A 72,089-nucleotide genomic window follows, 5' to 3' on the forward strand; every position below is an offset into this window, starting at 1 on the left:
ACTTTGTTCATTCTAAATTTTTTAATAGTAAAAAAGTATTTCAACCAGGTTGGGGACTCGCCCAGTGGGCACCTTAGGCTTGGGCTTCATTCCCGTATGCCTGTGATTGGCTTTGCTCCACTTGTCTTCGGCTCGCCTTGGGCTTTGAGGAAGCAACTTGAGTTCTCGTTGATGGTGAAGGAAAAAAAAAACCTCCATATTTAAGAACTTTCTGTCACGATAGACAAAACTAGTCCCACAACAGAGAACATAAACACCTCTTTTTAACCAATTCCCAAAAGCTGAGCTTGTAAGTTAGACACTAACATTTCGCAGAAGAAAGACCTCTTCTCTCTTGTGACACCTTCTGGTCCACCACCGTGTAAATTTCCTACCAACTGTACATTTAAATCTAACGTGTCATCCCCCAAAACATTTTCATTCGACTGTATCACAGATTCCCCATGTTAAAAAATGTTCAGCATCCAGTTCCCGGACTGTTGTTTGCATTTTCACAGTCTATGTGAAAATTAATCTTACGTGGATGTTCAATAACAACACCTCCAGAGAGTTCGTATATTCCATCAGCAAGATTTTGATTTCCCGCATCCATCTGCTCATCATCCACATTCGTGTGTTTGGCATTAATTCCAAAGGGTTGATCAGTTATCACGTGGTTCAAATTCATTCATCAGTGCTGAAATCATTAGCTCTTGGTCGTTTTCACACTCATCACCCGATAGCTCATGATCCGTAATTGGACTTAAATTGTCATATATAGAAGTTCCCGCAACTGTTTCTGAACAGGTGACGATCTCTGATGTGTTAACAACAACACTTCTCTGAGGAAAGTTTGCAGGATCTCTACAAGTGTTTAATACAATCACGCTGGCCCTCGATGGACGAACCTAATCCACACATATAACATCGTCATCAGTATCTGAGCCCTCTGTTTCGCTTCCATGTTTGTAGGTTGCCATGTTCACGTCAACTCTCTCCAACTCAAAATCTCTAAACATATGTGTTTGTGGTCCTCAGCACTATGAACCCTCAAAAACCATGGGGCTTTTTAAAGGCAGTGTCAGTTTTTTTGTTTTTTTTTTAATTAATGTTAGTTAAAAATAACTAAATAACATAAAAAAATAAAATATATAATAATAATATTATAAATAAAAACTAAATAAATAAAATAATAAATAGTTGCCATAACATATGGAAAAGCACATACAAACAGATAATGTACTGCTGGGAAGATTTTTGGAATGCTAGGAAGCCCTTCATGACCCTATCAGATACCAGTCACACACTAGTTCCCAGTAAGGGAGCTGGTGAAAGTCAACCCCTCCAACACATGTGCGGTGATGTCTAGCACTATGTTGTCACATAAAATTTCTTAAATGCTGTTTATAACATTTTCTACTATCATTATGATGTCATATAAAATTCCTTAAATGAAATTCCTACCAATGTTTTCTACTAGCATTAACAATGACATCATATATAAGGACGTCACAAAAGAGAGGGGGACTCCTTGCCCTCAAATGTTCAGCCTTGTCTCAACACCTGTTGTGCTGCCACATAAAAATAAGCCCCCAACCGTCCCTACAACAGCCTAACAAGTCCAAACATGTCTTATGTTGGGTTTTCAGTTTCTTATTTTACATTTATTTAAATTACATTCTTACCAATATATTTCCATTAACATACAAGGATGACTTTGTCTGGGAAAAAAAAATAAGTAAAATGTGAACCCTATTACAACAAGTCTTAAACAACCCAAAAGAAAAACAGTGGGCCGACTGTAACACATTCACTTCATTAAATTACATTAACACTACTGCATTAAAGATAACATTGTGTGGAAAATAACATACATCCCCAAAAGGACAACACCCCCCTCTCATACAAATCCTGTGATCCATACGTTTCTAAGAATACACAAACATCTCATACATGTGTGATGTCATGGGGAAAAAATTCCATACATTCCTAAGAACACACCCACCTCATACACAATGTGTGACATCATGGGAGAAAATTCCATACATTCCTAAATACCCTCCATTCATCCGGTGATGACATCCCCTGGGAAAAATTCACGCCATCAATCATTTTGACATAAAGTGGTGACATATACTACTAAAAGACATCTAATATTCATAGGAATTGCAAAATCTTAAACAATGATTCAATTTGTGCTTGATTCCTTACTGATATTTCATTTCAAACAGTGTAATGAATGATTGAGGAAGGCTGTGGTGGAAGCTTTTTGTGCTTTACTTTGAATGCAGATAGTCAAGCGTTCGAATCCTATGGCTGTTTAGTTTGGTGTGTTTCATGCGTGACCTATTCATCCCAAAATTAAAAGAGTGCAATGAAAAAGTGTCCATGCATGTTCTACAAGTGAAGCAACCTGTTAATGATTGACCTTGGAACTAGACCACCTAGGTTAAAATCCCACAGATGTTTAAGTGGCTAAACTGGAATGTCAAAACTTTTCTCATTAAAGGTTATTTTACAAATTGAACATGGAATGAAGTACATTTTTCATGGAATTACTTCAAAAATTGCTACTCTGAAATGATGAATGCAGTGAAACGCCAAAAATGCAAGTATTGCTACCTGACAGTTGGCTTTGTAACTAAATGGTCTTGGATTCAAATCCAGCAGCTGGTTGATGTGCTGAATTGAAGCACTTTCAGTGCAAAATGTCAGATGTTGAAAATTTCACAAGTGTATCCAAATCAGAAAAAAAAATTAAGTTAAAGCAAAAATAGTTGAAATGAAACCCATGGTGCCAAGTAATGCCATATCTTGCTTGGCCCCCTGTAATTGCCGCTTGCAGCTATATGTTTTTTTTATATATATATATATCAGATATAAACCACTAATACAACAGCCTGATTGGTTTCTCAGGAATTTGACATAAAGCAGCTGTTCTATGAATGTGTCCTCTTCATCCACTTGGTTAAAGTGTCCATGGAAAAGTCCTTGATGAGCTGGCTGGGATAAGTGTAAATCTCTGGAGCAGCCAAGAGTTGAACTGACACAAAAACAGTTGTATTTCAAAAAAAACCCTCATCATTCTTTATTAAATGTCCCCAGATTTTGCTCCTCCACAGAAAATGCCCAGACAAAATCCGACACGAATAAAACTGTATCTCAGCGTGTTAAATATTCTTAAATTTACTCAATATATCAAAAAGTTCTCATTTTGATGTTGATGAAATATATTATATGATTATTCAGTTTATTTCCACACAGTTGAACCTGTCTTATTCCATTTACAGATCATTTGGCTTGTATTCAAGTAAACTTTTTTAAAATAAGAAAAATAAATCTGCATTAGATTTGATTGCCAATATGTCATACGGTCTGCAAGAGAAATAACTTTTTTTTTCAGCAGAGTAAATCACTTTATGAAATATATGAAAAACAAATGTTAGATATTTACTAGATTTAATTTGATCTGCCTTGTTAAGGGATCATTTTTTGAGTGCAGACTGTCTCATTCTGAAAGTCATCTCGTGGTAACTATTTTTTATTAGTCGTAGATCTTAGGTTTGTGTCCAAAGAAAAGCTGGGTTACGGAGCACTTGGGCCAGTCTCTGGTTGAAAGGACCATAGAATGTCTGGAGCATTTGCCTGGTTAGGGGCAACATGGGACCAAGGTTACGATTGGCTGGACGCCTGGTGTTGGATGCAGGGCTTTTAGTGATGTCCACTTCCTTCTGACGGGTCACTGGACCTGCATAATCAAAGATTATACACTACTGAGATTTATAACAAAAAATCATTCCTTATTTACTTTAATTAAAAATGAAAAAGAATGAAGTCACATGCCCTCTATGTGTGCTGTATTCAGCTCCTTGTTTTCATTGCCAGGATGTCCATGTGTTTATATTAGTCCCACCCTGTGGAAACTTTGACCTCCCACATTGTGTTCTGCCCTTCCCAATAGACAAGTTGGTTTTGTTACATTGTACATATTTGATCCAGCAAGTGCTGGTTTCACCCTACAATTTAATGAGGGCACTAAAGTACTTTGTTTTTAAACATTTCTTCATTTACCAGCTTCTTATGCCTTTCCAGTTCCACCTTAAATGGCTAAACTCCTTGTATTGGTTCCACCTTAAATTGTTAAACATGCTGAACTGTCTATTTCATAATTTCACTGGACTGCATTTTAACTTCTAAAGTGGCCTTCTGATAATGATGCAGCATTTTTATTCCCTTTGTAGTGAGCTACTGTGTAGTTTGGGATAAAGCCGAAGTAAAAGTGGGAATTGCATTTGTTTAAAGACTAGCGTTTACTATAGTAACATGACAAAAAAACAAGACAACAAGTGTGTGAGACTTGAGAGAGGTGTTATATTTTATCCTTCCTCATTTTTAATCCTTGTGATTGTTAAAACACTGAAAAAAGTTGTATATAAAATTATGTTCACTGTTCACTAATGATTCACTTAGGGTGGCATTATATGGTTATAGTTACCAATTTAAAGTTAAAATAAATGTGCTCTGAAGCAGGTTTCATGTCTGCTATTTTGGATTGGACCATAAAAAGAAGGTGTAAAAGCAACCTAAGTGCTGCCGAAGGACTCCAACATGACTCTGAACTGGTGTATCTTCTCCTCGATGTAGGAGTAAATTGATGGCTAACTAACATTTCTTGTCTTTTTTCAAGAGTGACTGGCTGGAGCAGGCATTATTAAATTTGTTCCTTTGTTTGACAGGAAGTGGGAGATGTTGCTGAATATAAAGAGCTGGTACTGACACAATGTTGTATAATGCACCTTTAAAAAGGAGCAGTCAGTCAGTCATTTTCTCCACTGACCTTTTTTCACATTATGAAAAAAACTGGCTGACACTTTGTGGATGCAACTGAATGTTTCAAAGATACTAAACTATTTTACAAATGGGCATGGGTAGGACCCACTCTACAGGGCATAAACAAGTTGATTCAGAGAACACAAAGCAGTTTGTGAGGTGCATTTTATAGAAAAATTAAAGTTTAAAATATAAAAAGTATAAAGTAAAGTATTTTTAAGAGTATTGCTAAAAACAGAGACAAGATATGAAAACTCATCCAAATCTTTTATGTAGGCAGTGTACAATGTTTATAATCTTCATCTTGTTTGCCTTGTGCTTTGCTGCTACTTTTGTGTGTTTCATAACGACCAAACTCTTCAAAAGTTTCAAAGCCTATGCCCATAGACATGTTTTAGAAAAATACTTAGTTAAGAAGTAACAAACCTAAATGTAGAAATTCAAAGACTCTGTGCATAGTAAGCTTCCTGTTTTTGGCGTGATCCTCCAGTCTCAGGACTAAAATCTGCTTTCGGCTAAAAATGTTGAACCAGTCGAGGAGATAGACCACGTACAGGCCCACCTGCAGCCTCACCTGCACAGAAACACACACACAAACACAAGCACCTAAATCAGAACAGCAGGCTCTCAGACGAAAACCACTAAACAACAATCAGCTCCCTGCTGTCTGCACAACCAGCTTCAAAGTGTCCAAACTTTTTCTGAGTTGTCAAAAGTCACAACAAGAACACTGCACAAAATGTACATAACATACACATTCAAATGTATTTTTCTGATATCACGAACCATCATCCCCTAAAAATTTGCTTTATGTCCAAATGTAAATGTAGTTTCTGCTATTTTGATTTTGCACACACAGTTTGCATAATATACATAGAGAGGCGTGACGTATGAAGCAGCCACATGAGCCTATGGTCACCATAACCAGTGCCCAAAAAAGACCCTACAGAACTGGGACGTGGAGCAGTGTTCTCTGAAGTGATGAAGATCATTTCAGAAAAATTGACATTGTAGGATTTTGGAACGAATGTTAATATCTGGCAAGGACCATACCACCTCTGGAGTGTAAAGTCTTCCTAGAAAATTAGAAATTATTAGTACAGGAAAAAGAAACACACTCCTGATTATTGCCCTTCATTTTAGAAGATATGGCAGATGAGTAGGTGTCCACAAACATTAAGCCACTAAAGTATCTTTATGCCTTTTTCCATTTCATAAAACATTTCTAATGCTTATGCTGGTTTTTATATCAGTGACGTAATTAATTACCACAAAAGTGACTTAAGAACTCATGTATTATGTACGTTAATAAGTTTTAAGTTATTTTGTTTTGTAATGTATAATTGTAACACAAAATTAACATTTTTGCCCACTTTTTTGTCACTTCATGGTAACTGTTGTGTAGAATTATAAATCACAATTGTCAATTTTTTTAAAGAAACATTTATTAAGGAAATTTAAATATTAACTAACGTTCACTAACATAAATCACCATGTTTAAATCATCAACACCTAAACTCTCACATACTTTAGACTACAATATTGTCCACAAGAACAGAAAAAATCAATGCACAGGCTTTTGCAGTGCTTTTTCCTTCATGGGACTGATTACAAATGCGGAAAATAAAATCTTCTCACTTTTTCAAACTACTTCATTTTTAAGTTATTTACTGTTGAATAAAATCTGAATTAAAAACTGTCAATTGTAATTATACACAACATAAAATGACCATAAAATTACAAGAAGAGTGTTTGAATTTTAAATTACAATTACACCTAATGAAATGTTTTGTATAATAAACACTATTTAAGAACTTGTCATTGCAGTAATAGCAAAAACAGAAATATAAAATAATAGCTTTCCCTCCTTATATTTCCTGGCTAAAAGACAATAATGCCACACATTAGACCTTTACATTTAAAAGCACTGAAAAACCTTTATACTTTAAAACAAAGTTTTAGTGAACAGTTTGTCTTTATATACACCTTATTTTTTCTGTTTCTATTAAACTGAAAAAAGAAAGAAGTGTGACTAATCCCTGATGTTGCCCCTAGCTCTCACAGCTGTTTGTCCCCCAGATGGAAGCAGATCTGGGGAACAAGAAGCATAACTCTCCCCACCCTACACACCTCTCCAAAATATCTAATGTTCTATCCTGCACCTGGGTATTCTGTTTATAGATACAGAGATATATCACAGTCCAGATAAAATGACTAATACCAGGCCTGAGGAGACACCTACATATAACGTCTGAGGTGTTCTAGCAAATAATACTGCTTTATTTCAACATGTTTTCTTTCAGGACCTGAACTGTCTTTCAGCTTCATTTTCTTTAGACTCAGACCTAGGATTAAGCTGAAGGTTAGGAAGACCCAGGAGAACGCTCAAGAATCTTTACCAAATTACCAGCAGAGTGTTTCAACAGCTCTCAAAAACAACACAACACTGAGCTTAGAGCTGTGTGTTGCTCTTAAATGAGGACAGATTCAGGTGTCTCAAATTGGCCCAATTATGTGTCTCCCTCTAGTGACAAGAGTAAAATATCACAGAAAAAATCATTTGAATCATCAATGTTAACTTTAAAGGAACATAATTATGAGATAATCCGTTTTTCAGTGCATGTTAACATTAATTTGAGGATTTGAAGCTCCCACCAACCCACAAACTTTTTTTGTTGGTTGTTTGTTGTGAACTAAATTCTGTTTGTTGTGAACTAAATCTTAAAAGAAAATGGAATTTAAATGAGTCATTCTGAATTTGTGCTTTACCTTATGTAGAGTGCTAAGACTTTACAACTGTCCTACTCTACAATCACAGGACTAGACATGCGTTTATGTGAAAGCTCAAAGACAAGGTTAAATTATTCAAAACAAACACAATGAGAGTGGAGAAATAAGTGTACTGATTAAATACGAGAAACACAAGAAAGGAAAAGAAAGAGAACTGAGCAAAAATGGTTAAAAACCAGACACACCCACAGCTGTAGCTCATTCTCATTTAAAGGAAAAGTCACAGAAACTGGTTGTTCTGAGTAGGGCTGTTTAAAGAGGTTAAGGACCATGCTGTATTGTCTCATTTAATATGTATATGTTTCATAATGTACTTTTCTGAGACTTTTCTTCAGATGGTGAAATAAAATTTGTAGTAATTGATTTATTCAGCTGTTCAACAATATTGTACTCACAGACATGGCATTATTGAGCGTAGTGTTGTAGACACAGGATCTCAAGGATCTCTCAGAAAGACAAACATCAAACAGCTGCAGAGACTCAAGCACTCGCTCGTGGAAGTCTTCCACTGTTTTATTTGCCATTCCAAAGTACAGATAGTCTGAATATAACCTACACAAACACATAAGCAATAAAACACTTAAACATACATTATGTATTTAGAGTTAGACACAGAACATTAACAAAACATTCATTCCAAAATCGTGTGTGTTCTGGAGTCAGAAACAGAGAAAGTACTTTTCAGGTACATTTTTGTTCAGCTAAGGTTCAAACAACATAAATATACCCTCAAAAGTTAAATAATAGTCTCAGGTTCCAATTGTGCACCTTTAAGGATTTACTACTTTTATTTTTCCTAGGAAAATTTAAATTAGTTTCATAATACAATTTTTTGAAGAGAGGGATTTTTTTTCTATCTGAAAGGACAGGTGGTACAATGACAGGTGGTAGATTTCTATCTGACCATGTAGAAGAAACATTTGGCCAACTGTTTTGCTTCCACTCTAGAATATTTTATTTCCACTGTCCCGTTCCATGATGGCCAGAGGCGGCAGTATAATCTCACTAATGGAATCATACGTTTACTTAAACTATGAGGAAAATATACTAAATCACCCTCAGAAAACTAACTTATTATTAATGTCCCATAATAATAAATCCAGATTTTTTAGTTGAATCACTAAATTTTAAAATGAAGAAATACTAAAATAAATTACCGTTCCGCGGGATCTCTGAGCATCACTATGAACTTGGCATCTGGTTGGACTGCATGGATAAAATCCTGCACCAAAAAAGGAGGCTCCAAAGTTGTGCCATTGTCATAGAAATAAACCCATGCGTTGTTGTCCCACATAGTGGAGGCACTGGCCTCACCTGTCAATCAGATACAGAGATACAAAGATATAGTGTCCTTCCCCCTAGAATTCATTAAAATGACCCTTTTAAATGTATTATCATTGGCGTAGGTTTTTAATTTTGCTTGATCATTTACTTTTTATCGAGCAGATACAGTCATTTATTTCATGATCAAGAGTTAATGAATTTGAAGACTTCCACTTGCCTTTGAAAGTGTTTTTGTTTGATGTTCTATAAATCTATTAAGTGTCATTACAGCAAGATTACATTTTCTGATAGGGATAATGGTACACAGAACTGTATCTGACAACAAGCTTTTGTTCCGAAGATTCACAGATTCTGATTCTCCAAATCTGACTATATTTCAGACTCATCAATAAAATGAGTTGTAGTTTTACCAATGATAATATCTGTTCTGATGTTTTCTCTGGAGGAATTGGTGAGCAGATCTTGGATTTGATAAGCCACCTGATCAAACAGGTCCAGATAATCTTTCAGAGGATATGGATTATGGAATCCCTCACTCAACCTGATAATACCTGAAAGAGAAAAAAAGGAATAATAATTCATTCATTATCTGTAACCGCTTATCCAGTTCAGCGTCACGGTGGGTCCAGAGCCTACCCAGAATCATTGGGCGCAAGGGCAGGAACACACCCTGGAGGGGGTGCCAGTCCTTCATAGGGCAACACACACTCACACCTACTTTTTTGATTTGCCAATCCACCAACGTGTGATTTTGGACTATGGGAGTAAACCAAAGCACCCAGAGGAAACCCACGCAGACACGGAGAGAACACACCAAACTCCTCACAGACAGTCACCCGAAGTGGGACTTGAACCCACAGCCTCCAGGTCCCTAGAGCTGTGTGACTGCAACACCTACATGATGCGCCACCATGCCGCCCAAGGAATAATCAAAAGAAGTCAAATACTAAAATGAGGGCTACTACTCCTCAGTAAGTATTTCATCATCTGAGCTAAGAGGAAGAAATTAACAATGATATTGTTAATGATAAGAAATTAACAAATATATTTGCACAATACAAAATGTTTGTAGACACTTATGTTCACGGAAACAGCTTTAATCTCTAAAGGAATGGATAAAATGAAAGTGCTCCTAAAAAACCTAGCACCATTGATTTTACTACACTCTACCAAGCCTCAGACTCACCGAATCTCTTCCTGGTCCACCAGTGAGGCTCTTTCATGGTGGTGAACCGGATTTGAGGGTGCAGCCGGAGCCGATCGTACAGATCCGTGGTGCCGCACTTTGGCTGACCGATGATGTAGAAATATGGCAGGCAGCGTAGACGGTAGTGTCTGTCCTCAAGATGGAGAAGATGCTTCTGAAACCCCCTTTGAAGGTGATTATACACTGCCTTGAAGCGTTTAGAGTACAGAGCATACAGATTCCTACCATAGGGGTCCACTGAGCTGTTTTGTGTATACTCCTCATACCAGCAGGGATTTTTGAGGTTTGGGAGAAACTGACCAGGGATTTCAGAGAATATCTGTGAGGGAAGAAGATATGTGTGGTTTTACAGTGGAATCGTTAAAGTGTGATGTTTCAGCAAAAAAGTACTAATTTTCACCCAGTTTCCTTCCAAACTGAATTAACGCCAACTCCATCTATCAGCTAGGACTCCCCAAATCACACAATGCTCAAACTGGGAAGGTGAATGTAGCCTCTGAGACATGTGAAGCCAGCCATGTTTCTTTTCTAACTGCTACTAACACAGTGCCAGTGAACAGCTCACCATGCCTGGAGGGGAATCTATTTTGTCAGCTGTTAGTCACCTGCAGTGGCCCACAATTTGCTGGATGATGGCAGAGGTTCCCATTTCTCTTCAAGACAGTGTACTCAGTGCTAGCCATCACAAATGTCTGTCAACTGATGTGGCAGATATGGGCAGATGTTAAAACTCCAGCAGATAATGCATAGCATTATATTAACATCATTTCAAAAAGAAGTCCTGGCTGATATCACATATCTCAGAGAAAGCATGTGCCTGTCTTCACCCACCCCAGGTGGTGGCATTGTGTGTGAATGGGGAGTCTAAAAATAATTAAACAAATAGATTATAGAAGGGTTGAGACACCTAACAATCAACAGCGTTTAGAATTACTTGGATAGAAAGAGCAAGAAAATGCAACCAACTCCTTAAACTGAACTGCAGGCATGAAGAAATGTAGACCAACGTGATGTGAAAAATTCAAGTGACACAAATATTTAATAAAAATCTCCAGGTTTACTAAACTGAATAAACTTACATGAGGTTCTCTCTCCCTCAGTTCCGTTAGATCAGGCACTTTTCTTGGATGGAACTCCATTTTGGAAACAATGTTCCTCAACACCTCCTCCACTATGGCATAGTCTCCTGAAGACAGGTTTAATGGCTGGGACATGTGTCTGAAATGATGTGGGGACAGTGTAAAGAGGAGTCCTTTCTGCTGTCTCGTCAAGATGTAGGAAACCATGATGAGAAAGGTTGCTAAAAGACCAAAAAGGAAGCTGAAGACTTTGACTTTTCGTAAATATCCAAGGGTCCAGGAACCACGTGGCTGGGATGGACCCTTGTTTTCATTCAGCAGGGTCAGTGGCCTTGACCGTTTATTTCCTAGACTTAAAAATACAGGCCTTTTTTTGTAGTCCTCCATTCCGTTCTTGGGACTGGTGAAGAGGCCATGTTTGTAGTTCATTGTGGTCTTACCTTATGACTACCATAAGCAAATGGTTTATTTCATTTTGCACATGTTTCTTGTGGGACCAGTTTACACTATGTGTATGTACATATGTTGACCATTGGACGTTTTTACTCTCTTTATGTCTGTGTTATCTCTGGATGTAATTACCGTTGCAAACATAAAACATTGTATGTAAATACTGTTTATTTTTATATTTATACATAATATTTTAAGTCATGCTCTCTTGTTGTGTGTTTAATTGTAAGGTCAATTAATATATTGGTAAAGTCATATACGGAATATTTAGGCTTTGACTTTAATCACCAAGGCTTCACTGATGGAAAATGGGACAAATCCCGAAAAGAAAAATGGGACTCCTGGAAAAATAGCCAGTAAGTTACACTGATATTAACATCTCATCCAGCAAGGGTTCTCCTGAGCCAGTGTTTATAATGGGATGTCTGTGGCTAGTGGAGAGGCTTTAAGGAATGAGTGGCAAAGTTGGTGAAAGCAGAAAGGTCTCAAAATCCCCAAACCAATCCAGATTTGTGTGGAATCAGAGCATTTCTTCTCAGTTTTTGAGGTCCTTATTAAGCCTCAGATGACAGTATGGTGTGTTCCTGTAATTAAAAAAAAAATCACTAAACTGAGCTATAAATACATCAAAAAGGCTGTTAACACTGGATTATTGATCTGACCAATATCTTTTCTTGGTTTACCATAAATGGAGCATGGCTGCCTCTCAGAATTCTGCATCTGTCTCACTTTCAGGGCATGGGGACATATGTTAGATTGTTATTTAAAAGAGAACCACATAATATCTACTACCAAAAAATAGTAAAACATATTTATTATGACCTACACTGATCAATCATAATATTATGACCACCTCCTTGTTTCACTCTGGAGTGGACCCAGCAGTGCTGCTTGCGTTTTTAAACACTGTGTTCATTTACTGTCCACTCTGTTAGACACAACCACTTCACTGGTCCACCTTGTAGTCTGAGACAGTAGCTAAGGGGGAGCACTAAGGGGTTTAAATACTGGAGCAGCTCTACTGTGTCTGATCAGAAAAGGCACAGCAAACATTAACACAACACCACATCAGTGTCACTGCAGTGCTAAGAATGTTCCACCACCCAAATCATACCTGCTCTGTGGTGGTCCTGTGGGGGTCCTGGCCATTGATCAAGAGGCTGGTAGGAGGCTAAGAATTTATGCAAAGCAATAGCTGGAGTAGAGTCTGTAATTGTAAAAGTACAACGTGCTCCTGTCTGGTCAGTGGAGCTGAGAGAATGGACAGAGAATGTAGAAACAAGAAGGTGGCCATAAGGTTATTTGTGATTGTTGTAGTTGTTGTAGATTTAATACAAAATCTCTGATACGTCCAGGTCATTGGGTGTCATAAAAACAGCTGTTTCATAACATGATCAAATCTGTTTAATATTTTTGAAAAAATATTGGGAGCTGTTAACAGGAGCAATCCATTAAGAAATGACAGCCGCGGAACACAGTTAATTGAGAACAGAGGAGACCAGCTGCTAGCAACCAGATACTTTCCATATTCTCTCATTTCCCCTTCTCTCTCTCTCTCTCTCTCTCTCTCTGTCTAGAAGAGGGTGGTATGACAAAGAAAAGAGCAAATCTGGATTGTAGCAAAACAAAGCAACCTAAACAGAAACACCCTGTTCCAGTAAGACAAAAATGAAATGTTGATACATTTGTTCCTTTATGAGAATCCCTAGTGTGATTAAACTCTGCTGTATCTACTCTAATCAATCAACATCTTAATGAGTTTGAATTAAACATGTATATTTGTTAATCGGTGGAATTCTTCTTTGTCTTCATAATTTCCTCCTTCCCAACACTCTACCACAAAAATAATCAAATCACAGTATGAATCAGCAGTTAATAAAAACAAGATTTGTGAGACAGAGGGGACAGACTGAAGTAAATTGAGAGAGACATTTTAATCAGCTGTTCTATTTTTTCACAGAATTAGTCATGAATATAATAATATTTACAAAACATTTTTCTGCATTAGACGTTAAAATACAAATATCTGTTTGGTTTTATTTATTTATATTTATTTATATTTATTTATTTATTTGGGGGGGGGGGTTGAAGGAAAAAGCGATTCAAGACAACAAAAGAACGCTAAAAGGCCAAGACATTTACGTCTGAACATGAAATGTTCAGAAAAAAATACTGAGAAAAGAAAAATACTGGCATCTGCTCAGTTCAGATAGATATTAATATGTTATTAATATTAATATTAATAGATATTAATATTTCAATATCTTGAAAGTCTAAGAAATCTTTAATCCTGACCACAGCCAGGTTTAAAAAGAATTTAAAAAAATACTTTTATTAACAACTGTTATTAAAAACTAAAAGTAAACAGGACCTCCTGCAAATGCAGTATCTCACTTTCTCTTTCTCTGTCTCTCTGGCGTTGGTAAAATGGCCCACCTCCTCACCCATAACCCTCCATGAAGCGAGCCAGTACAAATATCTGTTAAATTTTATAACAGAATTGCCAGTTAATGTTTTGCACCAAGTGTATTTTTGAGCCATCCAAGGAAACGTGCTATCCTTAGTAGCACTGTGTGATAGTGGAAGACCTATCTAAAAGGTGGAATAGGACATGAATACATATATGCAAAATATTCAAAGGAAATCAACAATTTTGAATAATAGTATTTTGGGCCTGGTCATCTGTATTCCCAATATGTTTATCTATGGTCATGAGTGGGCCAAAACATGAATGAAACAATGAATTTCCATCAGAGGTGATTGCTCTAAGACTGCAAGGAAAGCTCAGCTTCCTCTAAAATAAAAAAAAAAAATAAGTGATCAAATATGTATTGATGTGTGTACATGTCATTGAATAAATATTCACTACAACGTGATCAACTTTTGTTCAGAATCAGCTTCTTATCACCGGTAAAGACTCGGTTTTCCTCTCAATCATTCCCGCAGCCTCACAGTGCTTTAAACAATGAGGACGCTGAGCATCCACAGAGTTCAATAGCGAAGCAGCGAAGTGCAGCAAAACGAGACGAGTCATTGGATAAATGCTGGGCTTTGTCCCGCCCATCGGACGCTCAGTGACTCTGGGGGTCTATGGGGCAGTGGGCTGGCCTCGGCTGGCCCGGAGACTCAGCTTCTGCATGATGATTGGATGATCTGTCTGAGGCTGAATCCCTTTTTGATTGACAGCGAAATGAGCGAATCAGCGATCCTTTGGTGTAAAGATCCGTGGGACTTTCTTAATCCTCTTAGCGCCATTTTTTTTTTTGTTAAAAACGACTAGCGACAAATCCAGCTTCTATTCCTGGTGGGTTTTTTTGTAGCTGCTTGTGTTTGGAGACTGACTTCTATCGCAGTTTCTAGCAGGTGCTGCTGAGCCCCTCCACCGTCACAAAGCACTCACAGGCGGACACACTTCACATGGGCCAAGGCCGTTTAAGCAGCCTAGCTCTGCTGTACATTGAGAGGGCACTAGTCAAGTCCCTGGAAAAGACGCCTTGTTGGTACGACAGGGTCACAGATCATTTTCTTGAAAAGGAACGGAGGGTAGAATTTACGTATAAATAAACCGACACATTTTATGATGTAGGCCGAAATTGAGCTTCCCCTCCTTGAAAGACCCGCATCCGTCACTGATTTCCATCCTCGAAATTCCTCCTTAGCACACTCACAACTTGGCTGCTTTTCATTTATTTGGCTCCCCTGAACTAAACGCCCCTTTGGGATCCCAGTGAAGAACAGTACTTTATCTCATCATATGAGGCCTGTTATTCATTGCTCAGTTGCAGTTAAACATCTTAACTGTGTTATTCAGACATTTGACTTCACAATGTACATACAACACTCTACAGAAGATAACATAAAACAGAAATATAATAAGTCCAGGAATATCATCTATGCCTCCTCACTGTTTCCTTGGAGATCTCAGTAAAGTCTCACACTGGGTTCAGATTTGCTGAGATACTATTTCATTTCTCAGTTCTGTAAGTCAGATGTTACAAATATATTTCTATATAATATAATTATTGTTAATCTGGACACAACTGTCCTAAATCTCAGATCTGTCTGATATTGTTTCTGTTGTTTTAGAAGAATCTTTCTGAGGCAATAGAAACCATAATTCGAGCAATAGCACCCAGGGTATAATGTATAGCCTGACTCATGCTCTTATTGTCAACATTCATTTAGTCGAGAAGGATCACTTAGTGCACATGCGGCTGTGATGCATTATGTATATCTGATATTGCATTTATTCATTAAAGTAAGTGCTCAGAAAACGATTCTGCATTAAAAGCCTTCACTGAGAGAGGAAGAGAGACTCGAATGAGACAGGGAAGAAAGTGAAAGGAAGGTACCTCTGTTCCCATGGAGATGAAGCCGGTCAGACCTTGCTAAGGGAAATGGATTTGAGGCTTTGTTTGTATTGATGAGAAATGACATTTCCAAAGCTTTCTGGACATCTGCTCATCCAACATTTCTTCTGAACAGAAGGGTTTGCTGCCCTTTGCAGCTGTAACAATCGGTGCTCTCTTGGGCAGACTTTACAATAGATGTTGGAACATTGCTGTGAGCATTTGATGGCAGCCACATAAGCATTACTGAGGTGAGTACTTAAGCTTGATAAATAGTTCTGTTACTCCAGCTCATCCCAAATGTACTGGATGGAGCTCCATCATACCATAGAACACAGTTTCACTGCTTATATTTAAAACCTCTCTAGGTTAGAATTTCCATTGGGTATGGGGAAACTTAGGCTCATGAGCAGCTGCTCCAGAGCAACTCAGTTCACTGCATGCTTTACTGTGATGATTATACAATCTGTGTGCGCGCATAATAACATGTAAAACATACACACAAAACCCACCTGGTTGGAAAAAAACACAATTACATAGTTTCCTCAGTTTGTTCAGATCTAGAACTACAGCATTAAGACCAGTACTATTTTTCTGTCCATACATTTATTAATTCTGTCCCTACATTTATACAGCCTATCAATGTTAGGAGAATTGGATTATATGCATTCATTCACTGTATTCCCACTGTTTACACAGTTGTTCCTTAAATCTAGGGTCAGGCATTTGGACTTGGGGTTTGGCTCATGCCCATGGTTTAACACAGAATCTGGTGTGTGTGTGCATGCGTGCGTGTGTGTGTGTGTGTGTGTGTTTGTGCGTGTGAGGTGCTAGTGGTACCATGAGCCATGAATCATGAGGGATTAAAGAATGAGGAAGACTGTTGGGAAATGCCAGTGATGTGGAGCATGGGTCACAACTAGCACTAGAGCTGCCCTGTCAAACAGCACACTCCAAAGGGATGGTATGAACATTCTGGGCAAATGTAAAACCTATATGAAGGTAACATTTAAATGTGTGTGTGTGTGTGTGTGTGTGTGTCTGTAGGTTATACTCTGAAAAATGCAAAACAATTTGGGCAAAATATCAGTGATTTTGTCAGACCAGTAGTGCAAGTTTGATTTAAACAGGGATTTTTCCTATAAATTACAATCATAAATGAAAACATAAGATCATAGCAACTGATAAAATGGCCAAAATAAAAAAGCTAAATACATTCAAGCTTATTGTTACAAAAACAGCTTGTTAAAACAGGCACACACAAAACTGCAAGCATTTCTTTTCTTGGTCACACCACCAGAAACTCTCAGACATAAGCAAAAATCCTGCTAATTATCTGTTTGTAAGTGTTTATCTTTGCAGGCCCCACTGGAACATACTGTTCAGAAATACTGACTTTTGGCCAAATTTTGACAAGCAAAACACTTTCCAGTGCAGAGCACCATTAATAATAAATATTGACTTTATGCCAAAGTATGCACCTAAATTACAGGATGCTGGTATTTTGGAGGTAAAATAAACCAGATTGAACATCTTTAAACTCTAATTAGACACTTTGAAAATGTTATAAAGAGCAGCATACTGATGATGAATTCTAATGGTATAGATTAATATATAAATATATTTCAGCACCGATTATCCATTTCTTTTTTTGATATTACACTGATTTAAATGCAAAGGCAATAGGGTTTCCCTTGGTAAACTACTTAATACTGGTCACTTAATACATTAATATGGTGTAGAAAAGAATTTCCTGTCACAAAAATTCAAAAGCCAGAACCCAAGGTATCCACAAACATTTAAATGTTGTCCTTTCCATTAAAGAAAAATCAAGAAATAAATCTGCCAAAGCCCCAGAGTCCAAAAACAACAAGTAGGTTTGTTTGAAATGAGACCATGCACAGTAATGAGGAAGACTATTCTCATACAACATCAAACCATATCTACGTTATTATTAAATGCCAAATAAGTGGGTTTTTTTAAAGGCCAATGTATTTTATTTTCTCCTACATAGTCCCATATTTATTTGGCCTCTTCATCTCTTTAGTTCTACTAGCAGTTTTTGACTGATATTCACTATATATATAAAACACTTCTTATGCTGAGTGAAATCAGCTAATTTAATGTTTGACAACTGTGGACATGTGTGTATGATCTCCATAGAAAAGAAGTGACAGAGAGAATTGAAGTCTGATGCAGCTGCACATGAGCCTTAGGTCACCATTCTAAGTGACAAGTGTGGGTTAGAGGAGTATAAAGCCACCCTAGCATTGGGCTGTTGGGCAGCAGAACAGAGCCCTCTGCGATAATGGGTCTCTGTTATAGACACTGTTCTTGCAAACTGTAAATATCCTCCATTTCAGAATTAACACTGACTGAACAACTGTACAAAACTAGCCCACATTCAGAAGCAAGAAAAAGATGATGTCATACTACATTGTAAACCCAAATAAAGGCAGAACACAGACACATTACTCAATGTGAATTTAAAGTTTGTGTGCTGAAACATTTCTAAATGTATGGCTGAGTTTGAGGCTGGCCAGGCAGACTGAGGCCAGTCATTTTTCATTGGTCACATCCCCTCTGACAGGAGGTGAAGGGATGAGGCGATGTGGACTGACACCAGCAGCACAGAAAGCCTCCAGAGTGACATTTCAATTAAAAGCAGTCACACTCAGTGCCTCTGTAATCATAGCTCTCCTCCATGTTCCCACAGATGGCATTTGCATGAGGAAAAGCCTCTGTGGGGTAACAGAAAGCATTAGAAATTTTATTTATAGAATGAAGAAGAAAATAACGGCCCCATTATGTCTAGCAGCTCTTTAGTTTGTGGAATCGTTCTCTTACAGAACCATCAGCTCATATTAGAAATACTAGTTAAAACTGTCATCTTTTTTTATTATTTTATCACATGTAAATGTATTCAGCATTTTGGTTATATGACTGAGAAATTGCAGCATATATTTACACTATATGAAGGACTTGCGCCCCCTCCAGGGTGTATTCCTGCCTTGCGCCCAATGATTCCAGGTAGGCTCTGGACCCACCGCGACCCTGAATTGGATAAGCGGTTACAGATAATGAATGAATGAATTAATTAATTTACATTATATCTGATAAAAAAGCCTCATGAATTGTCTGGAAGTTATAACACTTAGAAGTGTATTGTTGGTGGTAAAAAATTATATATTTATTTGCTTGTTTTGAATCTGATGCCAGCAACATGTTACATGTGTGTGTGTGTGTGTGTGTGTGTGTGTGTGTGTGTGTGTGTGTTGCCCTGTGAAGGACTGGTGCCCAGTTACAGATAATGAATGAATGCATGTATGAATGGCAGCAGGTCAGTGATACGATTGGGTTTAAAATAGAGAGAGTCTTAGCATGCAAAAAGTAATGCATGCAACAATTCAAGAATAACATGTCTCGACCACAGCATTATACACTGTCCTTTCCTACCTTTTTAAATCTTATTTTTCTAGTACAGACTACACCCATAAAGGATGAAATGGGAAAGTAAACACAGAAGTCTTTTGGGGAGGAGTTCAGGGTGGCTTATGAATGTGTATGAAGCTGGAGTAGGTAGCTGAATAGGTAAATAAAAGGGATTAGCCAGTCCACAAATTAACTGCCTTTAATAAACCGGTGCATGACTGAGTGCCATGTGAGATGGTAGAGGAATAGCATTAGGTTGAGTAAACTGAACATCCTTTATTGATTATGATGATGACAGAAATTATAGCATGATTGGGAATGGTGTGACAGCTAATATGAATATTTAAAATGTCGCCACAATAAACAAGTAGTGCAACAAGATAGAATCAGAGTTGGTCTTAAGACTGCCAAGATCCTCGGGTCAGCGGAAGTGGATTAGCAGTGGCCCGAAAAGTCAAATACTATAGAGGGGCAGCATTAATGAATTGAGATGTCCTTAGTTGGCAGGGGTTCCATCATGGCACCTTTCAAAGTGGCATAGAAGGAATTGAGAAATGGAAGGGTAATCTAGAGGAATGACAGGTGAGGCAGAATAAGAAACCTCAAAAGGGCAGCTGACGGTCAGCACCGCAGGAACAGCAAGACAGAGAAAGCTTGTTGCACAGAAGCAAACTCTGAAAGAGACAAAATCAGAAAGGTTCTGAGGAGCTCAAGCATGGTGACAAGGTAGAAAGTTGACTCAAGATGGCAGAGATGCCTGGAAGGCAAGAAGCAGGTGCCAGAGGTGAGGCAGCATGTGAGAGGGTGAACTGAATTTGAGGTGGCATCAGGTGCCTGAAGTGCCAGGCAGGGCACTAGTCCAAAGCATTGCCTAAAGAACGAGCATGAACTGGAGGACAGGACGTATGATGCAGGAGAGACCACGAGCTGCGTAGTTGGAGGCAGGGAGCGGTGCAGCCACAAACTGAGGGATCGGGACAAAGGTCCGCAACATGAGAGAGGATGGGCTGTAAAGTAAGAGGTAGAATGCAGCAAAACCACAAGTGGGAGGGGAGTAGGATGAAAATCCACATCAGGGGATGAAGAGAGGGGTTTGGGATGATAAATGGTGGAGGCTGGGATGATAAAGAGAGGGTGCAAGGCAGGAACACACCCTGAAAGGGCACCAGTCCTTCACAGGGTGACACACACTCACACATTCACTCACACAATCACACCTATGGACACTTTTGAGTGGACAATCCACCTACCAACATGTGTTTTTGAACCGGGGGTGGGAACCTGAGCACCCAGAGGAAACGCACGCGGACACGGGGAGAACACACCAAAGTTCTCAAAGACAGCCACAAGGAGCAGGACTTGAACCTACAACCTCCAAGTCCCTGGAGCTATGTGACTGCGACTCTACCTGCTGCGAACCTTTAGCTTCAAATATTCACATTTAATTCCCATTAATTGCCAGGGTAAATATCCCAACTTTGAAAATTCCTGAAATTGTGCAACCCTAGTCAGGAGCCTACCCAGAATCACTGGGTGCAAGGCTGGAATACACCCTGGAGGGTGTATGGAAATCTAGAACAGTAACCTCACTAATGCTTTGCACTAAAATGTGTTTAAAGAACTCATCCCTTATCCTTCTGCTCACAAAGCACTGCCTCACATGAAAAGTTACACTCGCTATAAGAAAGTGCACATAAAAAAAAAAACAATAAACAGATAAGAGCTCTATAAATAGGCAGTGTGCTGCTGATAGCATTTGGACAAAAACAATGAGGACTCTCTCTCAATACAAAGAAGACCAAGAATGAACTTGTGTTCTCCAGTAGAACATTCTTGAGAAGTCACCTCACAAGACCCTGCAGTGAATGATGGGATTTCAGGTTATTTTTGTTGGCAAGTCATGAACCAATGCATGCTCATTATTCTGAGCGAGAATAATATCTGGGGACTTTAACCATTCTTGGTTTTTATGTTCTTGAGTATTGGAATGTAACTTAAGCAATGGAAGATGACCTCAAGCCAGAACACAAGAATGTAAGAAGACACAAGAACACATATTTAGGAACAGCCAAGGTTTTGCTCATCTGTCTGTGCATTTGTATCATGGAGCCAGATGTGACACTTTAACAAAAACATCTGGCAAATTTAGGTTCAATGCTGGGAACATGTGGGGACTTACATGGAGGGGGTAATAATTGAGTGTGAAACATCTAAATCTATCCAATATTTTATTAGGACAAAGTAAGGGGCACTGATGCATTTGTAAACATTGTCAAATACACAACATAAAAGGCAAACATTAATTTTAATTTTATAAAATGTAAAATTTACAGGAAGATGTACTCACAACTTGGAGATTGTGAACTACCCGAAGACCCGTTTGATCCAAACTGACTAGTCAAGTAAATCTAAATTTGTAAATCTAGGGCTGATGCAACAACTGCAATACAGTAATACCGCGTTATAAACAAGCCAACTGCAAGGAATGGCAAGAACCATCACCACAGCAATGTATACATGTTTTCCCTTTCATTGCATGGTCTTTCTTGTTTTACACTTTGGTGTTTGTGCGTGTGGGTGTGTGTGTGTGATAAATGTTAAATAAATTTTAAAAATAAGTTTAAAAAATAATAAAATAGTTTAGGAGTGTAATTTTGTCATCTGGACGGGTGAGTTTCAGCCTTCGTTTTATAAAATGGACCCAATGGCAGCAAATCTAGTCAAATGCAACGTCGACAGTTTGGGAGCATTTCAACTTTCAAACAAATGAAAAGGGAAAGCCAGGCAATTCAGGTGAGGCAACATGCAAAATCTGTACCAGAAACACGCACAAACACACATATACCCTGCCTCTCTTTTGCATTATTTTGCATGTGTCCAGAATAATGGCTCCAGGGGCCTAAAAAGGAAATTTCAATATTCTATAAAAATGTGACAAATTCTCTGGAAAATAAACAAAATGTATCTCTCTAAGAGGAGTGCAAACTTACCTAATATCTATAGAGTTCAGCAGCTATAAATGTGCAAAAAATATTCTCCTTCTTACGTTAATATGTTATTTTCTTGCTGTTTACATGCTACTGATTTACCTTTGTCCAACAGCAATTTCATGATGGAACCTGATTTTTATGACAGCAGTTTAAATTTCTGTCAAATATGATATTCAATACTGGACAGCATTATTCAAAATATTATTTTTGTGTTTCCTATGCAATTTATACAGCCTGCAACATGACAATGGTTTACATCTAAGGGTCTGTGGTAGCCTTGGTAGCAGGAGCGTATGTGTATCTTCACATATCATGATATTTGAGCAAGAGAATATGTCATGGTACATTCATTCATAATCTGTTATCACTTATTCAGTTCAGGGTTGTGGGGTTCACCCTGGAGGGGGCGCTAGTCCTTCACAGGGCAACACACACGGACACTTGAGTCGCTAATCCACCTACCAACGTGTGTTTTTGGACTGTGGGAGGAAACCGGAGCACCCGGAGGAAACCCACACAGACACAGGGAGAACACACCAACTCCTAACAGACAGTCACCCGGAGTGGGAATCAAACCCACAACCTCCAGGTCCCTGGAGTTGTGTGACTGTGACACTACCTGCTGCGCCACCGTGCCGCCCTATCATGTTACAGAGAAGCTATATTTCCTATTAAAATCTCTATGTTCTTAAAATCTCTATAACTTCTTCTTCTATAACTTATAACTTCTTACTCATATGGAGACCTATTTGGAAATATCAAGCCTTGTTCATTATCAGAGCCATAACTTCTCAAAGACACTTTATAGTACCTTATAGTGACTTTATTTCCAGCACCAGGGATAATGCAGGCAGAATTTTCTGAAAAGATTATGGTGACTGTGAGTGCGTTAAACCTAGATGTCAAGACAAGCTTGTTTTCTGTTCATTCAAGCAGCCCGAGCTCTCTTTCAATTACTGAGACAGAGTGACCTTTCTTACCCCTAAGAGAACCATGTCACCCAAGTGACACAACTTCTGGGGGGGAAAGCATCAAAAAAGAAAAATACTTCAGCAATCCACTCAAGTTCTTTCCCTTACTCTCATCAAACAAACAAAGCTTTTTCACTCCAGAGTCATGATAATGATGTGCTCCAAGTGACCAAACCACCCACACACCACCTACTTTTCAGCTATGTTTCAGCCACAAAATTAAATCAATACACCAAAACCATCACTGAGAAATTAATGCTTGGTAAATCAACTCCTACTGGTAACACTTGGCACAGAAGTGTCAAATGCATTTGTCAGCTATGTTTCCACAACTCTAATTAACAAAATTCTCCAAAACAGCTCTATTTGGTAAGCCAAGACTCGATTATCCACACATTGCTAACAAAGCACTGACCAATTCAAAGGGATACACTAGAGCACCTGCACAAAAGCCTAAGGGTAACATGCCTAATGTCATAAATGGGCTAGAGGAGTAAAAAGCCCCTTGCACTTGGTTGTGGAGCACTAACTGCATTTTTAGAAGTTACATAGCTCCATGCAATCCATTATGAATTTTTTGGGCCGTAAATCATCCTACATAACTTGACTAATACTTTTGCAACTATGGTCTCATATGTAGAGTAAAGCCTTCCCAGAAAATAAAAGAAAGGTGAATATCTGATCAATTATCTTGGTTTACATAAAATAACATAAAAATAAATAATCAAAAAATAAAAAATAAAATTCAGAGCCAACATCTGGTCATATTGTATATATTTTGGGTGTATGCTTTCATTTAAAAAATGGTAAAGATGCCATTTACTATCTGGCAGTTTTGACCTGAACTATATTTCAAATAATATATAGGTTAAATCACTTGTGTGGACAAGCTGCCTAGTGATACAATCGCTGCTCTTTATCCGAGGCAACATTAAACCAAACATGCAGAAGTACAAAGCATTAGTACTAAGCTTTTGCTTCAGATTTCAAAAACAACACTGTAAAAATAAAGTTAATCAAACATACACACACACACACTCAGACAAACATACTGAGTTCAGACCCAGGAGGGTTGTACATTGAGCCTGAGGTTAATCAGAACATCTGTCTACCTGACACTGGAGAGTCTCACATTCTCCCAGAGGGACATAAAGGTAATGTCAATACAGGAGTGTGACCCACAAGAGCTCAGCAAAGTCCTGCTTACATCACCACTCACTTACACAGCTTCTAACCATCTTCATCTTGTTATGAAGCAGCCATTATACTGACACCTATTGTAAACATGAAAACCCATTCTATGGAGTGGAAACTAGTTCATTCAGGAACAACAGTGCAGATTTATTCTTCATCTCCACAGAACTGCACTTTTTAGAAGATTTTTTTATATTACATTCATATATACTTTCATTTAAAGGAGTACACTACTAGTGTAATCACTTACTGAATCATATTCTATTCAGAATTACTCATTTGTCCAGTAAATGACTGAACCCATAAATTATTTGAGTCTCTGTGGGAGTCTAAACATTCTCAGGAAAAGGACTGGAATGTTAGTGGTAGTTTCTTTCTCTTAGTGTTAAGCAACCTAATCTAAACATGCTGTGAACCCAAAGTAGTATCCAACAGCTAGACAGTATGTTCAAAGCTTTGTACAAACTCCTTATAATCAGTGAAATCAGCAACTCTGATTATGTTGGATGAATCCAAGCGGTGAATCCCCAAACTGACCACAACTCATCCTAAACTGGATGGAGTTCCATTACTCCCCAAAAACTACAATTCCACTGCCCCACTGTCCAGTGTTAGGAGACTTTATACTTCTCTAGCCAATTGAGCATAGTGACTCGACGCTTATGTGCTGTTGCTCCACACCTTAAGTAGCAGAATTTACTGTAAAGAATGTCTAAAAACCTTTTTTCAAAAAAGACAACCTATGAAGGAAATAAATCTATAGTGTGATCTGACATTTGATGCCATGGTGGTGTGTGTGTGTGGGTGCGCGCACATGTACTGAAAAGGCTGGCTGTCAGGCTCAAAATGTTGCCTCAGCTCTAGGCTCTAATGAAGCTACTCAGAACTCAGGCAGGACCCACGTCTTTGTGAGAAAAAGTCTCTGGCAGCCTGTTTCCTGTTCACACCTGATCTGCCAGCACTTACTCATCCATCCATCCATCCATCTCTGCCTCAGAGATCCCATCACAACAGCAATAACCACCACAAACTATATGCTGTGAGCAGCTTCACCTCACCATCCCAGCGTTATGGAGACTGTGGAGACTAGTTTAAAACTAGTTTTGGGTACAAATGCTAGTCCAAATCATCCCAAAGTTTAGCCCTATAGCTTACACTTAGCACTGAACATGGTGAACTTGAAGAATGTATGCAGCTGGATCAGAAAAAAGCCCCATGCATTCACTTCACATTTCTTAGAAAATGATACAACCCATCATGTGCCCATAATGTGTGAACCTGAAAGAAATTAGATTCACTCATAATAAGTGGTGTGTACAAACCTTTTGGACATAATTGTATCTGAGGTATCTCACACTGATTGAAAAGCAATTTAGTTTCTATAGAATCCAGTTTTACTAGAATTGAATATTTTACATCAAACTATGTGACTATTTACACATAACAAAACATAAAATTATGGCGATTAAATAAAATTAAAAAATACATTTTTTGTAGTAGGTCAATTTGTCTTCTAAGATGAGCTCAGCACAGAGCAAACACATTTGGAAGCAGTTTTAGACTAAAGAAAAAGACATTTTCATTAATTGTCTGTACCATTTATCCAGTTCAGTTGGGTCTATGTGGGTGCAAAGCCTATACCAGAATACACTTTTGCAAGGTGTGGAGAAGGCGCCAGTCCTTCCCAGGCCCAACTCAATAATATTTAATATATATACATATAAGCTAAGTACTGGAGATTAACTTAATATGTTTAAGTCTGAGAAATGTATCACGTTGATAAAAGCTTCATAATGATACAAGTCAAGACAGTTATCAAGTTGATCCACAGAAAACCACCCACTACACAATTCACTATAAAATAAATACTCAAATATTTTTGTTTAATTTCCAAACATTTTTCACTATACACTCAAATAATAGATTTACCATATGGCATAAGGGGATTTTCTAAAATTGTGTTTAATATATTTATGGTAAAAGTCCAGTAGGATATACATTTAGTTTTACCGTGTCCCGGGTTCGGTTAAAGCTAACGGTCCAGGCGAAATTATCGCGCGTGCCGCGGCTGCGCTGAACTTTCCAATGGGCTGCTCTCCTCTTCAAAATATAGACCCCACTCTCATCCTGTTACACACGTTTAACTCGTTCCTCTGAGTCGCTTTCGTTTCCCTCTCTCCTTTACATTTCTCCGAGTCTCTCTCTGTGTATGTGTGTATGGTTGGGGTGGTGTTCTCTCTCTCTCTCTCTCTCTCTCTCTCTCTCTCTCTCTCTGCGTCTGTGTGTGTGTGTGTGGGGATGTTTTCTCTTTCTCATTCTCTCTGTGTGTGTGTGTGTGTGTGTGTGTGTGTGTGTGTGTGTGTGGGGGTGGGGGGGGGGGGGTGGGTTCACTCTTTCTCTCTCACACACACACGCACAGCTAGGAGTTTTGAAGGCTGCGAGGATGCTCTCAAATCAGCTAAACACAACAAAATATCCAGTAAGAATATACTATCCAGCACACACTTTTAGTAAATAGTAGGTTATAATAATATCAAAGCCTCGTTTTGAATGTTTTAAAATGCAGAGTGAGATGACACATAAAATGTATGCTATATAGGAAAATTATTTACAAATTTTAATTTATAGAATTTTGCATTTAATCAAACATGTTAAAAATAACAGGGAATGTTACATTTTTATTTTAGCCTGAATTAAAATGGCTGGTCCAGTCTGGCAGCTTCTAATCTTTTGGTAAAGCTTCAGGCTAGATGTTCAGAATTGAATGGCATCCCCATAAACATTTGTGAGCTAGTATTTGACCTTTTACGTGGGCTTTGGCATAACATCCAGAAATTTCCAGAAATTAGAGACAAATACAAACGTTCTGACGGCATGCGGAGACACTAACTTTGTTCACAAGGGACGTATGTGATTTCAATTTCATCTGGTAGCCATGGCAGCGTCTTGTGTGTCTTGCACTACCCTCACCTCCCCTTGCACTCCAGCTCAGAATCCACACTAACAGAAACATGCACAAAATATACAAGAAGGAGAAAGTGTCGATGCATGTAAACTCACCTGCAGGAAATTAGCTATAGCCGACCGGGTAGGTCTTTATCCAGTTTGGGTGGGCTCAGGCGCACACAGGCCCAGCCATGGCTACATCTTTGGTGAGGTCATGAACTGAGTTGAATGATTACAGCTGAAACACAGTCATCACTCTAACTTATCCCAAGTTGTATTTTCTAGATCTCAGAGTTGTGGGGGGCTTTACACACATTTCACAAAATTGCTGACCCCTAGCTTTTTTTTTTTTTTTTTTGAGGTAAAACTGACTTATATACACTTTATCTGGTGTCCATCTTCACTGTTTACAGTCCAGTTTACTGCCCCAGGATTACATCAATAAACAATGCTGCCAAAAATCTTTCACACCACATTTTTTCTAATTTATCCACAAAGCTACATTGCGCTGCAGGGAGATTATTTCTTCATATATTTATTGTGAACTTCTGGTCAATAACAGATCCAAACTTCCAGTGGACACTTCAGTGTCACAGTTGAGGGAGGATGAGGAGGCGGACATACACGCAAGGAATATTTATTTAAACAAAACCAAGGCAAACACAACAAACAGAAAACAAACACGAGCAGGGAGGCAAGAAAACAAACTAGAACTCAGTGGAACATAACTAGGACAGGAACATAACAACTGTGAACTGGTGGTAATGTGTAAGACAACAGACAATGAAACACAGCTACACACACAAGAACCAACAAGCGAGCACTGAAACAAAGAGACTATATATACAGGGAGCATTGACAAGGAGCACCTGGGACTGATAACAAGAGGGCAGGACTACAAAGGAGACACTGATGAGAGGGCGGAACTGAGGCGAGACTAGGGCGGAGACAGGAAGAATAAACGGAGCCATGTGCTAAATGACCACATGGTGAGGAAAACAAATACAGGTTGTGACAGATGCCCCCTCCAAAACGCGCAACTCCCAGGGTGCATAAACCTAGAACCCCCAGGAGCTGGCGCAGGAGATGAGCAAGGAAAACAAGACAAGAAACCAACAGGAGACAGGACAAGACAGGAACAGACACTGGAAATAGAGCTGGGGACTTGACAGGACCGGAAACAGGAGACTGGACTCGGGACAGGACAGGAGACTGACAAAGGGGAGCATCAGGAGACGAAACTTGAGACCAGACAGGAGACTGTACAGGGTAATGGACAGGAGACAGGGCAGGAGCAGGCACACGTGACTGGACGGAGGACAAGATAGGGTGCTGGACATTTGACTGAACTTGAACATTGGACAGGGACTGAGACAGAACAGGAGCAGAGATATGAGGCTGGACTTGGGACAAGACGGGAGCAGAGACAGGGGACAAGACATGGGACTGAAACAGGGACTGGACAGGAGATTGACTGGACTGGAAACAGGGGGTGAGACACTGGACTGGAACCTAGACTGAAGACCAGACAGGTGATGGGACTGTGGCTGGGTATTGGGAAAGGACGGGGGACTGGACTTGAGACAGAATAGGAGAAGAGACAGGAGAGTCTCTCAAGAGGCAGTGAGTCTTGCCAGCTTCTCCTGGAGGTCAGGAGGAACTCCGGCGATGCCCTTGGAAGCAGGGGGCTCTCCAGTGACGTCCACAGAGGCAGGGGGACCTGCGACGGCGTCCACGGAGGCAGGAACTTGGGTTGCTCACAGGGCACGTACTGGAGCTGTTGAGGGCTTAGGGGGACTCAAGGGATTTCTTCAACCATAGATCCCTCTGAGGTGCTTCCCTTGTCCTGAGGTTTAAGGCTAACAGCCTCTACCCTCAACCCCATCTGCCACCCCCCCCAAAAAAAAAAGCGAGGGGGAGACTCCAGCACGCTGCTTTCGCCGGCTCCGCCTCACACTGGCCTCCTGTAGGCGCTGAGGCACTCAGGTGTGTATCTGCTGGAGCTGGGTACTCCATTTCACAGCCTCTGGATAACTGTCTGTGTTAGCTACGTCCTTATTATGGTCGGTTCTTCTGTCACAGTTGAGGGAGGATGAGGAGGCGGACGTACACGCAAGAAATATGTATTTACACAAAACCAAGGTAAACACAACAAACAGAAAACAAACACGAGCAGGGAGGCAAGAAAACAAACCAGAACATAACTGTGAACTGGTGGTAATGTGTAAGACATGTAGTCAGCACTCACATTGTGCACAATGTGGCCAAAAGGGAAAATAGGTTTTTAAATTATAATGCAAGTTAAAATTTATGTCAAGTAATTTCAGATCTATTATGGCATGTTCACAAAATGGAATTAGCAATGTGTTTTATAATGCAAAGTGGAGATGTGAGATAACTGTAGCTACTAGGTGTCCTCTGAGGGTAATCTGAGATTAATCTATTATTCTTTAGCCCAGAATCTACACATTATCCAACTGTGCTATTGTTTTTAAATTAGCTGTTTCTTGTATAAGAATATATCACAAAAGTTGTTACATAATAGTCCTGGGTTGAAAAGTCCCTGGAAAAAACAGAGGAAAACTTTTGGATAATATATGAATGTGGGAGGATTTGAAAGACAAGCAGAGAAATGTTTTGACCTTCAGAGTCAGCAAAATGGATAAGGGGGAGGGCCACAGGAAATGGAATCAGAGACAACTGCTTTCTGTCAGATGCCATTAGCGAGCACTTCTGTCCGACCAGACGGTAAACCCTGATAGAGGCTAAAGCAAGTGAAAGCAGAGAGACTGAAATGAACTGTTTTTATAAATGAAACACTGCATGGTTTCATAAAACTCCCTCAGGTTTGCTAAGCCCTAGAAACATCCCAATGTTTATGTCAAAAACTCAAAAAAATTCATCAATCATTTGTAGTTTCAGAATTAAGTGAGCATATACTCTGTATACAACTTGAATATTAATGGGAATTTGGTAAAATATTGGGAAGGCCCAAAATATTTTACACACTAAAATATCTCTCTCATTAGTTAGCAATTGAGGGGCTGTACATGTTTAGGGCATCTTCACATGTTTACATGCAAATTACCTGTTTTCTCTGAAAAATGACTAGTTTTCCTCTTACTTCTTATAACGCATATGGAAACCCAACAGAAAGTTTCAGAATCAAAATAGAAAGCCATAAATTTGGACATGGTTTATTTTTGTATAGTAGTTGATTTACTTGAAATATTCCTGTCCCTGTTTTTTAGTCTAAAAAAAGCACAATAAGTTCTACAACAATCAACTCCCTGCTGGACTCCACTACCAGGGATTGTTTCCTGAACTTGTCAGAATTTTCATATGTGGTTATTTGTTGTTCACTTGAAAAAAATTGGCTTTCATTTGAAAAAAGTGTTTGAGTCAAAAATAATCCTGCAGCATTAAGTCAAAGTGAAACAAACTGGAATTATGAAGGAGAACAAAAAGACAGATTCAAACACCCACAAACCACCACTAATGCTTCCAAATCTGAGAGCACAGGCACATGTGGTTTGGCTTTGCTCTTTTCTCCGAATCAAAACACACTGTAGGAGTTCGGCATGTGAGAATTTTCAGGATAAATCACAGGAAATGAAAGTGGACCAGTGGCAGAGTCTGACTTGTATTTGGTTTGAGATTCATTAAGCCTTGGTGAAGGATCTAACTCGTGCTAATCTTGCTCTTCAGTGAGTTCTGGCTCAGTCTGGGTCTGCGGTTAGTTTTGTTTTGGTTGTTTCTAAGGACACTGAAGAAGCTTGAGTGAAAAGACAAGCCACAGAACGTGGCTCTCATTCTTTCAAATGTTTTGATAAAAGTCCACACTAACCAAGCCGTGAAGACGAAGGTTTTTCGTCTTGTGCCATGCATTTTCCTTTCAGCGGTCAGAACTGAGCTTGCATTACTTAAATAGAGGGTGTAATGAGGCATTTATTTGAGATGATCCTTTCTGAATTTAAACTAATTTATTGTGTGTATGGCAAATGTCTGATCAGAAATGAAATCCGTAATGTGTCCCATCACTTAGCACTTAACTAAGTCTTTCATTTCATCATAGTTTGTTGGATTAAAAACAAGATTAAAACTTTTTTAAGACCACCCAGCTAAGATTGTCCAGTTTTTCACATGGTATAGTAAAGTACAGTCCCGTTAGCTTCCTTATTAATTAAGAGTATTTCAGGAGCTGCACAGAAGGCTTAACACTACTTGGGTGCAAAAAGACTGGTCAGTTGGTCCTGCTGCAAAGTCTATAAAGTTCTTTCTTAGACCTTTGACGGTGCTGAAAATTAATAATTTATTTCTGACAGTTACTAGAAGAAAAAAGTCCTCAGTAGGAGCCTCATTTAAATAAATCATACATATTCATGAGCAAGATGTGTCAAATGACAGATAATTTAATGGGTGAATGGATTGTGCTTACAAACATCTCATCTGAGTAATGAACCCAAACTTGACAACCTCCCTCTGGTGTGAAACGTCCCTTGTTTCCTCGCTACTCCCTCGCTACTTCGCAGTTTATCTTTCGTGGATTCGCTACTTCGCGGGTTTTTTCAACGGGGCTTATGGCCGCTATATTGCGGATATTGAGGGAAAATCTAGTAAAAGTATTTTTATTATTATTATTTACATGTATTAGACTAGGCCTGTAGGTGACAAAATATATCATTTACAAGTAATACTTACGTACAGCTCATGTATTGTTCATGTCCACATCCAAGTGAAATTTACTTACGCTAAATCACAGTTTAAGAATTACTCTATTAAAGAAACTGGTAGGATATCACATGTAGTTACAGCTGAAAAACATTATACTGTTTAATGCAAAGGGTGGGTTGTTAACAGCACAGGGAGGGTTTTAAAAGACCAAATACTCATTAAATACATGAAAAATATCTTTCCTCTACTTCGCGGAAATTCGTTTTTCATGGGGGATGCGTTCTAAGACCACCCGCGAAAAACGAATTTCCGCGAAGTAGAGGAAAGATATTTTTCATGTATTTAATGAGTATTTGGTCTTTTAAAACCCTCCCTGTGCTGGGATCACTGTATTGCCAAAACGCGCCACAGAAAAACTGTAAAGAACGTTTATGCTCCGGAATAGCTACATATGGGCCTATAATTTCACCATGTTTTCATCCACTATGCCAAGCATTAAAGATATAAAGCACTGTGGAGTGTTGGAACTATGATGCAGCCACATCTAATACGTCTGCAATTAGTTGGGATCAACTAATCACACAAAATATTATCTGATTTCAGAAAACAAGGTGTCCATAAACCTTTGGCCAAAACAAGTGCTATAAAAGGGCCTAAATGAGTTTGAAACAATACTGAGGAGATATTTCTGTCTCAGACCTTGGACACACAACATTGTTTAAGGAAAGTAACACACACACAGAGGGAACAGATGTTTATAGGTCGGAACAAGCCCTTGTTGTTACACGCGTTTCTTTCACGCCTGAGAAACATGAGGCATGTTAGTGGGCTATTTTTGAACATCAGTGTAACTCTGGGAATAGACCTGGCATCTACACTATATGGCCAAAAGTATTAGGACAATTGCCTTCCTACCACTTTTCCTGAAAGGAAAGGAATTAATCAAAAAATGTTTTCCTCTTTACAGAAGTATCAGCCTCTATTCGACTGGGAAGACTTTATACTATATATTGGAAGATTTTTGTGAGCTCTTGATTGCAGCCACAAGCACATTATTGAAATCAGGTACTGATGCTGGATGATTAGTTTCATTTCAGGGATGCAAAACATGACTTTAAAACCTTGTAACCCACAGCTGGCATTGAGCATAGTGACCTTGAATTTAAAGGTGTCCCATTCTATTTTTGTTTTTTGCAAGTCATATTATAAAAATTTACTGCAGTGTAAAGTGAGCTGTTACAAGGCAAAGACCGCTCAGGTTTTGTGGAAGGAAAATGTGTTATTTGGGATGATTTCAGCCAATCAAATTGCTGTAATAGTGTTTTTGTTTTGTTTTTTAATTGAGAGATGTTTTATTCATTCATTATCTGTAAGCGCTTATCCAGTTCAGGGTCACGGTGGGTCCAGAGCCTACCTGGAATCATTGGGCGCAAGGCAGGAATACACCATAGAGGGGGCGCCAGTCCTTCACAGGGCAACACACACATTCACTCACACCTACGGACACTTTTGAGTCGCCAATCCACCTACCAACGTGTGTTTTTGGACCATGGGAGGAAACCGGAGGAAACCCACACGGACACAGGGAGAACACACCAAACTCCTCACAGACAGTCACCCGGAGCAAGAATCGAACCTACAACCTCCAGGCCCCTGGAGCTGTGTGACTGTGATACTACCTGCTGCACCACTGTGCCACGAGAGGTATTATCATACCCACAATGTGGGTTTTCTCTCTGTAGATTTTGTAGTTGTCTGATTTTTAAAATATGTTGCAAAGGCATTTCCAAACAAAAAATATTAAAATTATATGAAATTAAACATTTTAAAATTAATTTATACTTAAGTTATATCTCTATTTGTTTCAATATTTAGGCCTCACATGTGAGAAATATTATGCGTGTGATGTTGCTTTGTACATCTAGATTTAGGCCCTTAGTCTGTTCAGTGTGTTTTTGTCTGATCCTTGTTTAGCCCCTTGCTTTATGTTCAATGTTTCTGTTTCAAGGTCTTTGTATTGTTTTTTGTTCAGTGTTTTAATAGTCTTGCTTACTGTGTTTTGTAGTTCTGTTACTAAATGTAGTAAGTGCAATACATAATACAATCTAGTCAGTGCCCAGACCTAGAAGGAAAAACTGGATGCATCTGCCCAAGACTCACAGATGTGCCTTGGCAGCAAAGATTAGCACGTCTGGTTTGATACCACAGAATATCTTCTGTTGCTCTACGGTTAGAAAGGTGTCACAACACACAGAGCAGCTTGTGGTGTATGGGACTAGGATACATACAGACCAGACTTATTGTCCATGTGAACAGTAGCCCACCAATGAAAGCAAATAATTTTCATTCTGTAAATAAGCATTAAATTTGGACCATGGAGCAATGGAGGGAGTTGGCCTGGTCAAAATGTAAACACCTGGATGGGATGCCACTTACCTGGGGAAGTGAGGGTATCAGATCGCAAGAGAAGAAGGCAACAGGTGGAGACATGGGTAGAGTTCTACTGAGAAACATGGGGTCCTGGCATTCGTGGACATGTTACTTTAACACATAACATCAACTAAACATTATTGCAGAGCAGGGCAATCCCCTTTATGGCAAAAGTATTCACTAATGGCTGTGACCTCTTTCAGCAGGATTACTGCAAACTGCAAAAATAGTTCATGGTTTTGAGGAACATGATAAATTGTTCAAGGTGTTGACTTGGCCTCCAATTATCCAGGTCTCAGTCTGACAGAGCATCTCTGGATAACCAAGTCTGATCCATAGAAGCCCTGTCTCAAACTTACAGGACTTGTAAAATCTGATGCAAATGTATTGCCACATAAAAACAGAAACCTTTGGATGTGGTATGGAGTCTATGCCTTGACAGGGCAGAGCTGATTTGGAGGTGCAAGGAGGACATACACAATATTAGACAGGAGGTTTTAATGTCATGGCTGATATCTAAGCAGACATTTCTAGATATATAAGGTTAAATACTAATCCCCTCAAACTACCCTTAGACTATGCTATCCAGAATTGTGATGAGACCTAGAGAACAGAGAGAGGTTTAATGCTTAAATACAGGAGAATTAATATTTTCAAAATGAGAATACACACTGGATACAGAGAAGCTCCCACTTCCATTTCTTGTATTGTATCTCACCATAAACAGGTGAGAGAATTTTCAGGGAGAAGCGTCTGAGAACCGAGATCTTTCAAACCTCTGTGTGTTGGTTGTGTGTGTGTGCTTTTACAGTCAAATCCATCTGTTCTATAAATATCACTGGATTTGATTAGAGAATCAATTTCAGCCTTCTCATTAGGAGACTTAAAACCTGCTTTCTTTCTTTCAGACCCTCAAGAAACTCAGGGTTGCCAGGACCAGCAAACCTCCCCAGTCTTGTCTTTTACTTTGCTGTAATTGGGCACTTGTGTGACTTTGGAGTCTATATAAATCTGGAATCCTGTGGGCAGTCACAGGATTACATGTAACTGAAATTGGCGCATGTGTTAAAGTTCTCTGGCCCAAATTTAATTAAAAATCCAGTTCCTGGTGTAACCCTCTTCCTGTGTTCCTCTTTCCCTTCAAGAGTGAGTTGAGGCTGAGGTCAGGGACATTACCCTCAGGACATTGCTCTCTTTCCCATCATCCATCCATTTTTCTTTCTTTTTCCATTGTCAGCTCATTATCTTTTTCCATTGGCTTGTTTTTTCCCCTAATGCTTTACACTCTTTTTGTCATTATTAAAATGTTTTGGTTGCTCCTTCTAACCTCTCTATTTTCTACTCCCTCTGTTTCTCCTGATGGTCTGTAATTACCCAACTTTCATGTTTTCCCAGTACACATGGAAAATGTCTGTTATCATTAACAGTAATTTTCCATCAAACTGACAGAAAGCCTAAATGGTTATTCCTAAACACGTGTTCTAGCTTAAGTACAAGGGAGACGGCTGTGAGCAATTAAACTGATATAACTCAGACTCCTATTGACATATTGTTATGCTTGTACCTTGTTGATGGTCAAGTTTTATTGATATCTTCCTTTTTTAATCCATTTTCCACCCAATTTAGTCATTGCCAGTTCCACTCAATGTCACATGAGTTCACCATGCTTGGAGCAGGAGACTAAATACCCAGTTTTGTTACATTATCTTACAGATGCTCACACTGGCCAGCATCCCTTCAAGCGATAGTGAAGGGGAAGGGGAGTTACGGGACAAAGATCAGAGTAAACTGACGAAATACAGTGCAGTACAGCAGAGGGCTTCAGATCACCATCCAAAACCCATCTGAAAGCACTCTACTCTCAGTGATTTAAAAACAATTTGCTCTGACCTTTTGGGGTTTAGCAGGTTGTTTTCCTATCAGCAGGTTTATCTCTGGAATAAACATTATTTCCTCTTTAGGGCTTTTGGAACTTGTTCATATGTGTATGATTTAGGTGATGGATCATTCTCATTGGTGTGTTAGTGTGTGTTGTGCTGGTAAGAGTGGATCAGACACAGCATGGCTGCTAGAGTTTTTAAACCTATTTTTAAACATACATTTACTGCTGGACTGAGAATAGTCCACCAGCTAAAAATATCCCACCAACAGCGTCCTGTGGGAGGCATTCTGTGTGCACTGATGAAGGACTAGAGGACGATCAGCACAAAGTGTGCAGCAACAGATGAGCTATTGTCTCTGACTTTACAAGGTGGACCAACAAGGTAGGTATGTCTTACAGTGGAGAGGTTTTAAAAACTCCAGCAGCACTACTGTGTCTGATCTACTTGCACCACACCACAATCACATCAGTGTCACTGCAGTGCTGAGAATGATCCATCCATTATCTGTAACCGCTTATCCAATTTAGGGTCGCGGAGGGTCCAGAGCCTACCTGGAATCATTGGGCGCAAGGCGGGAATACACCCTGGAGGGGACGCCAGTCCTTCACAGGGCAACACAGACACACACACATTCACTCACACACACACATCTACGGACACTTTCGAGTCGCCAATCCACCTGCAACGTGTGTTTTTGGACTGTGGGAGGAAACCGGAGCACCCGGAGGAACCCCCCGGAGCACCCCACGCGGACACGGGGAGAACACACCAACTCCTCACAGACAGTCACCCGGAGCTGGAATCGAACCCACAACCTCCAGGCCCCTGGAGCTGTGTGACTGCGACACTACCTGCTGCGCCACCGTGCCGCCCCGTGCTGAGAATGATCCATCACCAAAATCATATCTGTTCTGTGGTGGTCCTGACTACTGATGAACAGGGTGAAAGGGGACAAGCAAATCATGCAGAGCAACAGATGGACTTCAGTGTGTAATTGCAGAACAACAAAGACTTTTTGTAAGTTCAGTGGACCTGGACTGAGACTATATATATATATATATATATTTGTAAGGAACATGCAATGCCAAATACTCTCTGCCAATGCCGAACATCTTATTCTGCCATTGACCCATTTGATGTTTGGTGGACTGGATGATTGAAGTTTGAAGAAACAAGACATACAGGCAATTTAAAAATGTATTCATTTAACAAACAGGAGACTCAGTAGCGTGTGAAAGAACCATACACAGCCACAACAGCCTGGCACCTCCTCCTCACGCTGATCACCAGCCTGGTCACAGACTGCTGTGGAATGGCATCCCATTCTTCAACCGGCATTTGTCGCATGTCAGCCAACGTTGCTGTGTTGGTCACTGGCACAAACAGCACGCCCAAGCTGATCCCAGTGTTCAATGGGGTTAAAGTCAGAACACTGGCAGGACACTTCATCTTCACCACTCCCAAATTCTGTAGGTAGTCTCTGATAAACCTGATGGCAGCCCAATGAGACCAGAGATTGGCTGTGTACAGTCTGTTCCCGATTGTCTGGGCAGAGAGCCGTTGGCCATATCGTCCTGCAAACGTTGACTGCAAATCTGTAGAAGACAGCCTACGGCCTGACAGCCTAAGCGCCGACAGGGTGAGGAAACGATCTTCTTGGCGTGTCGTCTTCTTGGGACATCCCCGGTTATATGATACTAGGGCTCACTCCAAATAATGACAACTTGGTTTTGCGGAAAACCAGCTTGAAGTTGTCATATCGCACGGCTCCTATCCAGATCAGTTAAACATGGCATGAAGATTCTTGGAGCAGACACCTACTGACCAATGTAACAGGGCCCATGCTCACAGGTGCTGCCGAATGGCAACTAAATGGCAGCACCTGGGGGTACCAGAAGCTCAAAACAAGTGTTAATAGCAAGAGCAAAATAAGCTGTTTGGCATTGGCAGAGAAGATTTGGCAAATTTTTCATGTGCGCAACCCATATACTCAGCTCTACTGCTCATCCCACAAATGAATGTTCCTTACAAATGTGGCACCATTGAAAAGGGAAATTAACAGGCTTTCCAACTGAATAAGATTCCTACCAAACACAAATTCCATACTTTTTGTGATATATATATATATATATATATACTCAGTCCAGTTCCACTGTGCTTTTGGATTGTGCAAGGGACTGAATGCAGAATCGCAGGACCCTGTACGACTGCTGTGGCACACCAAGCAGTAATATTTAAAACCTATTCAATGGCTCATAGGCAGCAAGTTGAGAGAGGTCAGCCCTGGTGTAATTTGCACACTGCATGTAGTCTGTGTCAAAAGAGGAACTGCTGCATTTTGAAAAAGCTGCAAATGAGCCATGTCTCTCTGACTCAGACAGGTGAACATTATGGGCATTATGGTAAACTGAAGTATGAATAATATTTTCAGTACTCGGGTCAAATTTTTCTGATGTTTCTGACTTGAAAGAAGCCTATTCTACTAAATGTCACATCAAGGGCTTAATATTTCTTTAAAACAAAATTTAACATGACTAAATTATACGACATCCAGGATTTGATGGCTGCCAGACAGTGGTAAGACTGACAAACGACTGATCACTGACCAATAGATCAATAAATACAACTAATGGAGCAGAGCGGCACTGTGGCGCAGCAGGCTCTAAGGACCTGGGGTTGTGGGTTCAAGTCCTGCTGCAGGTGAATGTTTGGGGTTTTCTCTCCCTGTCTGCATGGGTTTCCTTTGGGCATCTGGAGTTTTTACAGACAAACAATAAAAAGCATGAACCGAGATACAATATAAATATTGTTCTATTCCTGCTGGGTAATGTTGACTTGTTTTTGTGTTTCGGATCACTTAAGGTTGAAGAGTATTCGAATTCATGAGACTGCTAACTGCATTAGAGTAAGCACTACAAAACTAAACAAACTGATTTACAAATGTGTTTCTGTGGTAATTCAAACTTCAGCCAGTTGTTTTTATTCCCCTATAAGCACATCATGCCACTTTAAAATATCTGATTTTCAAAGAGCACAGGTGTTTTCTGGTCTGTGAATACCTGTTCTGCTGCTGGACTGCAGCCTCACTTTTAAATAAGAGTAGATTTGTTTGCAACAGATAGTGATGGTTGCATTGTTTCAGTTTAGGCCAAAGTGTCATTTAAGGTAGAATATCTTGACATGCGCATTCTTACATTTATCTGCCAAATTTTAATCAATTACCCATTTTCAAACACAAACAGAGAGAGAGCATGAGGACACCGGACTCATCAGTGAGTGGGAAATCTCTGCACACTTTTAATGTAAAAGAGAAGGAGCAAATGCAGGCTTTGATCTCTCATTTTCTCACAGGAAATAAAGAGGTTCTGTTCATCTTTTGTTTATTTGCTTGTTCTGGCCTGTTTTTTTGTCTTTTATCTTTAATTCCTAACGGCTCCGCAAAGATTGGGAATGGTGCGTTTCCATGGGAAATTCATCTCGGTTTTAAAACTGCCTCCTTGGCCTCTGCAATGGTGAAAAAAAAAGGTGAAGTCGTCCTAAACGAAGTCAATATACCTAACATTGTGCATTGTGAGAATTACGTAGAATATTTCTAGTTTTGAAAGACTAGAAAGTCCTATTCTATTGCCAGATAATTTGAGAATCATTTCTTGAAACAGCTGCCAAAGGACCCATTCAGCATATATCACAAATAAAAAGTGAAAATCTGCTATTCTTATTTATTTATTTACTTAATCTCATGATGAGAAATATTAGGTTTATTAGATTATTTCATATATTAGGAGATCATGTTTTTGCAGTCAACTAATGTCTTGCTCAGAGTAGAGCAATGTTTGATGAACGACAGACACGTTTCTGGTGCTTTGCAATTTACACTCCATATTTTGTCACACATCTGTACAGATCTGAAGAGTCAAACATTTGTCAGTGTTTTCCAATCACAAGAGGCTTAATAGCATTGTGTAATCGTGTATTTTCAGAGAACAAGTTTTTTGGAGTTTGTGCCACTGTTCTCAGTTTTGTAACTTTTTCTATTAATTATAATAATTTTCATCTTCAACTATAACCCCATCTTTTCAACTTATAAGTTACAGTTCAGTTAAATGTATCTAATTTCCCTGATTTTCCCACTAACCCCTGATGCAGTCATTTGACCAAGACATTTTCTGAGTCATATCTTTGCTTCTTTATTCTAGTGCTTGTGCTACAAGGCTAACATTGCTACAAACACTGGAAGTCAATAGTCACTCAAATAGCCTTCATAAATACATGCCCACAAACATCCCTCAATCTGCATACAACACATCCTGGTGTTAATTAAGGTGGATAAAATAGCCAAGTGTGCTTTAGAATGCAGTATCACTTTAAATCATTCTGTAAATCAACCTAAATATCCTCATAAAAAATAATTTTATATATATATATATATATATATATCTCATGCGCATGACATTCCACTTTCTGCAAGGTCACACTGTGCAATTTTTTACTAAAACTTTATTTTGAAAATAAGTTGACAAAAATGACTGGAAATACGTGAAATTTGTGCAAGGTATTTATGAAGGCTATTTGGGTGACTATTCAGTTATTGTTTAATAGCAACATTAGCCTCGGAACTCTGACTCTAAAAACTAAAAATCTGAACTTCAAAGGCTGAATGTGGTAAAGTGGAAAATTGATTTTTTTTTTTTTAAAGACTAACTTATGTATCTCTATAATGCACAAATACACCACACAAAAACAAATATGAAGGGTTTTGTTTTGGGGGAAAAAAATATTATAGAATATTTTGAAGCAATACATGCCCTCAACACATAATGCCACCGACATGTATCACACTGGCCAAAGTGAAAGACGCAACATTTGTTTTATGTCTGAAAGTTTGTAGATATGCAGAGAGATTAGTCTCAAAATACTTTACAAATGCGTAAATGTTAATCCACAAGTTAAACACAAGTCACAAATGTTTCACCGTTTACAAATGAACACATCCCAATCTGTGTCTCACAGTCTGCAGTTTGTACAAATACAGTTACATTCATAAATACATGTTTTTGTTTTTCACAGATATATCACACTTTTATACGAAAATAAATACATTTGTGTAAATTTACATTGCAAATATAAAGTCGAAGTCTCGAATTTAAAATGTATTTGTAAATTGTTGAATCTGCGTTTGTGAATCGAGTCACTCACGAGTTTTCCGTGACGTGCATTTGTTCATTTCCTCTCCGGGGTTTTTGGATTTTAAGACTTTCCTCTCGCATTTCACCCGATCCAAATACAAATACCGCTAGGTGGCGCTGTTGTTTTAGGACGTGTGGGGACAACTTAAATGGAGACGCATTTGCGCAATATTTAATGTGGAAGTTTGAACAAAAAACCCCAAGCCGTTGAATTCAGCTTCATACCACAGACCGTTAGGAGGGGGGTCACTGGGGAACACTTGAATGGGCCCTAAATTTAACGACCTTAAAGTCTTTAAAATCATTCCGTATTTGGACACTAAAATCGGTGTTGCGTATTGGACTGATACAGGACGCGATGTGTTTCGCATTTTTGCGATTGTACTGTTAAAACGGGCGATTTGTTTCAGACAGACACCCTCAGCCGGAGGGCGGGTACCCCACGGCTCCTAAACAGAATATGCGCTTCTCATTGGTCGTCATCACTTTTTTTTTAGCCAAACCGCAGCCAGAGTTAGCTGTCTATCATTTACTGCGGCAGCCAATGGAGTCATAGTCCCGCCCACAGGGGGTAGTTTTGCTGCGGCCCTGACAGCAACAGGTCAGTGGCTTGTTCGCCTGCTGGCCACATTTGTGGCTGCACTTTTTGACTCGATTCACAAACGCAGATTCAACAATTTACAAATAAATTTTAAATTCGAGACTTCGACTTTACAAATATTTGCAATGTAAATTTAAACAAATGTATTTATTTTTTGCATAAAATTATAGTATATCTATGAAAAGCAAAAGCATGTGTTTATGAATTTGACTGTATTTGTACAAACTGCAGACTGGGATGTGTTCATTTGAGAACGGTGAAACTTATTTGTGACTTGTGTTTAACTTGTGGATTAACATTTACGCACTTGTAAAGTATTTTGAGACTAATATCTCTCCATATGTAGATACCTTTTAAAATGTATAACTTAAGCTACTGTGACACGTGTTGAGTTGTACACAAATGATTAAGGGAATGATGTAGCAAATTATTAGCTCGCCATATCAGTACCTCACTAATGTTCACATGATGGCCTTCAGATCCTCACAGCATTGTCTCAAAATAGAGGTTAATGATTTCCAACAACCAATACATCTTTAAGATTTGAAGACTTTGTCAGTGGGCTTTCAACACGTCTGTCCTTAAAGAAGTCAACAGGAAAACTAAAGTGAGTGGCACCACCTAGTGGACAAACGAGGTATTGTAATAACAGCATAGCAACAATAGGGTGTTTCAGAAAGGCAACTTAAACTCAAAGTCCAATGCTGCCCAATAGGGGAACATTTTCGAATGAGCGGGTGTTACTTTGGGCCTAATTTCCCCGTCTTAACCAGAAATAATCCTGCTAAATAATAAAAATATCCACCAGGATAAAATCTCAATCTGTAATTAATTGTAAAGACAGTCGAGGGAGTTCTAGCTAATCAATAATCCATCAACATTCAGTTAATATTTAATCAACTTTCATCATTATTTGCTCAATCCATGACTTGTGATAACAGTAAATAAACAGTAAATATTATCAATAGCTTTTGGAACAAAGGTAATTAGAAAAGACAAAGTTTTAAAAACCCAAAATAAATACAGAATAAATTATTTTTATTCCAATTCCACCCCTTTCTTTTCATGTTAGGATTGTTTACCACAAAAACAAACAAGTATACAGAAACAATGAGCAAAAATAATTAGAATTAAAGTGGGATGTTGATTTCACACTAAAAAAAAAGAATGCAAAAAAAAAAAGCATAATTATAATACATGCTTAGACCAACATCATAATTTAAAAAATAGTAGTGTCATATATTCTCTTTGCATTTCAGTGACAGCAGCCTTTGTTGCTATTAACCTGGACAGTAAACACATAACTGGACAATTTACCTAGTCATTACTGTGGGAAGAAATTACTGCAGTTAGGGCCAAAGTCATACACAGACTTGTCTCTTGGGCAAACACCTAATTTTCACAGAAATACTAACTAGGACCTTTTAAAAAGTGATTCTTATTATACCTTGTTTCATCCATGGATATTTACTGGTATGGTGGTGTTGCCTCAGCAAGGAACTAAACCATGCTTTGGCACATGAAAGGCAGAGGTGTTATCCACTACAATCTTCCACCTGCCATTATACACTAAGAATAATGCAATTAATGAAATGGGACACACTGCAGCAACTGCACCAGAGGCTAAGGTCACTATGCCTATGCCAGATAGGGGCTAGAGGGGTTTGGGGAGAAAAAATAAAATAAAATAAAATAAATAGCCCCATCATTGGAACTGTGTTCTCTGTCATGATAGAAATCCAGCCAAAATCTTTGGTATGAGTTCAAGTGATGTTTGTGACCCAGACTTAATCATTAATCAGTAACCCTAGTAACAATAAACAGCAAATAATCTCGATTCCATCCGTCATCAATTCCCTGACTCACTTCATGAAAATAAAATAGGAAACAAGAGGTTTTTTTTTTTAAGTGCAGTATTTCTACCAACATTTTCTTTGCATATGTTTAGGGAAACAGTCATATTCTTATTCTTCTTATTATTACTGTTATTATTACTAAGTGTCCTGGTTGCATTTTTGTGTGTTTGTTTCCCCTATTTTTGGGGAAATAATATTTGTCAAAACAAGCAGTCTCTCAATCCTGTCCACACATTTTAACTAGATTAAAAAAAAGGCAAACCCAGGGAGAGTAATGAACATCACAAGCCTTGTAGACTCTCTGAATGTTTGTGCTTTGAGAGTAAACTCCCACTTTTTCATTTATAGTACAACTACAGTACATTCCTCGGATTTTTAAATGTTTAGACTTTTCAAATACAGCTGTTTTACTCAACTGCGGGTTCAAATACTATTAAAAATACATGTAGAAACTACTGATATAGAGCTTCAAATTGAGGCTCTTTATGGTCTTTCACTGTTTGTTTTGGCAAAATAATTTCAATAATAATTTTAATTGAATTTATCCATTATTTAAAAAAAAAAGTAATCTGGGGATGCCACAGCTATACACAAAGTCAAAGAGCGTATTCCGGACTCACTCTTTGGACGAAGCATGGCTCCCCCTTTCCCAACCTCTCTGTGTATTACTGCGTCCGCTTACTGGCTCAGTAGAACTGATATTTAGTGTTCTCCTCCAAGGGTGCTGAGCTATCAAATGATGCCCAATGCATCAGGAATAAATTTTCCTAAAAATATAAGTATTGTAAACAGGTCTCTGACTCAGAAATATTAAATCTTCATTTGGAAACATTCCCATTTTGTCATTTACTCATAAATCTTTGACAAATAAGGACTTACATGCCAGGTGCAATTTTTAGGAGGGGAAAGAAAAAACAAACAAACAAAAAAAAACAGGGTATTTTTCACAAGTGCTTTGCATTTTTTTTAAACACAGAGAAAACACATCCAATATTACTTTCTATAATAGCTTTTGGGTATTTAGTTACCATCTTTTACCCTGCTCCCTGTTCACTTTCATATTCTTTCATCGCTTATGTTTTATGCATGTTATCAGCTAAACCAAACAAATCAGAAAAGAAATTGAGGGTGGTGTATAATTCCAATCAAAGTGTGTTGCCACCTTTTTTTGCGTGCCTTTTCATGCTACGGTTACCAAGAATTCTGAGTTCTGTTTGGTCAGCCTGAGCTTTTAACATATTCGTCAAAACAGATAAATTAAGCTGACTGTTTTAGTTTCAGTCACAGACTGTTTTAGACTTGGTGTGAAAGATGGCATTAATCTTTGAGTGCTCATTTTAAAAAATCTGTTTGGCCATAAAAACTGGACCTGGTGTGAATTGGTCGTAAGGTGGATGTTTAAAACAGTGAATGCTACTAAGAAGTCTCCATTGGCGATCAAAAACGTTTGGTTTGGTAGAACTTGTTAAGGCATGGCTGACTGTCCACATACATTCAACCAGGTCAGGTTCTCTGAAGGATTAGAACTTACAGTCAAATGACAGAGTTCCTCTAGACATTCAGACAAACATGAAGCACATGACGGAAGTAGCAAACATCAGGTTTGGGGAATACACTGTAAATGTACATCTTAGTAAGGGACATCATTATAAATCTCCTTACGATATTAAATATTTTTTCTTTCTGAGACTATTTCGGGAACATTAATGTGCTATTCAACTTATTTCTAAACATTTTCCTTGGAATAATACAAACAAAATAAATGTTTGAAGTAAGCTGAATAAACTTATTTTTACAACAATCTCAGAATGAGAAAAACCTCTTATATTTTGACAAGAATTCAGATGAACTGACTTAACAAGGTTTTTTGCAGTGTGTGTGATATGATCTGTTGGGGGGGAAAAGGCACCGGAAAATCTCTAAAACAGACATTAGACATTCCAGCATTTCAGAAAAATACAAATCTAAAAAACTGACTATATTTGGACACCTTTTTTGGGAAAATAATTCTCAGAAATTGTTTAGAAAAAGTCTCCTGCAATTATACACTTTTAGCATTATTTGTATTCTTACAAAAAAAAATCAATAATTAAAAGAACAAGGTTCAGGCTGTCTGAACAGAGTCTGAACAGAGACCTTACATTAACTCTTTCTGCTGATTTTGAGGATTGATTCTGCTTCAGAAACCACACCACACTCTTGGCTTGAAGTTGGCATCTTAGCGCGAAAATAGACAGCAGCTAAATTAAACCTTAGTTTTCAGAGTTTTTAGAAGCTGTGCTCTACATATTTTGTCTCTGAGGGATGCTGAAATGCTTCTAAATAAAAGTTCACATGAGAAAAAAGAAACAAATATTACAAAATCAACACATCACAGTGCTCAGCCCGTAGTTATAAAGGTTGATGGGAAATGTAGTCTCTCTCTCTCTCTCTCTGTATCTCTTTTCTCAGAGTTTCAAATATGTCAATGGGAGTCAACCCGGCTGTACATCACTCGGGCCCCTGACAACGACTGCCATGGCAACCAGCTCCCTGGCAACCAGCTCCATAGCAGTGGCAGTTGCAGCGGCAGTTGGTAATTGCGAGGGACAATGCCCTGGACATTTTGCTCAAAGTATAAAAAGAGCCGGAACCACCAGACCCGAGAGAACGGGTTCCCCTGGGAACTCTGCTTCAATAACTGCAGATGAAAAAAACAAAGGGAAATTGCCACATAAAATATATAAAATGTTACATATTAAAGACTAATAATGCAAGTGTTATTTAACTAAGTATTTCCTGTCAATTAAACATCAGGCTTGTTATTTTCAAGAGTATTTTTTAAGTTAGGTTTGTAATTGTCACAACATACTGGTGTTTTCTTGTTTATGATTGGTCAAACTCATTTACAAGCAGTGCTTAACTCAATGAATTTGCCAAATTGCACAAAAAGTAAATAAATAAATAAGTGTATATATATATATATATATATATATATATATATATATATATATATATATATATATATATATATATATATATACATACACATATATATATACACATATATACATACATACATACACATACACACACACAGGTAGTAAAATTAGAATATCATGAAAAAGTGGATTTATTTCAGTAATTCCATTCAAAAAGTGAAACTTGTATATTATACTCATTCATTACACACAGACTGATATATTTCAAGTGTTTATTTCTTTTAATTTGATGATTATAACTGACAACTAATGAAAACCCCAAATTCTGTGTGTGTGTACATATATATTATATATAATATATATATATATATATATATACACACACACACACACATAATGTATATTATATAATATATATTATAATGCACTTTGTTATTATCATTAATATCTCAGATTTAAAATGTTAAATGTTAATGTTAACTCTGCTCCACATCTCATATCCTATTTGTTTTTCTAAACATCCTTTCAGACCAATTGTACCCAGATGTTCTTCTCAGTGTCCTCTTCTCATAGGATGGAAACAAAGAGCTATGGATTTGTTCAGATCTCAAGGGAGAGTGAAGCTTGATTTACTTCCTTTAAATGTTGTGTATGTGATGGGGTGGTATTTGGTGCAACACTAGGTCTTGGTGTTTATTATGGGTCCCCATAAGAGGTCTCAGCCTGGACTCACCTGCTGATTAGCCATGGTGTGATACCACCAGAACAGGCGTGTAGTGATAAAGTAAGCAACCACCACATCCACTGTGTAGTGATCATGAGCCAGAAGAATACAGAAGATTCCCACTGCGCTCAAACATAGACAAATCCAGTGATAGCACCAGAACCTCCGTGGAGAATCTGTTCACACATATACACAGAATAAAAAAAATTATTTCTCGATTTCAAGTTAGAGCCTCAACCAAACCACAGATGGCAATTTTATTGGGTAATTTTAATTATGTGGAATACATTACCTAAATCAACTTCTAAAATCACCAATAATGAACTGGTAATAATAGTCTTTAGTAATTAGTTTTGCAGGAAAATGATTGTAGCATGCATTTTATCGACAGTAGTACAGACCTACCTTAGACAATGATAATTAAACTAATATTAGTCATTAAAGCACGGTTTAACAAAAGTAAAAAATTCAAAATAAATATTAAATCTTCATATTATCATCAGGTATTATCAGAAATACTGAAACTATTAGGCCTTCAGTTTATTATTGTACTTACCACACAACAATCATTCATGTCCTATGATAGTGTGTACATACAATAATTACAATAATAATCATAATAATTTGGCATAAGAACCATTAGTTTAAAGGTTTTCTTTTTAACTCAAACTAAGGCAAAAATCTATTGCCACTAGGTGGCAGTGTCAGCCGCAATTTAGTCCCATATGGTAAAACCCAGTATTAGAGTCGTTGCTAAACCCCCATCTTAAAGCAACAGTCAGAGAATCCACCGTCCAAAATATTTTGATTCTAAAAGAAAACGACAATAGTTGGTAAATTATTCAAGGAAGACTCACACTCTTTAATGAATAGATACGTTAGTGTCAGCATTACTGTGTGACCACTGTACAGATAATCTCCACACATCGTGTGAGATCCAGTTATTGACAGACCACCACCAGAGATCATCTTCATAATCCTCCTCATTTGTGCCTCATAGTCTCCAAACAGCTATAATACACAGAGAGAGAGAGAGAGAGAGAGAGAGAGAGAAAACCTTCAATAAAATTTATTATGGTTAAATTTGTCATGATCAATAGTGTTTAACCAACAGGATTTAACCCCAAAGTTTGGACACATTTTGAAATATGAAATTTTAAAAGGACATTTATTTTAATGGATTATATTCCATTTAAATTATTTTTTAAAACAGGTTAATATTTTCCACACCTAAGTGCACACAAAGTGTGAGATTGTGGGAGGATTGTGAGCAGTATCAACATGACTCACTGCAGGAAGCTTTACCTTTGGGGAGCATTTGAAGTGCATTCCTGGGACAGGTAAAGTGGTGACATACATGGTCACGCACCGGTACAGATACAGTGTCCCAACAATGAAGAAAAAACGACGGCCAACTATAGACCTAGAAAATGCAGAGTTAAACACAGAGACAAGAAGAGTTAACACACTCATGGACAATTTTAAAGCAGGTTTAATCCTAGGCTAAATAAGTGTAATACACGGAGAGCTGAGGATCAGGGGGAGTGCTGGGGTGGAATGTTAAATGGCGCTGAGAATTTTAAAGTGCATTATACTGAGTAACAAAACATCTACAATTCACATTGATACACACCTACTATTACACTCAACGTAACATTTTAACTTCTTTTCAGTTTAGAAACATTTCTGGGACAAATCTTTAAATCCAAATAACAGCTACAGTCGGGCACAAAAGATTCAAACATTCTACTAAAGCTAATATGGAATTTTATTATTCAGTAGTAATTCTTGAGACAGACCTGTGTTTGAGGAGGAGCCACTGGACAATCCACAAGGCAACCAACAGCATGCCAATCATTTCACAGATGGAGAAGGCCCACTGGACACGGTCAAACAGGTCGAAGAACTTGTCTGGCAGAGGAGGAGATTCCTTTTTGGACGGAACTCGTTCATGCACCACAGAGATCACCACAGACGTCGTGACAAAGCAGCACAAAGCATAGAGGAAGGACAAGGCTGTTTTGGGCCACTCTGTTGGAAAATGTGAGCGTTCCTGTTTGGACGGTAGGGGGATGTGGATACGAACAGCTTCTGAGTGGAATGCATTTTTCGACCCTCCGTTGAGGACCTTTCCGTTGCTGGCTGTCCCATTTCCAATGTGCCCGTTGGCATGATGACTGCTGTGGTTAACACTCTTGTGGACTTCCATGTGGTTGGAAATCCGCAGTGTTTCCACGCGTTCCAGCAGCTGGCGGCCATTATCCCCAGTCACTTTCGATAGAGGAGGGTTTCCAAAATCCAACTCTGAGAGCTGTAATAGGGCACGTCCGTCATAATTACGGAGGGCTTCTGAATATTCCGGCATTCCCTCCTCCACCAACCACTCAGAAACCTCTGCTGCCGACCACAGCCCCACCTCCTTCATGGCAGAGGATGGTGTAGTTGAAGTTGGAGGGGAGACTAAATGGAGGTGACTACACTCACACTTAACAATTTAGTCCCCAGACAGTGGTCATGATGCCACTGGGACCCTAACCCTTACCCCACAGTTTTTAAATTCAGAAATGGAACAGACTTTAGGTTACTAACTCCTTTGGGAATTCCTGCCGCATTCAGTGCTGCAAAAACAAAACCAAAAGGAAACAGTTACATACACGAGTTTGGGGTGGTTGAAAGCTTAAAAGATTGCAAAACTCAACATATCTTCAGAAAGTAACCATACATTTTGCTAACCTACAATTTTTTTACAATGAGAAATGGAACAAGTCTTTGTAGTTAGCTAACGCTCAGTTCTTCTTTAATTTCTTGGAAGCTAATGCCCAGAATTTCTTTTCAGAAGACCAATGCTGCAAAAACTAAAACAAACCAAGTTCAGTTAAATGTCCACTGTCCAAATGAAAGTATGCATCTAAAAAACAGTAATTTTACAGGAGAAGGATGAACCCTTCTTAACCTTCTATGGTAGTCAATTTATAAAACTATTATTCCAAGTAAATTTGGAGCTTTCTTTTGGTCCAATTATCCTGCAATGTGAAGGACCGCTGTGTTCTGTGTGATGTAGTAAAATTGACACATGTTTTTCTTTGGGCAGTGATGATGATATACAAACCTGAATTGGTAGATAAATAAAGAATAGTATGTATAATGCTCAATTAAAAACTCTATAAGAAAGGATAAGCTGAAGCATAGCTTCAACCCTATCACAAGATTATATATGAATAAGCACAGCAAAATCAACATCTCCAAATATCTTTGTAATAATGAGAATCATTCACAGGATAAGATGTAAAATGTCGTATGCCAATCCATTAGAGCTTCACACAGGGCCAACCCACTCCCTTCATTTAATCCCTTCCTACCATTTCAATTCAATTACTTACCATTAGGGGACTGGTACAATTTGGATCCACCTGGCCGACCTTTTTTTTTTTATTATTTTTTTTTTTTAATGTATTTGGTGTATATTTATTTACCTATTTATTTGGTGTATAATGTATAGTTTCATCATGAGCTGTGCTACCAGAAAGGGGACTTGCATAACTCATTTTATTCCCTTTCATGTACACAAGTTCAGATATGACAACAATACCACTGACACTTAAGACAAAATTATACTTAAAAAAAAAAAAGACGTTTTGATCAAAGACGATAATTTGTGGTCAAACGTGTCAATTGACACATGAGAAAGTTTCGAAGCTCCAGTATCCTGTGTGGTCACACAGTTTAGAAACAGTCTCAGTGCTATGCAACAAAGTGAGAGGGGAGGGCAAATTATTTTCGAGTAAAGATCTGAGAAGAAGTCCCCTCTGATCATTACAACCACATCTCAGTTCGTCAAAATCACACACTAAGAAGTTATTTCCAAGACAAAAAAAATAAAAAATAAAAATCCCCTTAAATGTGGCTTAGATGTAATTTAGATGTATGCCTTAATTGGTTAGAATTTTGGATTTCATAACAATAATCTACAGATCATTTTTACTGAATATATGAACTGAAAATTCTTACAATGAAAGAAGAAAGACCCACAACTAAAGACAGACTTAAACAATTACAAACTTCTTTCCCCTTACTCCACTACACCTCACTGTGGGTAAATTTATTTATTTATTTATTTTAGGTTTTGGAAGAATGGCCCACTCAGAACAATGCTAACCTCTGGTGACTAAAGTATCAAAACTAAGTAGTTTTCTCCTCCACACATGCTGTGCCCTAATGGCAATGTGTAGGTGACAGTACATGAGGTCCTTCAGTCCTGATGCACCATCACAGACACTGTTTTTTTTTTTTTTTTGCACTTTTATACACGGAGATTTCCCCTGGATCTTTTCATGGCATCATTGCAAAACCTAAGCCTTTGTTGTATGCTCATTTTAGACCCCTGTCACCGGTTAAACTGCTATTTGTGGAACTTTCCAGAACAGAACATGCATTGTTGATTATATTTACAAAATACAATTATTAAGTTTGCAATTAAAAACTTTTTTTTTTTTTTGCATATTTATCAGTTATTTAAAAAAATTAAGCTTCTTAAAAATGACAGTTTGTTCTTTTTAACAAGCTCTTTCTAACAATGTCAAAAGTAAAGCTCAGAACACTCAGAGGGAAATCACTCACAGCTCACTTTTGATACAGCAGCCAAACAGGAGCCAGTCAAATGAGTTGTATGAGGACATTTGTTTTTGTGAAATTTCTGCTTCCCTTTACAGTTTTCAGGCTTTCAAACAAGAGAGGAAAGGCTTGTGAAATTTTAACAGTAACACAGCTTCTTTAGCCACATGGTAAGACATGGTGTCTTTATTGATTCATAAATGATCACATCCATATCCTTTTTCTCTACACTGCAGGAGAAGGGGTGACAGGGAAAGACAGGAGGGAAGGGAGGGGGTTTGTTTGTGAAGTAAGGAATCAAACAAGTAAATTAAAAGATAAAGAAAAGGGAAACAATTGCTAATTTAGTAATGTAACATGGACCTTTGGGCATTCAGTCAGATTATGACGTAACGGGAGAAAAACACAGACAGAGGGCAAGAGAGAGAGCGAGAAAAAGATATGAATGATTTTATGACTCAAAGTGTGAAACAGAAAATTGAAAAGATAAATTAATTTTATATATATACACACACACACACACACACAACGTGAAATAGTGAAAGAAAAGAGGAACAAATGGGGAGAGAGTGAAGAGATAGTTGGGAACAGAGGAAAGGGTAGTAGAGAGAAAGGCAGAAATGAAAAAAGACAGTGTTGGCAAATCTGTGTTGAGAGAGAGAGAGATAGATATTGGAGTGCAGGGTCAGCAATGTGACACTTATCTTCATTGGGCGAAACACATGCTTTTCAAAGTACAAGTACTTTTTCTCGCACATAACTGCTGACACAGAGACATAAATGTTCATAAAATGTAGATATATGGACAAGATCCTCACTTTTACAATTGCACTTGTTTGTGTGGGTTTATAAATGCAGTACAATTATATTTAATTCCAACAGTCCTTCACTTGTTACCTTCAGAGATTAAAAAGGAGAAGACTCCGAACTCCCTCACCATCTGTATCTCTCATTACTTTGCAAAACAAAGCTCATTCTCAAAATGTTCTAGCTGCTCTAGATGAACGGAAAACAAAACATGGAAAATGCTACAGCTATAGCTGTGCTAATACAAACAAAAACCTAGAACCTAGAAGCCTTTATTTACTCAAATGGTAAGAAACCATAACTGACCTGAATGTACCAGCTAGCTTACATCAAATAGGTTTAATATTGTTGTTCAATACTTGTGCATTTTGGAAGATATTTTGGAATGTAGTTGATGTATATATCTCAAATAGCAGCAGAAAAAAGGCATGCTTACCAGTGAATAAAGTTCTTGGACTTAAGGGGAGAAAAGTCTCATGTAGAGTAATCCAGAGCGCTTTAAATTGGTTTAAATTGTTTTATTGCTGCTTTCACATTTAAATTTGTGTCAGGATGTACAAAGGTGCTCATGTTCTGTACAAATAGCTTCCTACAAAGTGCACTTCAAGGTTTCTAAAATGAACCACAAAGCCAAGATTGTTTCACGCTCTTATCAAGTCAAAGCAATCTTGTCTGAGCTTGCAGTAATTATGAGCCTCACACAAGACTCTTGAGGCTCACACTTTTTAAATGGCATCTGTTTACTGACAAAGTCCCATACTATTTTGATCTCTCTCCATTCATAGAGATAGGAGTCTGATCTTGTGTGATTGGACATAACTGCTCAGAGACATTGCAAAGATGGCTTCTGATTTCCCTGTAAAGACTTATTTTGCTGCCTGTGCTGGCTCCAAAACTCAGACACTCGCATAACCACTAACGCTCCTCTGTTACAAGTTGGTGTGTGTTGCCATGGTAATATAAACAAAACAGTGTTAACAAACTGATCAACTAAATTTAACTTTTACTAATGAGGGAAGACCATGATGCTATTCTGGTGGAGCCAAAAGTGAGCAGTAAATGAGTCATATGCGGTCGACCCCAGACAGTCCTTTCAAAGTACAATAATTCTGTACTCCTAAAAGTAACTTTTATTACATTTTGAGATCAAGAATAACACTAATTTAAAGTCCTATAATGTACCAGTTTATGCTTCACAGGGCAAGTCCCAAACCTGGGGGTTACTCATGTTTTCTGTAATACTGACACAAAGCGTTTGAAATCAGAACGATAATAAACAGTGGAGAGGGCTGTCTGCCTCCTCCCCAGACGTGATGCTCGACCAGGTTGCCAGTTTGAGGAAAACTGAACGTACAAGCAAGAGACGAGTACTTTGCACCATAATTGCTAAGAAGAATGTGCCATAATCAATACATTTACACAGAAAATTGTTCATCATTTCAATAAACATTATTGACAAACATTAACATTATTAACATATTATATTATAACATTAATGTAAACCACATTAAAATGTAATACTAGACAAGGCTAGTGTTAATTTCCCTTCAACCTTAAATGTCATTTTAGGAGGCAGATCCTTGCTTCTTATTCATAACCTTCATTTAGTTCCAGCTTAAATGGGTCAGTTTTTTTAACTAGGTTTTATAAAACTCATTTTTAACAATCATTTACAAAACTCATTTTGAAACACTTTTATTTAGCATTTTATCCATTTAAAACACACAACCAAGTGTACATCATGTCACTAAAACAGCTACCTACTAGTGAAAGGCTTATATTTACTGTGTACTACCAAGCTTGATTTCTCAATTCCACCTTAAATAGGTGAATATGTGAGGCTTTTCAAACATAATTCTTACTCCTTATTTTGTTTAAAACACACACACAAAATGGAGAAACACATGAATCTGTCTCAATTTCTTTAAAACAAACAATGGTATTTACACCTTTCAGTCATGTTGTTATTCACCTTCTTCGTATAAAACGCACAAAACACAGTCCTAACACCTTTCAAACGCCGCTATGCCTCACTCTTTTTATATAAAACACAGAACCTATGGCGTTTACTTCTTTAAATCTATTCATAGGCATCTGTACTTCTTTATTTCTTTCAGAAATTATATGCTGTTACCTGTTCAGGAGAAAATTAGAAATGCTTCCACCTTTGCCTGCACCTTTCAAACACAAGGTGAATATTTCCTCTCATGGAGATTTTTAGAAGGGCAATGGGGCTTTTTGGGTCCGGTAAAATATAATATTATCTATGTTCACTTGGCCATCTCATGGCTGTAGTACACTATGTTCGCAGACCTGGCAGCTTGGAGGGTGTGATCACAGGAGCTCCACTCCTGACTGGGCACTTCTCAAAGAAAATATACTGCTTCGGCAATTATATGATAGTTTAGTTTTGACTGTTTCCTTAATCTATGATCACACACCCTGGACATTTTATGACTAAGTACAGTAAATATCCCACAGTTTACTTTTTATCGCTTGTTTGTTGGTCGTCTTAGTACAGTCTGTGTGTATTTCTGAGGCTTTACACACACACACACACACACACACACACACACACCTGCAGCAGTTTGAACTGGGTTCAACACAGTCAGCAAATATTTATTTAACACATACAAAAGCATATATAACCTCCTATGCGCATTAACACACAAAGATGAACAATAATTTGTGAAAAATATGTTGCAATTTCACCTCACAGTGTGGCCATGTCTAAAGTAAAGTAGATTAGGAAAGATAGATAGCTAAATAGAGAGCTAGACACTTTATTGGTCTCAGAGGGAAATTCAAGGCATCCGATAGCTGTTTCACATACAAGAGTAAGATATAAAAATAAGATAAAGACAACAAAAAGAGAAATATAAGACTGAATGTGGACTACAGACCTGAAGGTGGAATATAGAATGTAGTAAACAGAATAGTGATATTTAGACTTGTTTACTTAATGACGTCATGCAGTTACCCATAATATGGCATACGTCCTTTACAAAAGTCATTTAGACAAGTCACAATGAAGTACAGAGGCAAGTGTCTCTGAGGTGGAGAAATTTGCTCCAAAAAAGGGGAGTGATTTCAGTACCTTGGAAGTGGTTTGATTACAAAATATCAGATGTACAAAAAAAAATATGGTATTATGTAAGAAATTAAAGAAGCCTGTAACCACAGAAGGGGGAAACACAACTAATCTGTTTCACCGCCTCAAGCAGAAGCAAATGATGGAAATGAGGAAAATAAAAATAAAAAATGTTGTTAGAACATTTCAACATCCAATAAGCAGAAAGCAATAGTCCAAGCAGAAACTACACTGTTTCAGCATAGCAACTATTCTGTATTTGGTTTGTTATTTACTGTGAAGTGTTAAGGTTATTTTTTGTATAAATGTTTTCATAGACTAACGTAGAACATAAAAGTATTTTTAGTGTTTTTTCATATCGCCAAGAATATAGTTATTGCCAAAATACCCTGAAATATCATACACTGATATTACTTTAGGGCCATATCGCCCACCCCTAGTCTGAAATCTGAGGAGTTGACTTACATTTTAGGGTGTGTGCCTCAAGTTACTTTAGTCTGAGCCATAAATCTGGAGGGTGTGGCTTGGAATCAAGTCTCTGAGACATGAGCTAAAAGAAGTTTAGAGTCTCTGAGTAGGTGTGTCATAATAATTATGTTCAACCTATGGCACTATATAAGTGTAAGACTTTACATAATTATTGCTGACTTTGATATTGCCATTTATGTTTACACAAAAATGAACATCACCCATATTTTAGCCAGTTCTGTACACTCGTCTGCTCTCTATTGGAGGCGAGGCACAAGTCTGTGAGCAGGCAGCAGCGTGCACTGACAGAAAACGTACAGTTCACACAATGACCAATGAATCATTAATAACGTCTCTGTGCCAACAGAGCAGACTGAGACAGGTGAAGACGTGATACTCATAGGTGTTTTTCCCCAATAATTTCAAACAATAAATTAAAAATGGCAAATCTAAATGGAACATTCTGACTTCAAATCGAATGAGAAACAAGAGCCCATTATAATGAACCAGATGGCATGCTGACTTACAATATTACATTAACCAAATAAAAAGATCAATAACTGAATGTGTTTAAGTTCACTGCACTTTAAAAGGGTGTAGTTGCTATTATATTATCAGTAAATCAGTGGAGGGGTGGCACGGTGGCGCAGCAGGTAGTGTCACTGTCACTCAAACCTGGAGGTTGTGAGTTCGAGTCCCGCTGCGGAACTTCTGTGAGCTTGGTGTGTTCTCCCCGTGTCCATATGGGTTTCCTCCGGGTGCTCCGATTTCCTCCCATGGTCCAAAAAACACGCTTTGGTAGGTGGATTGGCGATTCAAAAGTGTCTGTATGTGTGAATGTGTGCATGTGTGTGTTGCCCTGTGAAGGACTGGTGCCCCCTCCAGGGTGTGTTCCTGTCTTGCGCCCAATGATTCCACCGCGGACCCTGAACTGGATAAGCGGTTACAGATAATGAATGAATAAATAAATCAGTTGAACAAAATGGATAAAATGAAATGTAAAGAACATCACTTATCGCAATAATTTCTGGGACAATATACCAAAGTCATGTAATGTAATTTAGAGCCATCAGTAAGATAGAAACACATACAACTAATGAAAGCTTAACTTATAATCTCCAGTCACTCCTGCATACCTGTTCCTTTCTGTGTCACAGAAGAATAAACCTGAAAGAATCCTTCAAATGAAAGCATTAATGTTATAAATAGAGAAGACCAATACACCAAACTCTCAAGTTATGTTTGCTTTTCTTTTAATGTTCTACAAATGTTAGCTCCCAAATATTGATTTTTTACTGTTTTCTAACTGGAATGCAATTTCTTTGGATAGAGCAAACAAAGCTAAGGAAACAATATCCTCTTTTTTCTTTTTTCACTGTGTTTCGCCTTAGATATTTCTACACATGAACTAGGTCACATTCAATCACGGGTAAATTAGGTTTTGACCTATGCTTTGTTATATACCAGTTAAAAAAGGTTGCATTTGATGCATTGTTCCAAAATAAAAGTGTTTCTTGGCTTAAACAAAGAGACTATTGTATAGTGACAAATTGATTTACTTATATTTATATATACTTATATATAAAATAGTTATTTATATACTAACTATGTACCTACTGGAAACACTGGATTTATTTTTCCTTTTCCCTTCTTTTCCCTAACACTAGTTCTTTTCCCTATTGCTTACATAAGCAACTCAGTAGGTCGGCAGCATTTTAACCAACATCAACCCAAAACATTACAATGCCATTATAATTAGACAGTGATTCAATCAGTGAACATTTCCACCTTCTGCTCACAGTGCATCCAGCAATAAAAGGCACGATTGTGTGTGTGTTGTTTTTTTGTTTTTTTTTTGTATAGTCTTGGAAACATGATAACACACAAATGCTCCAATTTCACATGAAGTCTAATTGCAAACTCATTTGTTCTAAAGGCAGGCATGAAGGAGTTAACAGTTTAAAGGAGTGTAATGAGATAAAAGTCAGTAAGGACCAGTTTTGACAGACATGGATTTAGTCTTGGAATAAACTGCAGTGTCACAAAGTTAAGCAACACTCAAATTTCCAACCAACCTAAGTCAGCTCTGACCGTAATTAATGCTCAGTGAATGTGAAATACTACAATTATCTGGCATGTCTCAATATATAGTGAGCTACCAACTACCAACATAGGCAGCTCTGTAGAAGACAACATTTACACCAAAAGTTGGTGACTACATATGACTAGGCATCCAAAGATAAAGGAGGCATTGTGCTTCTTTTAAACAGAGATACAAAAGATGATAATATATAGAAGGATTCAGTTCCACTTTGTGATGCATGTAAATTAGAAGTGCAGGTTCATCCAGGTTCATTCTACATGCATCAAAAGAAATGAAAGGAATAAAATTGCTAAAGTCAATAGATGTTTCACTATCAATACATGTTCTGAACAAACTTTAGCTAATGTAAAGTTCCACTAGGGAAAAAATGGTGGCCCTGAGGAGCAAAATCACAAAAATAAATACATTTTAAAAAAGAAAATACAAAAATAACAGTGACAAAAAATTACCCCCATATAAACAAAAAGTAAGAAAGCAATTATAGATAAAAACAAGCATACTTAAACAAAAAAAATATGCAGGACTTTTATCATTTATTCATGTATTTTTTACATTATGTTATATTTTTGCACTTATAATTACTTATTATTTTAAAGTAAGAGTCATTTGTTTTGTTGCTAGTCTTTTTTCCTTTTTTTAATCTGTGGGGGGAGGGGGTTCCATTCATCATTGATTTTTGTTTCTTTTAATGTGATGGTTGGTTTGGATTTTGTCATTTTTTTGGTGCTCTGGGCTTATGTCGCTTTTTATGCATGTTGCCCTTTAGGGCCCCTACAGAAAAAACAACAAATCCAAATCAGAACTGGAGCTCAGCTTTAATTCAATGCCTCTGGGTGGGACACAAGACAGCAAACAATTTCTTATGACACAAGTACTTCTGTGGTTGTTTTGGCTTTTAGAGAATAAGGGTGTGGAAAGGTGGGGGAGGGAGGGAAAGAGAGCGGGATTGTGAAGGTTCATGGTCTCCAATTTCTTAATGGAAGAGTAAATACCCACAGGACATGAAGCACTCTTAGGAACAAGATGAAAATGCATGGGTCTGTTTTTTTGTACAGATTGTAGGCTTTAGGAGATGGAGCCAAAAGTGGCATGATTAAAAAAATAATAATAATAATATGGAGTATTTAAAAATATTTTTAAATGATACAATCTTTATCATTCTTTATTTTGTGCTTGTGGTGAATGTTCATTCAAAACCTGTGTGAGTTACAGAACAGTTTCATCACATATCGTTTTAACAATGAAGGAAATTATTTAAATCATGTACGGTTTTTTAAAAGTGTAATCTTTTCTCTGTATCACAATTTGCATAGGTGCAATGTTCAAACTGCAAGAGCTTCAAATATTAATATAAATTCCATCAACATAAGACTGCATTCAAGACTGTCTTTGCCAGGTCCATGAAAAGTCAATGGCTACATCTGGACAAGACCAAGCCCTGAATCTTGACTGGGCAAAAGCAAAATGAAGGCAGAGTACAAAAAACATAAAGTGTGCCTTGAGACAGACACAAAAAGGTGCAGCAGGAAAAAACTTAACTTTCAACGGAAGTGAATGTAAAAACATTTTATTTCAAGTACTTTTGGAGCAATGTCCGCGTGGGTTTCCTCTGGGTGCTCCTGTTTCCTCCCTTGGTCCAAAAACACACGTTGGTAGGTGGAATGGTCACTCAAAATGTGTCCATAGGTGTGAGTGAATGTGTGAGTGTGTGTTGCCCTGTGAAGGACTGGCACCCCCCCAGGATGTGTTCTGCCTTGCACCCAGTGATTCCAGGTAGGCTCCGGACCCACCACGACCCTGAACTGGATAAGTGACAGAAAATGAATGAATTGATAATTTTTGAGCACATCTATTGGTTCATTCATCATGAAGTTTTCACATGATGTGAAGGACAGCAGCTGTGTTCAAATGATGTAGCAAACTAAAAATGGAGATACATGTTTTTAATTGTACATTGATGATATATTTTTAAAAAGCAACACTAACCTCTCCATTGATTGTGCTACTGCTATGGGTGGGTTAAATGCAGAGTGTCAGTTTTGTTGTAATGCTGCACTGACAATAAAAGAAAGTTTCACCTTTTATTAACAGTGCTCCTAGGACCCTACGACATCACAGACAATGACTTTAATCACCATATATAAAAAATTACAAACAAATATCACTTGGAAAAGTAATCACTCGCAGACTACAGACAAAATCACATACTAGCAGACAAAATCAAATGAGTACAAGACTGACTACAAGATTGTGTTTTGTTATATATTTTTTTTTATTTCACTGGCATTATTCTTTAAAATGTAACTGCTCTTGGTCAAGACCAGAAATTAAATCTGACCAGGCCAATGACCAAGTTCAAGTCAGATTGAAATACAAATCAAGTCCAACACATTGAAAAAGTGACTCAACATCACTGTATTTAAACTAAAATCTTATGTAATAAAACTCAATAAACAGTAAGAAGTTTCAGATCAACCAGAAGGAAACACCAATGTCCTGTGATGTAAACTGTAAATAATACTGGTGATGAAAATAATCACAAAAATGTATTTGCTTTTACCATAACAACCATAGACAAAAATACAGAGCTGTGTGTGCTTCTGTGTTTGAAATATTCTGTTGACTGTTATTTCAAACTGAACAGTTAAAGCAGGTTTAATTTGAAGAAGGGATGTTTACTGATACAATTAATTTCAGAAGTAACATTGAAGATGTGGGTGTTTTAAAGCTTCAGTTTCAGTTGCACTTATAGAATTCTGGCAAAGAACAACTTGTGAAAATCTTGCACAAAATGTTACATGGAATTCAGGGCAGGTGTTGAAAGGGTTGTGTGTGCGCATGCTGGAGGGGGAAAAATTGTTTTCGTTTTTCCCAAGGAGCTTGCAAATCTTTTTATGACTACAGTAAAACAGTGCCCTTCCTGGATCAGGGCCTTGTTGTCGCAGAAGGGCTTGTGTGGTCCCAGAAGGGTCTCCGATGACTAACAGGTCTGGAGTGAAGATCCAGACAAACATGATCCAAGAAGTATCCCTATGAGTACAACCATTAGAACTCAGTGTACCCTGCCCAAGAGAGGGTTACCAGGACCTACCCCTGGAGCCAGGCCTGGGGGTAGTGTCCAACGGCTAAAGTTGGGCGGCCCATGTAACGCAGCCAAACTCAGCCCAAAATGGCAGCGTGAGAGGATCATGTGGGCTCACCACCTGCAAGATCCAGAGTAGGGGTGTGGCCCATTGTGAGATATAGTTGGGCTCACCTCTACACATATTAAGGGCTCTGGAACCAAACTCCTCGATAGGGGTTGGTCTCTCCCCTACTCAGGGTTGCACATGGTGAGAGGCACCAGGCGGGTGTGGGGATACTCATAAGTCCCCAGCTGGTGACTGTACAGCTGGAGTTTGTCCCAGTAAAAGAGAGGGTCGCCTCAATGCGGCACTGGCTTGCAGAAAGGAAAACTTTGACTGATGTGTGTGCATATGCACCGAACAGCAGCTCAGAGTATTCGGCCTTCTTGGAGGTAGTGAGTGGAGTGTTAGAGAGGATTTCATGCTCTGACTCTATAGTTTTGCTGGAGGATTCAATACTTATGTTGGCAATGACCGGGAAACCTGGAGAGGAGTGATTGGGAGGAACAGCCTACCTGATCTGAACCCAAGTGGTGTGACGTCATGGGACTTCTATTCTAGTCATGGTTTGTCCATAACACCATGTTCGAACATAAGGTTGCTCATAACTGTACTTGGTACCAGAGCACCCTGAGCCAAAGATCAATGATCAAATTTATGGTCGTGTCTTCTGCTTGGGACACTTGGGTAAAGAGAGGGGCTAAACTGTCAACCAATCACCATCTGATGGTGAGTTGGATCCGATGGTGGAGAAAGCTGCCGGACAGACTTGATAAACCAAAACGTATAGTGAGGGTGTGCTTGGAAAAGCTGGCAGATGATTCTGTCCGGATGGATTTCAACCAACTTCTCACATGTTCCGTTGGAGGTAGGGGGAATGGAGTCTGAATGGACCCTGTTCCGGACTTCTATCGTGGAAGCGGCTGCATATAGCTGTAGTCAAAAGCTTGTCTGTGCCTGTTATGGCGGCAACCCAAGGACCCGTTGGTGGACACCAGAGGTGATGGAAGCTGTCAAGCGAAAGGAGGAGGCTTTTCAGGCTTGGCTGGCTCGGGGAACTACCGATTCTGCGAATGAATACCGGCAGGTGAAAAAGGCTGCAGCTTTGGTAGTTGTTGAAGCAAAATCCAGAGCATGGGAGCAGTTTGGAGAGGCCATGGAGAATGACTTCCAGGCAGCCTAAAAGAGGTTCTGGAAAACACTCTGACAGCTCAGGACAAGGAGGGGGGCACTGTCCAAGCTGTGCTCAGCAAGAAACACTGAACTCGACTGAGCGTATTGTTGGGCATTGGAAGGACCACTTTGAGGAACTCCTCAACACAAGAGGCATGCCTCCTGTGCATGAGGTTGGGCCAGAAGTGTCTGGGGTGTCGGTTTCCATTTCCTTGGCTGAAGTCACTGAGGTGGTGAAAAAGCAGGAGTGAATGAGATTCACCCAGAGTTACTGAAGGCACTCGATACTGTGTGGCTGTCTTGGATGACGGTGCCTTTGGATTGGCAAACAGAGGTGGTGGTTTCCTTTTTTTTTTTTTTTTTTTTTTTTTGTGTGCCAATTATTGTGGCATCACAATTCTCAGCCTCCCTGGGAAAGTCTATGCCAAGTTGCTGGAAAGGAGAATCAGTCCAATAGTCAAACCTAGGAATTTGGAGAAACATTGCGGATTTCATCCTGGCCGTGGAACTATGGACCAGCTCTTTACTTTTTCACAGATGATTGAGGGGGTGTGGGAATTTGCTACACCACTCTACACATGCGTTGTGGATTTGGAGAAAGCATATGACCGTGTTCCCCAAGAGATTCTGTGGGTGGTGCTCCAGGAGTATAGGGTGCCAGGGTCGCTCCTGCGAGCCGTACAGTCCTTATACTCTCAGAGTTTGAGTTGTGTTTGCATCTTTGGCAGTAAGTCAGGCTTGTTCAGTGTGGGCATTGGACTCTGTCAGGGCTGTGCCTTGTCTCCACTCCTGTTCCTGATATTCATGGACAGGGTGGCAAGGCGTAGCCTGGGACAGTAAGGCTTTCATCGAGGGGCTCGGGAGGTGGCATCTCTGCTTTTTGCAGATGATGTTGTTCTTGTGTTCTTCACAGAGGCCTCCAGAGTTAACTTGAGCAGTTTGCAGTTGAGCGTGAAGCGGTTGGTATGCGGATCAGCACCTCCAAGTCTGAAGCCATGGTTATCTCCCAGAAACAGATGACATGCTCCTTTCAGGTAGGGAGTGAGAAATAACACCAAGTGAAGGAGTTCAAGTATCTTAGGTTCTTGTTCACGAGTGATGGGAAGAGGGATAGTGTGATTGACCGTAGGTTAGGTTCAGTGTTCGCAGTAATGCAGTCACTATACCGGACCGTTTTGGTGAAGAGAGAGCTGCCATAAAGCAAAGCTCTCAATTTACGGGTCAGTCTACGTATCCACTCTCACCTATGGTCATGAGCTCTGAGTAATGACCTTAAGAACGAGATCGCGGATACAAGCAGCCGAAATGAGCTTTGTCCTCTCTTTGTACTCTCCTTGATTGGGTGAGGAGCTCAGTGACTAGGGAGGAGCTTGGAGTAGAGTCGCTGCTCCTTTGCAAGGAGTCAGTTGAGGTGGTTCAGGCATCTAATGAGGATGCCTCCTGGACGCCTCCCACTGGAGGTATACCAGGCACGTCCAACTGGAAGGAAGCCCCGGGGTAGATCCAGGTCACGCTGGAGGGATTATATCTCCCAGCTGGCCTGGGAACGCCTGGGGATCCCCCCAGTAGGAACTGGTGGATGTTGCAAGGAACAGAGACGTCTGGGCTTCTTTGCTCGCCTTGTTGCCACCGCAACCCTGAAATGGACAAGCGGAAAAGATGATGATGATGAGTAAAACAGTGCCTCAGGAATATAAGAAATACTATAATGTGTATTGCACTATATATGATTAGAGAGAACAGCAAAACCCAGACATCAGCTTCTGCAAATTTGAGTAGCATGTGTCAGATACAGAGTGTGTTTACAAGCACTTAATGTCCTGACTGCAAAATAATTGAGGTTTTGCGAGTTAGACAGTGGGAAATCTCCCATTAGGGATTATAGGAGCCTGGCAATAATATAATTTCTACTTTGCAACAGCCAATGGTATCAAGGCAAGGCATGACAAACTTCCTGCTGTGGTTTTTGTAAACATGGATCCACTTTTCTCTATTGCTGCTGAGCTTTTTTAAGCAAGCATCTGTTCTTGGATGCATCATGTGTCCCTTCTTTACAGACAGAGGCCCGAGATGCTGCACACATGTTTGTAGTAAAGACTGTTGGTATCGGGTGATACTTAATGAATTTTCAGATAGAGAATGGTGAGAAAACTTCAGAATGTGTGACAGAGATGGCTCTACACTCTGACCAATTAGACTGAGAAATCTGAAAGAAATGAGTACGGGGCATGAGTATACATGCACTGAGAAATCAAATTACTGAGCTAAAATCCAGAAATTGGATTTCTAGACTTTACTCCTATCTCAGAAATCAGCGTATGTAGTTTATATGACCACTGGAATGATCAGATTAAGATGGGAATTCTTAGTGCATGTAAATGCACTCACCGTCTCCCCTGCCCCTCCCTTTCTGCCACCCTGTGGATGAGCACGCACACCCACTATGGATGAGCACGAACACCCCCTGCGGATGATCACGTGAGCCACTTTGTTTGTTTCCCATTTACAGATTCAACAGAATGGTGAGCTAGCAAACTGTGAGGAAACATTTGCTAAAATGGATTGAAGTCATATACCACACCATTCTTTAATTATTTATTTTTAAATACCAGTCACTTTGTCATTACATAAGAATTCTTTCTGGTTTTAAAACCTTTAAAGCAAAATGAGGGTTTAAATGTTTTAAAACTAATGTTCGTATACATTTAAATTAACATTTAATGCTAAAATATTCAACTAGGTTGTCATTTGGGATCCCCACATCCCCAAATAGCAAATGTAGAGAACTAGGAGAGCAGTGACACAGGAGTAAAATTAAAAAATAATAAATAAATAAATATATATATATATATATATATATATATATATATATATATATATATATACACACACACACACACACACACACACACACACACACACACACACACACACACACACACACACACACACACACACACACACACACACACACACACACACACACACACACACACAGTAGTAGGGGCAGCAAGCACACACGCACACACACAAAATAACATGCAGCTATCCCAATATTCTGGGAGCAATTGTGGGTTAGGTGTCCCAACCTTCCAATCCCAAGCTGACTTTTCCAACATTGAAGACCACAGCCCAAACCCACCTACACACACACACACTAGCAGAGCTCCACTAATGTGTCATCATGTCTGTGTATACTGCATCTGTTCATCTACTGATCATATTAATCTAAAATTAAACACATCATCAGAGATGCAACTATACATTATTTCTAATCTGGAATAATGTGATATGTTTCCATGAATATACACCTATTAATTACACATAAGTAATACATAATACATACATAAAAATGAACAAGAAAAATAAAAGAGGCAGAGAGAGAGAGGAGGTATAGAGCTAGAGGTAGGAGAGAGAGAGAGAGAGAGAGAAAGAAAGTTCTCTTGATGGTTGTATTGATTGGGGCAAGAGATTAATGATAAAACTGCAGACACTGGCTATATTTAGAGTCATATGACACTTGCCTTTAAGTGGGACACGTGCGTGTGTGTGTGTGTGTGTGTGCTTGCTGCCCCTACTACTGTGTGTGTGTGTGTGTGTGTGTGTGTGAGAGAGAGAGAGAGAGAGAGAAGATTAGACACGTTAGCTTTTTTTGTGAATCCTCAGGGATTAAGAGGTGAATGTAATAGCCTCACAGGAAAGTGTACACACACAAACATCCTTTATTACATCACAGGTCTCACAGTAATTTTCCATCAGATTGTCACTCAATCAATCAATCAAATTTTAATTATACAGTGCTTTTTACAACTGATATCACAAAGCAGCTTTACAGAATCAAGAAATCATAGTATGCATTATCTCTATGGTAAAGCACAAAGTGAATCGCAATGCTCTGCAGCAGCTCCACATGAGTGGACTAATGAAGCTCCATGCAATACCTTTGGGAATGACTGAAGTGGGAGGACTACTCATCCAACACCAGTGTCTGACCATACTAATATTGGCTGAATGCCAACAATTCCTAACAGCAATGTTCCAGCACCAAAACACATCTCTAAAGAGCAGAGACTGTTACTACAACAAACAGAAACAGAGTTAACCTGGACAATGTTTTCAAAATGTGCAGCTCTATTATCATACCATCTCTAAACACAACAAATATGAACAAACAAAAACAGTGTCAACCCAATATTTTAATAAAGGAAGCCACACGTGACCACCCCCCATCACACAAACTGTCGTGTGTGATCTAATCCAGTTGAATTTCCTGTCTAAATAGAGACACTCCCTTTTCCTCTTCAGTTCCTTCGAACTGAAAACATACCCCGCCCCCCTTCTCTCTCTCTCTACCTGGGCTTGGCCTCAAGACAATGACGCACTATTCATTCGTCTCATTCTTGCCTGGGTGATATGAGACGAGACAAAAGTGTGACTCAATCAGTGTGTATAATCTAAAGCCTTGGTACTGGACTTTGGGGCAGTGAAACTGTGTTTTACACCATCATGACTCTCCCTCAAATACCTCTGAGAGGAGCTGGAGTGGTGTTTGTGATACGAACCACGCGTCTCCATGTCTACAACAAAAATATATTATTTTATTTCCTTTTCACACCCACCAGTGAAATCCACAATTTAAATGTTTTTATAATTATGAACCATGATTGACGGAGGGGGTGGTATTACTCTGCCTTGCAAGTACTTCTCAGTCATTAATAAAACATACATTAAAACTAAAACACTCTCAGGCATAAGGCAATATACATTTCATGTAATATCACCACCAAGGTCAACAACTCTGACATCAGCCTCAGACGAATGAGGTTTAATTCAGTTTTATCACTATACTGAGCTTTTGAACCTTTAGTGGAATTTAGTCAAGTGCCTTTCATAGCTCACATAATTTCACACATGAAACAGAAAGGAGAAACATGTGGACTGGTTCCACGAGTGTGTGCTCGCTTTGAGACCATCATCCCAGAAAAATAAAAGTGAAAGTAAAGTAGATCACTGTCAAGTTATACAACCTGTTTAACCTAATTCTAAATTCCATCACTAACACAGTTAAGTTCATGCATTTCTGTATAAACTGCACCTAGAAAAACATACAGTTTCACCTGACGTAAATAACAACCACAAACAACCATCTGCTTCTAACCACATGGTTTATGATCAACTTATGGCCCACATGTGAATTCTAATAATAGAGAGTGAAATATTCCAGCAAATATTTAAAAATTACAAAAATAAATAAATAAATAAATCATAAAAAACTAAAATTGTCCAGACCTATATCATGAAAAAAACGCATGTATGTTGTGTAAGTGCAAGGAACGCATAGGTCAAACATAAACAGAGCAAAAACAGACACAATGAGCACAGAAAACAAAAAAATAAATAAATAAATAAAACAGTACTCTGTACATATGGCAAAAATGAGAGCAGAGAATAAAGAGAACCAAGTAAAAAAAAGGAAGAGCTTCTGCTCACTAGCTTCCCAATCTTGTGCACTCCTGTTGGAGTGAACTGTGGTTCACTGTCAATTAAAGGTACAGCTGCTGACACCAGTTAGGCTGTGGTTATTGATCCTTGTGGTACTTTGTAATGTACTCTAAGTTAGCCTGACTTCACATAACAAAATATATAGACCTCAGACCAAAATAAGCAAGAACATGAGCTCAAGTTGGGCCTTGAACCCACCGGCATATTGTCAAAGGTATTAATATGAAACACAATATAGAAAATGGACTTTAAACCACGATGGAATGTTCCATCTCCCATTATCTATTTTTACATGTACCCATTTTATTCAAATGTGATCTTTCCCCCTGGAACAGAGTTACATGTTGTAGTGGTTAAAATCTTCCCCTTTGAAATGGGGCAAACCCTTCAAGAGCCTTATATATCAGAAGCAGCTCTGCATGTCTGTGGTGATATTAGAGAAGCAGTACAGTGCTGCAGCATTTGCAGCTGGACTTCAGTTAAATTTAGGGCATCATATGCCTTCAGAACAATTCCACAATCATATATATTCATCCACTCAACTCTTCTTATTCCAATTTAGCTTCTAATTCAGCAGGTTTTTGTTCAAAACCTCCGATTCCACCTTTAAAGTTGGAGAAGCACCAGGGCCAGAATGCAAATTTACTAGCTAAGTAATGAGACATTAGGGTACTACTAGTGAGTTTTAGGCTTGTTATGAACTAACCGGTCATTAAACTAAAGATTATCTAAATTAAAGATAATAAGTTTTAAAGTTTTACAGTTTTAAAGCAGAAAATACTGACATTTGTGGGTTTGACGGGTCACTTGCACAGCCATTTTGCCATTAATTAACAAGGCATTCATAACACTACTTTTGAAGTGTGCCTCTAAAAAACCTCAGTTTAAAAGGGCCTAGGGCCTACTCCTCTAATCACAACAAGAATTGAAGCACCCTAACCCTAGGCAAAACAGGGGTAGGGCTAAGTGGTAAGGACAAGGGGTGAAATGGGATTAACTCAAAGTGTCAAAGTGCACTGAGCCATAAACAGAGAAGTAACCTGTGATTTCTGCTGTGGCAAAGCACATGGAGGAAATTATCATGTACTGACCTCAAAATTAAATTTATTTTAATGAAGGAAACAAATTAAATTGGGTCAGGGTTGAGTTATACACATTGTTTACAGAGTAGAAGAAAATCTTCCCAATGCTGCCACCATGGAAGAAAATGAAAATGGCTACTTTGAGCATGCAGCTGGATTAAATTAGCATTCTGTCTCAAACAACCCCATATTCCCTACATAGTGCACTATGTAAGTCTTGAAGTTCCAATATACTGTGAATTATAACAAATTCTAAGTCCCTGTATCATCCCTGTCTGAAAAAACCTTGTGTCCATTTTGTGTACCCTTTTTTCAACATAATCTGAAAATGCAGTTCACAGTTAAAGCGTGTGAATTTTATGAAAAAGGACCCTACAGCAATTGTCCTAAAGTGCTTAAAGGAGTAATTATTTCAACTCTTACTCAAAGTAAGGAATGTGAGTTAAGTGAATATTTCTTACCTTAACAATATGAAGTATTGTATTCATACGATACATTTTTACGTACGATAAGTTTTTTATTAGCTGAATAAATTAATTTGTGATGTACTGCACCTGTCCTCTGGTCTGATGACAATAATGCAGATGTCCCTTCAAACCTCAAGAGCTGCAATTATTGCAAAGTTGTTTTAAGCATGAGTCCTGTTCTCCTTCTTAAATACATACTTTAGAATAAAATTAAGCTGGACTCATTAAAATCTTAGGAAAGTTCATTTTTGTAACATTTCTCTTAAGAATAATAAGAGCATTTGGTTTTAAAGTTCTTAAATATTATTCTCAGCCTTACTATTACTTTACACTTGTCTTACATTATAAGTGTTTATAAGTGTTTACAACAGTTTACAAATTAAACTTTCATTACACCCAACTACAATTCAGAAATGTGTCTGCACAACTGAACAGCTCTAAAGCAGTTTGACAAAGAGCATTCATTGTAAAGAACTAATTAAGCACATCATTTTAAGCAGTTTAACAGCTGTTCATAATATTTACATGTTAAAGTTAGCATCTGTGCTAACTGGATAACATTTAATGTAGATATGAAACGTGCCTTCCACACAGACTAGAACTGCAATAATAAACACTAAAAATCTGTATCAGTTATTGTAAATGTGCCAATAAGCTTCTACAACAGATATAGAAGTATACAACCTTTAATCTAAAGAGTGAACTGAAAGTGGCTGGTGTGTTCAGCGGTTATACACACACCTGCTGCAGAAGGGCCAGCCTGATGTTTACCAGACACTGCCCTTACACACTTCCATAGTTTTAAATGTTACAATGAACAGTTATAATTTAATACAATGCTAGCCAGCTAATGGGAACACTTTACTCTATAATACAAGTGGCGAAGACGTATTAAGGAAATAACTTTTAAAATTTATTGCAGGTAGAATTTCTGTGTGGTAATCACTATTTGTACCACACAAGTTTCCTTCATCAACCACCACATTTGAACCTGCTCAGTCTACAGTCTTAAAATAGCCCACAAAATTTTTTAAATATAAACAGACCAGTAGAAATACATTTTTTAATCTACTGTAAAATTACAGATGCTATTTACATTACCAAAAAAAACCCTGACAAATAAATGAGTGACTTTAGAAAATAAGTATCATATAGTAGAATACAGGAGAACTTTACTTTTTTTAACCAGGAAAAACAAACAAATTTAAACATCAGCTATTAACATTAGCAGCTCCCAAAATATTAATTTGAGATATTGTCAAAACGTTTTACTCACTTCAATTGTTGGACGAATGCTTTTAAATATATTCAATGACACATTTTCTTGAAGCGTCGTGTTTCAAGACTTTCTGTGACACATTTCTGTCTAATATTAAACCAAGACATTTGTGTGAAAAACACTCTACAGTGGGAGGGGGCAGAACAAGAGGCACTCTACATGAGACAGAAGACAAATATGAGTGTTGGGGAAGATTCAAGTCAATACTATCCCCCAGTACAAGTGCACCACCAGGAAAGCATCATGCTCACTAATTTGCATGCTACAACATGGCAGTTATAATTTGATATGGAGACGTCATCTATGTTTATAGTAAAGTTGCAGTCCTGTGTACTTCAAATATTCACTAGCAGTTATGTCCAGTGATCCAGGTATACACTGCTCCAGTAAAGACAGTGTATAACCTGATGTAAAAACAACCAAGCACAACTATCTTCTACCAGTTACTTGTGGTTTATGACAAACTTATGAGCCACATATGGGTCTTAATACTTTATGAAGGCAAAAAGGCCAAGCAAGCTGTAATTGTAATAGTTTGGAAGGTAAAATACACCAGAGAATGTTTAGAAATAAATAAAAACTACTGAAAATATCCTTATTTATA

At 38.5% G+C, this 72,089-nt stretch overlaps 2 protein-coding genes across 7 annotated transcripts in view; both read right to left on the minus strand.

The window, feature by feature from the left end:
- Window positions 1–1,264: 1,264 nt before the first annotated feature.
- On the minus strand, window positions 1,265–26,745 carry chst15 (carbohydrate (N-acetylgalactosamine 4-sulfate 6-O) sulfotransferase 15). Of its 6 annotated transcripts, none has more exons than XM_066670732.1 (8): window positions 26,566–26,745; window positions 11,170–12,203; window positions 10,070–10,409; window positions 9,294–9,434; window positions 8,757–8,913; window positions 7,995–8,151; window positions 5,236–5,383; window positions 1,265–3,727 (listed from the first exon to the last, which is right to left on the minus strand). In XM_066670732.1, the coding sequence occupies exons 2-8, from the start codon at window positions 11,596–11,598 to the stop codon at window positions 3,537–3,539; spliced, it is 1,563 nt and encodes a 520-aa protein (XP_066526829.1). In that variant the 5' UTR covers window positions 11,599–12,203; window positions 26,566–26,745; the 3' UTR covers window positions 1,265–3,536. The 6 variants fall into 6 exon arrangements, with proteins under 6 accessions (XP_066526829.1, XP_066526819.1, XP_066526846.1 ...); XM_066670722.1 differs by having other exon boundaries at window positions 11,170–12,870; XM_066670749.1 differs by having other exon boundaries at window positions 26,554–26,745.
- A 16,313-nt stretch (window positions 26,746–43,058) lies between these two features.
- Window positions 43,059–72,089, minus strand: part of sgms1a (sphingomyelin synthase 1a) — a 30,280-nt gene continuing 1,249 nt past the window's right edge. Inside the window, exons 2-6 of the mRNA XM_066670782.1 lie at window positions 49,576–50,394; window positions 49,082–49,199; window positions 48,634–48,787; window positions 47,786–47,952; window positions 43,059–46,811 (exon numbers count right to left, since the gene is read on the minus strand). Coding sequence (XP_066526879.1) covers window positions 46,596–46,811; window positions 47,786–47,952; window positions 48,634–48,787; window positions 49,082–49,199; window positions 49,576–50,201 — 1,281 coding nt within the window. The 5' untranslated portion in view covers window positions 50,202–50,394 and the 3' untranslated portion in view covers window positions 43,059–46,595. The remainder of the gene's footprint in view (window positions 46,812–47,785; window positions 47,953–48,633; window positions 48,788–49,081; window positions 49,200–49,575; window positions 50,395–72,089) is intronic.

This window comes from Hoplias malabaricus, chromosome 1, assembly GCF_029633855.1.
Source record: "Hoplias malabaricus isolate fHopMal1 chromosome 1, fHopMal1.hap1, whole genome shotgun sequence".
NCBI lineage: Eukaryota > Metazoa > Chordata > Actinopteri > Characiformes > Erythrinidae > Hoplias > Hoplias malabaricus.

Coding starts and splice junctions, on each gene's coding strand:
- chst15 (XM_066670732.1), bottom strand. CDS start 11,598: ATGAACTACAAACATGGCCTCTTCACCAGTCCCAAGAACGGAATGGAG. Junction 9,435..10,069: donor GTGGACCAGGAAGAGATTCG/GTGAGTCTGAGG, acceptor TTTCTCTTTCAG/GTATTATCAGGTTGAGTGAG. Junction 8,914..9,293: donor CAGAACAGATATTATCATTG/GTAAAACTACAA, acceptor TCTGATTGACAG/GTGAGGCCAGTGCCTCCACT.